This window comes from Cavia porcellus, unplaced genomic scaffold (assembly GCF_034190915.1).
Source record: "Cavia porcellus strain 051 isolate PalLab524CR breed Dunkin Hartley unplaced genomic scaffold, mCavPor4.1 scaffold_1, whole genome shotgun sequence".
Taxonomy (NCBI): Eukaryota; Metazoa; Chordata; class Mammalia; order Rodentia; family Caviidae; genus Cavia; species Cavia porcellus.
Window position 1 is genome coordinate 47,875,180 of NW_026947484.1, and position 72,089 is coordinate 47,947,268.

At 38.3% G+C, this 72,089-nt stretch overlaps 1 long non-coding RNA gene across 3 annotated transcripts; it reads left to right on the forward strand.

Moving 5' to 3' along the window:
* Positions 1–7,068: 7,068 nt before the first annotated feature.
* On the forward strand, positions 7,069–36,892 carry LOC134475838 (uncharacterized). 3 transcript variants are annotated; one of them, XR_010047126.1, is made up of 6 exons: positions 7,069–7,430; positions 20,150–20,244; positions 21,428–21,529; positions 21,834–21,935; positions 32,691–32,985; positions 33,752–36,892. It is a non-coding gene; the product is annotated as an uncharacterized LOC134475838 (long non-coding RNA). The 3 variants fall into 3 exon arrangements; XR_010047128.1 differs by having other exon boundaries at positions 32,691–32,882; XR_010047127.1 differs by lacking the exons at positions 32,691–32,985; positions 33,752–36,892 and adding an exon at positions 25,413–26,931.
* Positions 36,893–72,089: the final 35,197 nt, after the last annotated feature.

Consider the following 72,089-nt stretch of genomic DNA (forward strand, 5'->3'; position numbering starts at 1 on the left):
GTGACCTGGGAAATTTATATTTGTAATCACATGGAAACATTTTTGGAATTCTGGAGTTAATTCTAGTCTATCATCTCTAGTACAACCCATGGTAAGAATAAAGACACTGAGACACATCTATAGTTATGGGCAGGCAATGGGTCTGAGTCTGGCCTACGTGAAGGTTCATGGAACAAAGGCCTTGACTGAGGGCCTAACTAAGATTTTATTAATTTGCGATGTAGGGGGTGGCTAGAGGCTGAGTGACTGTGAGAATGGTGGGAATTATGTGAGTGCTGTGAGGTGGGCGAGCTTGGAGGCCAGAAAACACCTCTGCAATGTGCAGAGGGAAGGACATGCAGAAAGACCAATCTGCCTAACATGACTGAGGTAGCATTTAATGTTTAGGGGCCAGTGCTTCAGCTCTGATGTGCAAAGCTTTTCTGCTCTGGGAAGTCATAGCTTCTTATCTTGAGGTTCAAACCCAGTTGATAGCATGGAGTGTTGGTTTTGCATCTCCCTCGGCTCAACCATTTAGTGAGACACAGAGATGGGTAAGCAATGATTATTGTCTGGCTTCAAAGATTGCACATCAGCACCTCAGCTAGCCCTGCTTACATTGCATATAGCCAACTGAAGGGAGGAGGAATTGGCTTATCCAGCTCTGTACACACCAGTACATGGAGATAGGGCCAGGTTTAACCAAAGTGGAGGTAACTGCTCTATACTGAAGGAGAGCCATCTAGGTGGTCTTCTATACAATTATGCCATTTTCTTTCATTATAGGGATGGACACACAACTACTCTGGATATTATAGATTGTGAACACTCAGAGAATCATGGATAAATGGCTGACACTGACTTTTTATGAGAAAATGCACTTCTTTTTTATTTTTTAAAAAGCAAAACAGAAAAGGGGTAGAAATAATACAGAATTTCAAAAAAAACCTAAGAAGTTAACACTAGCTAACATATTGCATATTATTATCCTAGAAGTAGTTATTCAAGTTACAAAATCTAAGCTTATAAATGAACAGACAATCAAACAATGACAGTGCAAACTATTCTTTTTGATGAACTAACAGAGAATTAGTATTATGGTTATCTATCTTGCACACTTAAACATACATATGTTATATGTGTATATACATATATACACCTACAAGTTGTTTCTTTTTGAGCACTTTCTTTCCCTTTCACTATTATAATATGTATTATGTATTTTGGATCTTACTATTTTTTTACTTCTTTACTACATTATTTTTTACACTACAGAGACAATATGATATTTACAAATGTGAGTCTGATTTATTTCATTTACGAGTATAGTCTCAAGTTGCCTCCATTTACCTATAAAAGCCTCAAGATCATTTTTTATAGCTGAGTAATATTCTATTGTATAAAAATAGCATATCTTTTTCATCCATTCTGCAGTTGATCGACATTTTAGTTGCTTCCAAGATTTAGCTATTACAAATTGTGCTGCTACAAGCATGGGTGCACCTATATCACTGTGACATGACATTTTCAATTTTTGGGGGGGGAAAATACCCAAAAGGGAAATAGCTGAATTCAATGGGACTTCCAATCCTAGTTTTTTGAGGAATCTCCATGCTGATTTCCACAGTGGTCGCACCAGTCTACATTTCTACCAACAGTGGAGAAGTATTCCTTTTTCCTCACAGTCCTGCCAACATTTTTTATTGGTTGATTTCTTGATGGCAGCCTTTATTTCTGGAGTGACTTGGAATCTCAATGTTGTTTTAATTTACATTTCTCTAATGACCAGTGATGGTGAACATTTCCATGTATTTATTTGCCATTTGTATATCTTCATTGGAGAAATGTGTATTCATCTCAGATGCCCAGTTTTGAAATGGGTTTTTGAATCTGGGGGGCCTGATGTTTTTCAGTTCTTCATACGTTCTAGATATAAGTCCTTTGTCTGAGGGACAGCTGACTAAAGTTCTTTCCATTCTGTGAGTTTTCTTTTCATTTTGTTGGTGATTTCTTTTGACGTGCAAAAACTTTATAATAAGATGAGACCCCAGTTGTTGGTTCTTTGAAGTACTTCCCATGCAGTTTGCATTTTGTTCATATACTCTTTGCTTACCCTTGTCTTCAAGATTTCTACTTACCTTGTCTTCCAGTAGATTTAGTGTTTCTGTTTTAATATCTAGATCTTTGATTCATTTTGACTGTAGTTTAGTGCATGGTGATAGACGTGAGTCTAGTTTCAGTCTTTGACCTGTGGAAAGTCAATTTTTCCAGCACCATTTATTAAAGAGGCTGTCTTTCTTCTAGTGAACTCGTTTAGCCCCTTCGTCAACTATAAGGTGGCTGAGTGTCTTTGTAGTTGTGTTTCAATCTTCTGATCTGTCCCACTGATTCTCAGGTCTATTTTTTTGCCAGTACTGTGCTGATTTTATCACTGTAGCTTTGTAGTATAATTTCAAGTCAGGGATTGTGATGCTTCCTGCCTTGCTTTTGTTGTCCAGTATTGCCTTTGCTATTCTAGGTTTTTTCTGTTTCCAAATGAATTTTTGAAATGTTTTCTCTAGATTTGTAAGGTATATCAATGGTATTTTGATTGAGAATGCATTAAATCTGTATAATAGTTTTGGGAGTATGACGATTTTCACAATGTTGGTTCTTGCTAACCAACAGCATGGGATAGCTTTGAATTTTCTAATATCCTCTTTAATCTCCTTTTTTGGAGTAGTATAGTTTTCAGTGTATAGGTCTTTTACATTCTTGGTTAGGTTGATTCCTAAGTATTTCATTTTTTTGGATGCTATTATGAAAGGTGTTATTTCCATAATTTCTCTCTCAGTGAGTTTGTTGTTTATGTATAAGAATGCTATTGATTTTTGAGTGTTGACTTTGTATCAAGCTACACTGCTGAATTTGTTTATTAACTCTAGTGATCTTTCAATGGAGTTTTTGTAGAGTATCATGTCATCTGAAAATAGAGATAATTTAACTTCTTCCTTTCCTATCTTTATTCCTTTTATTTTTCTCTCTTGTCTAATTTCTCTGGCTAAATATTTTCAGAACTATATTGAGTAGAAATGGTGATAGTGGACATCTTTGTCTTATTCCTGATTTTAGAGTGAAAGATTTCAGTTTTCATCCATTTAGTATACTATTGGCTGTTGGTTTGTCATATATGGCCTTTATCACATTGAGGTAGATACTATCTCTTTTTAGTTTCTGTAGGTTTCTTTTTTTAAATCATGAACAAGTGTTGGACTTTATCAAAAGCTTTTTTCTGCATCTTTTGAGATAATTGTTTGATTTTTGTTTTTGGCTCTGTTGATGTGGTATATTACATTTATTGATTTGCGTGTATGTGAAACCATCCTTTCATTCCTGGGATAAACCCCACTTGGTCGTGATGTATAATTTTCTTGATTATTTGCTGCAGTCTATTTGCCAGTATTTTATAGAGAATCTTTGCATCAATGTTCATTAGTGAGATTGGCCTATAGTTTTCCATTTTGGTAGCAGTGTAATACTTGTCTCCAGGAATGAGTTAGGAGGATTGCTTCCCTTTCAATTTCATTGAAGAGTTTGAGGAATATTGGCATTAAATCTTCTCTAAATTTCTTGTAGAATTCAGCTGTCAGTCTATCAGGACCTGGGCTTTTCTTTGTTGGTAAGTTTTTAATCACATTTTCAATTTTAGTAGCTGATACTAGGTTATTTAAAATTGTTATATCTTCTTGAGTCATACATTTCCAGAAATCTGTGCATTTTATCTGTTTTCTACCCTATGTAAGTAAAGATTTTCAAAGTAGGTATTCATGTTCTTCTGAATTTCCATGTGATCTTTAGTAATTTATCTCTTTTCAGTTTTTATTGCATGAATTTGAGTTTTTTTCCTTTCTTTTCCTTGGTAAGGTTGGCTAGAAGTTTATCAGTTTTGTTTATTCTTTCAGAAAACCAGCCCTTTGATTCATTAATTCTTTATGTTGTTTTCTTAGTCTCAGTTGCATTAATTTCTGCTCTAATCTTTTTGATTTCCTCTCTTTTATGAGCTTTGAGTTTTACTTGCTCTTTTTTTCCGAGAAGCTTGAGGTGTAGCATTAAGTTGTTTATTTGTGCTCATTCTGGTTTCTTGATGTGACAATTTATTACTATATATTTTCCTCTTAGGACCACTTTCATTGTGTTCCATAGGTTTTGGTATGTTGTATCTGCATTTTCATTGAATTGTAGGTATTGCTTACTTTCTTTTTTAATTTCGCCTCTAACCCACTGGTTGTTTAGAAGGTTGTTATTTAATTTCCATGTATTTATGCAGATTTTGCAATTTCTTTTGCTATTAATTTCCAATGTCAGAGCACTAGGGTCAGATAATATGCATGGGATAATTTCATTCCCTTTACATTTACTTAAGAATGTTCTATGGGCTAATAGATTGTCTATTTTGGAGAATGTCTCATGTGCAGCTGAGAAGAATAAGTATTCTGATGTGGTTTGGTGGAACACTCTGTAAATATCTACTAACTACATTTGTTTACAGGTTTGATTCAGTTCTGTTATTTCTTTGCTGACTTTTTGTCTAGTTGATCTGTCTCTTTGTGACAATGGAGTATAAAAGTCCTCTATTATAATTGTGTTGTTGCTCATTTGATTTTTCATTTCTATTAGTATTTATCTTATATAGTAAAGTGCTCCTATATTTGGTACATATATATTTATGATTGTTAGCTCTTCCTCTTGAATTATTCCTCTGACAAGCCTGCAGGACCTTTTTTAAATCTTTTTTGATCATTTTTGGTTTGAAGTTCACATTGTCTACAAACAGAATAGCTACTCTTACTTTTTTCTGAGTTTCTGTTGCATGGAATATTGTTTTCCAACCTTTGACTTTTAGTCTATGAGTTTCCTTTTGAGTCAGATGTGTTTCTTGAATACAGCATATTGTTGAATCCTATTTTCCTATCCATTCTGTCAATCTATTTCTTTTAATAGGTGAATTGAGGCCATTTACATTGATGGATATAATTGATATGTACTGACTCAACTTTATCATGTTATTTTCCTGTTGTTGGTTTTCTGCTTTTCCCACTGGTTTAATTGCTTGCACTGTCTGGTTGTTTCTTTATACTGTTGTTCTGGGAGCTGTGATCATTTTTATTTCTCTCTGGTATGTCTTTTAGTACACTTTCTAGGGTTGGTTTGGTGGACATGAATTTCTTCAGTTGTTCTTTGTCATGGAAGTATCTTACTTATCCTGTAAATTTCAAAGAAAGTTTTTCAAGGTACATCAATCTGGGTTGAAAGTTGTTTTCTTTCAGGGCTTGAAATACTTCACTCAAAGTTGTCTTGACTTGAGGGTTTGTGCTGAAAAGTCTGCTGTAATTTTAATGGGCTTTCCTTGATAAATGAATTGTGTCTTTTCTCTAACAGATTTTAGTATTCTGGTTTTATGTTGCATGTCTGGGATCTTAATTATTATATGTTCTGGGTGTAGATTTAAAATGCAATTCTTGAATTATAAATGTGATTTAAAAACCTAACTTTTAAATGAAAGTGTGCAAACTGTCAAGAAAATAGTGATATTTGAGGATCACCCAGTTTTAAACATTTTAATAGAGGAAAAGTAGAGAGCATTTATGAAACGTGTTATCTTCTTCAATAACAATCCTTATTCAATTTCAGAGGCTGCTCAAATAATGATTTTAAAATAGCATTGAAGAGGTACAAATAGCATTGTAAAGGTATGATGCACAATAACACAAAAAAAGAAGAAATTTCAAATTTGGTATACATATGTACTTCTAGAAGATACACAATATTTCATATCAAAATATACCTCTGATAGGTGGATAATTTTGAGCTAAAGGCAAACCATTAGATTTAGGAGAAGCTTTTGTATTTCCCTAATTATTTAGAAATAGAGCATGAGTTTCTGTTTTTAAATACAGGAAGTTTCCATTTATAAAAGCGAATTCAATTTTTATACAGTTCTCCTTGCCAGGATGTCAGCTAACCAGTTGTCCAAATGACAATTCATCTGAGAGACTCTTATCTGTGTGACAAGATAAATTTTTCACACCCCACATTTTCTCCTTTCTCTTGCCTGAACTTGTCGCTCCCACCCAGAAGATCCAAGATGCTATAAAAGTATATAAACATTCATCATCCTGCCCCATCTTTGAGACCTATTTTTAAAGGACATTTCTTGTATAGGTGCATAATTATGAAGTCATTTTTATTTGTCACTATGTCTTCTATCAATTTGATCTGTGGCCCCCAGCCATTGAATCTGGGGATAGTAGAAGGAAAAACATTTTTTTCCCCTGTACTTTTTTTTTTTTTTTTTTTTTTTTGTCTTTTTCGTTTTTATTGGGACCAGGGATCAAACTCATGTTTGCCTGCTTGCAAGGCAGGCGCTTATGCCACTGAGCTAAATCCCCAGCCCCCTTTTCCCCTGTACTTTAAGGTGAACAATTTTGAGCACATTTCAGAAGAGACCTGTGTTATAGGTTCATCCCTGGAAAGTGGGGTCCTCACTCCTTGGTCCTCAGTTCTTTGTGTCCTCGATGAAAGAATTCAGTGAAGACAAATAGGCAGCCTTGCAGAAGTACAAGAAGAGTGTATTGTAAATTAGACAAATACATATAGAGTCTACCTTTGAGCAAGAAGGCGGACAGTGCTATGGAGGCATTTGCACTGAGCATGGGCCTGGGTATATTTTTAGGCACATGAATGTTACTCCTGGGGTTCAGGGAACTCTGGTGATTATGATGTTTATAGACATTTCTCTTGGGGCTTATTTGGAATGTCCATAGCTCAAAAATGTCTTCCTTGCTCTTTTCAGGTGGTCCGTGTTCCCTCCTGGGCCTAATTCTGTAAGAATTTAAATCAACTCTTAGTCCAAGGAGAGAGGGTCTTTGAAAAATGCTCCTGTTGTTGATATCACTGGGCATAGGCTATGGGGCCTAAGAAGGCTGAAGGCCAAGTTTTGAAAATAGATGGTCAGGTGGCGGATCATTGGAAGGAGCTCACAATGCACACACAGCCCTTTGTCCCTCAGGGCTGCCAGTGTCTAACTGGCTGCCAAACATCTTACATCTTTGTTCTACTAGACTCAGCGAAAGAAAGTCTAGCTTAATTTCATTCCTTCTCAGCACAATTTCTGCTTTGGTCTTAGCAGTGCTGTGAGCTGAGTGATGCTTTCTCTTATGTTGTATTTTTTCATGTGCTAAAGTTCTAATTCCTTGCACCTCAAAATGTGACAGTGAAATGAAACAAAGGTCTTGAGGATGGGCTCTAGCCCAGTATGACTGGCATCATTATAAAAAGAGGGGATTTGGAGAGAGACACAGAGTCGGACCATGTGAGGGCATAGAGAATGCACATGGACAAGCCAAGGAGAGAGACCTCAGGGGAGACCAACCTGCTGACACCTTGATTTTGGATTTCCAGGCTCCAAAATTGTGAGTAAATAAACCTCTCTTTCTCAGGCCACACATTCTGTGGGACTTGACTTTGGCAGCCTGAGCAAATTAATATATTTAGTGTTGCTAAAGGGATGGGGTTTTTAGGTACCAACTTTTCCCATTTATCCGAAAAGGAATATTTTTATTTTCATTTTTGTGGTTCTCAGGGAGAGCTGAGCTGTAACCGCATCCCTTGTAAACTGTTATTTTGAGACAGGATCTTGCTAAGTTGTGCAGGCTGGCCTCTAAATTGTGACTCTCTTGCCTCAGCCTCCTGAGTAGATACGCCCCACCATACCTAGTTGAAAAGCAGTATTATTAAATACCTTCAACTCTGTTCTTGTTTCTATGCCAAACACAATAGCTGTCATTAAGGGAACTGCACAGGGACTGCTGCCTGGATATTGTATTGAAAAGCTGCTATGTACAGTAATAAATAACAAAGCTCTTTTAATTTATCATGCAATATAACTTTTTATAACTTTGTACTGATTTCTAAATTGAATTTTTCAATTTAAATTAAATTATTTTTTCTCTTTTAGATTCTCAGAATTTTATTTTTAGGTTCAAAAATTCTTTTTTTTCGTTTTCCTCTAAATATTTCTCCTGGAGAAAGTACACTTACCTAGTGGGGCCGTGGGCCTGGTATTTTTGTGTTTTATTTGGTCAATGGAATTTTTATTTGAGTGTCTGAGATGGGCTAGGTACTCCTCTAGGTGTTGTGGATATATCAGTGAAAAAGAAAAAAAAAAAAAGAGAAAAAGAGAAGAAAACTTTCCTGCTCTTGAAGAGTGAGCACTCTGACAGTAAACAATAAATAAGTAATCAGCATTAGAGAAGATGGGAAATGCTTTGGGAAAAAGAGAGTGGGTGAAAGGTATTGTGACAAGGTAATCAAGAGGGTCTTATTGAGAGGATGCTATCTAAGTAAGTAAGGCCGAGGAGGCTAGCAAGCTGGTCTCGTGCACCTATTAAATAGAGCACAAATATTTAACCAGAGAGACCAGCTGGGGAAATATACTGGAGCAGAAGTGTGTCATGTGTGTCAAGAAACAGCCGCAACCTTCACATTTGCTCTTAGTGGGATGGGGGGACAGTTGTTTTGTTTTTGTTGTTCTACTTGTTTTTTCATTCTTTGTTTTTTAAGCACTGTGATTGAACCTAGAATCATAAATTGTGCATGGTAGCAAGAGCTCTGTCATAACATACACCTCCAGCTCTTGGGGAGCAACTTTTAGGAAGAGAAACAACACTATCTGAAAAGTTAAAAGGGTCAGTCTTGCTGAGTTGAGATAGAGGAGGGCATAGTGCAAAGTGCAAGTGGGGAGGCTATTGCTATAACCCTGGGGAGGGAGATGGAAGCCTGACCAGGGAAGCAGCAGTGGGAGTTGTGCAGAGTGGTTGGACTCAGGATGTATTTTGAATGTTGAGGCTAACATGATTTCTAGTTAGGCTGATGACAGGTAAACTATGCTTCTAAAGTTTTTTTTTGGTGTGGGGAATTGAATAGTGGAGATGCCATCAGCTGAGATGGGAAAGATCAACAGAAAAGTGTTTGTAGAACCAGTTTTGGACACGTTAATTTGTTACTATTAGATGTCCAAGTGGATGATGAGTAGACAACTGGATTCATCTTCACATGTATTAATTTGGACATGTTAATCCTTATAGGAGGCTTGTAAATAAATCTTTGAGTATCCTAATTTTTAAATGAGAAAACTGAGGTATAGAGAAGCTAAGATGTGCTCAAAAATCACACAAGTAATAGGTAATGGAGTTGGGATTTTTCAATATATATATTTTTTATTTGTTTATTGGTGCAATTTAGGTATATAGGATGACCACATTCATTGTAGGGAATTTGTATCTGTACATGATGTATCTTTTTTATTTTCTATTTCTATGTATTGATTATTTACACATTATTTTATTTCTATTTCTATGTATTGATTATTTACACATTATTTTTGAGAAAGATGGTCCTGGATTTGGAAAAAATAGCTAGCTTTAAGAAAGATTGGGACAATCGATAAGCTATAAACTCTGTATTCAGGTTAAATTTCCTAACTTTGAGCATTGCACTGTAGTTATAGTAAACAAACTGAAGTAATGGGAAGGAGTTGTTAGAAATGATGACCACATTCATTGTAGGGAATTTGTATCATCATGTATTTGTACATGATGTATCTAGCTTCTCTGTACCTCAGTTTTCTCATTTAAAAAAGCAAAACAAAAAAGGATAGAAATAATACAGAGTTTTAAAAAAAATCTTGGTTTCCTCTTTTTTTTTTATTTTGAAAGTATACAACAGAACAAGTCAGAATAAAGCCAACTAAGATCGTACAGTGAAATTGGTACAGAACTTCACAGCAGGTTACCCGGATAACAGTAATAGGTATCACAATATATTTTGTTATCTTTATAATAGTTGTTCTTTCAATCCCGTATATCAAAATGAGATGAAATATAGAACACTATAGAACTTATCAAAACAGAATATTGAATAGAGCAGTACCATTAATCAGAAAAGAGCAAAACAGTAATAAAAATATTTGTCTTCAAAGAAATGGTAGAAGGAAGTCCCCCTTATTTGCTATGGCCAACCTCCCAGGAGATGCTCAGATTTCTGGTTTCCACTTGCTAATGGGCAGGGAGGGAGAGGAGGAGGAAGATAGGGGAAGTGGGATATTTGACTCTAGGCCCTGTAGAGTAGGTTCACTATTGCTAAGCAGGGAGGCAGGATGGTCATTTGTTTTCACAGCGTCCTCAGTTCCAACATGACGTGGATCTCAGGAGACACTGATAGTTCTCCCCCTGGAAGGGCTGCAGTGTGCCACCCTGCCTCCGCTTACCAGGGAGGGGAGGTGCTGGCTTGGCTTCCCAGAGTCCTAAGTTCCAACATGGCTTGGATCTCAGGAGACACTGCTGGTTCTCGATTTCCTCTTTTTGTTTTTTCCCTATTCCCAGCCCCTTTTCAAGCTCCCCTTCCTCCCCCATTCACAAAAGTTGATTTTCATTTTATCCTTTCCTCTCATTTTTTCTTTCTCTTCCTTCCTTTCCCCTCCCTCTCCTTCCTTTTTCCTTTTGAACTTTCTTCCTATTTCACAATATCTATTTACATTTATGCTCTTATTTACATTTTCAGTTTCTCACACCAGAAAGATAATGTGATATTTACATGTGTGTCCAGTTTACTTCACCTGTGGTGATGGTCTCAAGGTTCATTCATTTAACTATAAATGTCTCAAGTTTATCTTTATTTATTACCAAATAATATTCCATTATATTAAAAAACACATCTTTTTTTATCCATTCATTTGTTGATGGGCATTGGGTTGATTGCAAGATTTAGCTAATAAGAAATTGTGCTGCTCTAAAAATGGAAGTGCATATATTGCTGTGGTATGATGCCTATAATTCTTCTGGGAAGATTCCCAGAAAGGGAATAGCTGGGTCAAATGTGTTTTGGGGGAGTTTTTTGGGGGATCTCCATACTGATTCCCACAGTGGTTGCATCAGCCTACACTCCCACCAAAGGTGGAGAAGGATTCCTTTCCCCCCACTGCCCCTCTAACATTTGTTATTGGTTGATTTCTTGATGATAGCCATTCTTTCTGGAATGAAATGGAACCTCAGCATTGTTTCAGTTTGAGTCTCTTGAAAGACCAATGATTCTGAGCATTTTTTCATATATTTATTGGCTGTTGGTACTTCTGAGAAATTTGAACTCAGATCTGGTCTCGGGTTCCTTAGTAAAGAGTTAATGAAAGCTTAGATCCTTTAAAATCTGGGAAAGTCAGAGCACTCTACAGCAAAATTATCTATCTATCTTTGTGTAACTTTATATTTTATTATATATATTTTTGTGTCATATGTTTATATATGTCATATATAACACAATATATATTTCCGTAACTTTATATTTTGCTATGTATATTTTTATGTTTTTAAATTTATTTTTAGTGTATTTTTATATGATATATATATTTCTTTTTTTGATATATATATTTCTGTAATTTTTTATTTTGCTGTTATTTCAAATTTATAGGAACAGTGGACATTATGTACCATTTACAAGGATTGAACAATTATTTACACTTCGGCATATTTGCTTGATATTCTTTACTTCTCTCTCTTTTTTCCCTTTCTCTGAATATATGTGTGTGCATGTGTGAGTGTGAGTGCACATACCTACTCACAAAAATTTTTTTTCTTGAACAATCTGAGCATTTCTAACAACTCCTTCCCATTACTTCAGTTTGTCTACTATAACTACAGTGCAATGCTCAAAGTTAGGAAATTTAACCTGAATACAGAGTTTATAGCTTATCGATTGTCCCAGTCCTTCTTAAAGCTAGCTATTTTTTCCAAATCCAGGACCATGTTTCTCAAAAATAATGTGTAAATAATCAATACATAGAAATAGAAATCAACTATAAATAAAATTTATATATAAACTGTTACAAACAACGAGAATATTGCTTAGGTTGTGGGGTTTGTTTGTAGGACACGCCAGTGTTTCTACCTTGCCCTTTATGGATACCAGGTTGAAAAGCCAGGTCTTGACTTCATGGCAATGACTCCACATTCTTCAAGCCACACTACATAACAGATACTTTTCTTACCAACTATAGCATAATGGAGTTTTTCCTACCCCATTCCACCGACTTGATCTGTTGCTCTGCCAGTGGCCTAAATAGTGACTTGCAGAAATTAACAGAGTCTCTCAAAGTTCCTGAAAAGGTGGGAGAAGGGGAGAATCTTTTCATGTACCGTTTAACCCCACCTAAGACATTAACTGCACATAAATCCTTACATGTTCCTCTGAGCTTCCTATGTGGGTTCAATTCAGGATTCAGATTCACTCCAAGGCATTTAACTGCCTGAACAAATGATCATAATATTGCAGACAGCTATGTTAGATAGAAATCAATAGACATTCAGAGATGGAATGGGCTCTCAAGCAAATCTGCACAGAAGATGAGACCCACCAGAATTGTGGCTGGAGGTGAATGTGAAGAGAACCAGGCCTCCAGGTGGAGACAGGGTAGCCAGGCCTGCCAGCCTCCTCTGCAGCTTGAGAGTGTACAACAATCGACACTACATGGTCCATCCGTCTAGATAGGACATCAGAGGCTAGGTGGGTGACAATCTGGGCATCTGGATACTCCCATCATTTCCAGGAATGCCTTTGTTCTTTTTATGCTAGAAATTATAGATAAGCTAAAGTTAATGATGCTCTCCATATGCTCTTGCTACATTCCTCACTTCTCTGCTGGATCAAGATTAGTAGAGTAAACTTGTAATAGTAGAGTACTTGTAATTCTCTAGGCTGATTTTCGTTTGACCTACAGCTATCCAAGTTGTGATTTTGCCATATAAAATATTCTTGGAAAAGAACCTCAGCAGCTACCCACTCAGGACCCCTCCTGGAAATCCAGGAACAGCTCTTCCTCCCTCTTTTCCCTCCTCTTTCTCTCCCTTCCCCCTCATCTTTTTTCTCCTCCATCTTCTTCTTTCCAATAAATTTCTCCTATCTTCCTCCTTTGGTTCACAAACTTCATTCTTTGATGCTATGAGAACATAAATCTGTACATGTGGTATAATGCTATTAAAAACTTCATATTAGCTGGCCAGTGCCGGGCTCTTGAAATTCTGGCTATAGCCCAGCTGCCCTGATTAATGGTCTAATAACCCTGTACTTGGTCTAAGCTAAAGGGTTAAAACCTGGTCCAAGTGCCCCTTTGTGCCTTAAGTGATAGGGAACAAGTCATAAACTCAGGAATAAACCAGTATATTGTTCAGTGAAACAAGTTTGCAGAAAAAAACAGTGAGATTCTTGAACTTCCTATATTCTAAGAAGAAGTAAAATACCACTTCCACATTATTATGAATTAAAGCAAATGTTTGGTTTTGTGTTCTTGACTTGGGAAATTCCAACCGATGTCTCTAATCTCAGTCTGCGTTCTGCAACTGTTAAAAAAAGTTCTGTAAAAGTCCTGTAGATTAAACAGAGACTCCACTGTGTATATTACACAAAAACTTCAGGAATGACAGAAAGTACAAGTGGAGTTTCTGAAACTCAAATTAACAAAGTTCTTAGAGACTCTTGAAAAAGAGACTCGGTTTTTCCTGGATTTCATCAACTCTCCCCTCCATAGGGGAAAGTGTTGTAAAGTTGCAAGGCAAGCATCTGGTAATATCGCTTCCAATTCTGCAGTTCAACCTATCACAAGTAGTGGAGACCAAATATTGCAGGGGCTTCGTGAAGTATACTGTTTTATCATCCATGACTTAGCCTTTCTTAAGCATTTAATATTTCTTATTTGATATAAAATCTGGAGACTTGGTCTTTTGGAATAAATACAAATTGGGGCTGGGGATTTAGCTCAGCAGCATAAACGCCTGCCTTGCAGGCGTGTGGTCATGAGTTCAGTTCCCAGTACCGATTAAAAAAAATGTGGAAATAAATAAAATTATAGGCACCCCTTGAACCTGAAAGGAAAAGACTCTATTAGACACTACATGTTAATATCTAGCATAGTAGTGATACTCCAAAGAATTGTTTCTTCCATTTATGTCTCTCAAGAAGCATCCTTGAATTATTAAAGTATAGTTATTGTAAGAGACCTCAAATTGAGAATTCTTAGGTACTCTCCACAAGCAGATGGTCTTTAGAAGGAGATAACCTTTACTTTAGATCTGCAGATATCATATGGTCAAACAAATGACCACATGTTATCTGCAGAATATGACCACACAGTATCATGCTCTAACACTTTTGTTCATTATTTTTCTAGCTATCTTACTTCCTCTTTTGCTGTTGTAAAGCTGCCTGTGTCTATGCTTTCTATAAGGCCTTTATTCTCAATTTTGCTTTATCATGCTTAGTCCAATATTTGGCTAAAATTTACTTGTGAACCCTGACTGATGTATTCGGCAGATTGACTGTTGTCTAAGCACATTTTCCTTTGGGAAAACTCTATCTTTCAAGTGTATGAGTTCTTTGTAATGAATCATTTGGATTTTCTTATAAAGAGATTCAACTGGTAGGTGGCATTTTAGATGACAAGTACTACCATAGGACACACAGCAATAAATTTGAAACCCTCTGTTAATGACTTATCTAGAAGAAGCGATTTTTGTCTCTACCCAAACAATACTTGGGGACTTCTCATGGAAATTAGCTTTGTAATTGAACTGTCACAGAAATAGAGCCTGTAAGGAATCAGGGAGAAGATGGTATACTCTGTCGGTATGTGTGGTGTGGTGTGTGGTGTGTGTGTGTGTGTGTGTGTGTGTGTGTGTGTGGCTGCTGATGGAACCCAGGGCCTCACACATGCTAGGAAAGTGCTCTACCACTGAGCTGTATCCTCAGATTGGCATCTTTTTGAAAGATGTCTCACTTTTACAGATCTTACAACAAAGATTGTGTCTTGTTTGCATCATTCTTAATTCATGGTGCCAAAATATCAGAACCTTATTCAGTTATGCCTTAGAGGGTATTTTGGCCATCAAAGCCCTTTATAATATATTGGATTTGTGAACAAAAATCTATTGGCCACTACTTTGAAAATAGGTCCTTGTTATTTTTGTAAACTGGTTCTTACCTTCAAGATAATTCTTAGTAACCTACGCAGAGCCCATTTTTGTCCATCTGTTTCCTCTTAGAATGAGATATTGTTAGAAAGCTGCAGTCAAGAAGAGCGGCTGTGCCTAGCAATAATTGGATAAGGAAGCAAGCAGGAGAGGCTCCCCAAGGTAGAGCAGACTTGTTGTAGCCAGGTTTTGCTGCAGCGAGCTTTGTTCACTGACTGTTTAGAATAGTTTCACTTTTCTTTTTGGTACTGGGGATTGAACTCATGACCTTGCACTTGCCAGGCAGGTGTTTATGTTGCTGAGCTAAATCCCTGGCCCTATTTTCACAATTTTAACAATTGGTAGAAACATGGTATTTTTTGCACTGCTGGGTGCCAGTTAAATATCAGTTCTCAATGAAATGATCAGGAAGGCCAGATGGAAGAAAAAGATGACTCATGGATGCCAGAGTGGATAGATGACTATTCCAGGGAATAGATGTGTTTGTCTCTTTAATGCTTGTCCAATTTTTTCAAGCCTCCACAAATCTTAAAAATAACCCTGGGAAAAGTAGAACATCAATTTCTTTTTCCCATTTGGTCAAATAGGAATTCAATATAGACACCCTATCTAGTTTTACAGAGATAAAGTTACCTTTTTCTAAATATGTTTCAGTTTTTGAGGCTGAAAATCAGAAGTGACATGTGTACATGTTTTCTTTATACAAATATGATTGTTGCTTTCCCTACTTAAAAATGTATCTATGATATAATTTTAAAAGTTACCAACTTATTCTATCAACTCATTCTATCTATATGGTTGCACATATTTATTGTCAGAATGTATCATGATTCATATGGCCACTCCTAATGTGATAATTTATAATGTTATAGTTGTGTTGTAGTGATCATGCTGCAAAAGCTAAATCCTGATTTTGATCTAAAATGTCCCCCAAAATGCTCAGGTTTGTGAAAGATGATTGGATAACGGGGATGCTACATTCATCAGTGATTTAATTCATTGGTGGATTAAGCCATTGATGAGTTCATAGTTGAATGTGCTGCTATGAGGTGGGGGCTGATTGGAAGTGGTCACTGGGTGCAGGAGTGGGGAGAGCACATTCTTCTGTCTGGTTCTTCCCTTCTTTCTCTGCTTCTTGGCTGCCTTAGGGTAAGCATCTTTTTTGCTGCCAACTTATCCACCATGCCATTTCTGATTTGAATCCAGATGACTCTGGACAAAACCATGAGGCGAAATAAATATCTCTTCTTTTAAATTATAGGTGTAGGGTATTGTGTCCTAGTGATGAGGAAAGTGACTAAGACAGATTTTGGTACTTGGAATGGGACAATTGCTCTGACTCTACTTAACCATCTGTTTCAGAAGTCTTAGGAATTGGTTCTTAGGACGAATTTGGAAAGATTTGGAAATGCCAACAAGAAAAGCCCTAAAACACTGTAACCTGAGCTTGGTGGGAGAGTCTGGTCAGAGCTCAGTAGATGAAAATGCTGAAAAAAATACATATGGCAAAGGCTAGACTCCAGAGGTTTTAGGCAGGAACAAGGACTCTATTAGTAGTTGGACTGGAGGCCATATGTATTATGGTCTACTTTTAGCTTGTGTTCTGAGACTTTTGGAAAACTGAAATTAAGGGCAATAGACTAAGTAATCTGGTGGAGGAAATTTCAAAGTAGTCCAGTATTCAGGATATAGCATGATTCCTGCTTGCTACATTTAGTGAGACCTACAGTGAGAATCAGGAGCAAATGGCAGAGTCAAATGATTTAAAAGTTTGAAGTTTTATCAGAAAGCAGCTGCAAATGAGACTATGGATAGAATGGTTGCTAAAAAGATTTGAATGAAAAGGAAGCTAAGTACTTTGCTTCAGGACAATAGGAAAGATAGCTTGAATGCATCTCAGGAATCAGCAAGGTTGTACCCTTTGCAAGTTCAAGGGTACAAACTGTAAAGCTTTCATCTGAGAAGAGAGCCCTCAGGTTCCTGGCTGGAGACCAGCCCTAGACATTTTTTTCTTGCAGTTCATTTCAAAATACTCAGCCATCCAAGTACTCAAAGGTTGTGGCAGCCATTATCAAAGGGGTAGGCTACCACTCAAGGTAGCAACAGGCCTTGGCATTATCCTTGTGGTGCTAATTTTACTGGCATGCAGAATGCAAGAGTTGTTTGGTTAGGGAAGCTTCCACCCAGATTTCAGAAGAAGATCTAGAAGGCCAGGAAATGTGTTCCTAATAGGACTCTATGAATCTGTGAGACTAAAGCCAAAAGTGTGGTGGAGACCCCATGAAGTTGGAGTTGCTGGTAACGTGTATCTTTTGTTGAGGAAAGCCTCCAGAGTGAGAGGAATCACTGCACTAGAGAAGCCACATGGGTTGCAATTAGAAGGACAGGGATGCCCAATTCTTTAAGAGTTTACTTCTTGCTGCAAATTGCCATGGGTGCTATACACAGAAGTACAGGATTGAATATTTGTCCTGCAGGGTTTTGGTCCCATTCCTTCCTGTCTCCCGCTGTTGTATTGAACCTAACACCACCAAAGAACAGAGAGGCACTCAAAGAGGTAGAATGAACCAGTTTATTAGACAAGCAGACTTAGAGGAGCTAGGGATCCCAAAGTCTGAGCCCTTTTGGTGTTTCTTTATATAGGGGGCTGGGCAGAGGGCAGAATGGGACTTGGTTAGATAGTTTTGTGGAACCCAGCCATTTTGGTTTTACATTTTAGCTTCCCAAAGTTTTGTGCTCCTCATCATTTCCCTTCTGGAATGAGAATGTTCACTCCATGCCACTGAATGTTGAAACTATATAACTTTCTTTTTGATTTTTACAGGGGCTCACAGCTAAGAGTTTACTTGAAATCTCAAAGGAGACTCTAGTATTGGACTTTTAAGCAATATTGGAACTTTTACAACTTTAGTGACTCTTAGAGATGGACTAGTTACAATTTGCATACTGATAGTGAGAAGAGCATTTTGGGGGCCAGGGAAAGAATGTTTGATATAGATGTAAAGTGTCCCCCAAACTCTCATGTTTGTGGAAGGTCATTGGATTACTGATGAGTTTAGGATGTGGGGCCTGGTTGGAGGCTGGTCACTCGGAACATGACCTATAGAGGTGTAATTTATCCCTGGCTTCTCCCTTTTCTCTCTCTGCTTTCTGGATTCCATGAGTTGATCACCTTTTCTCTGTCATGCCCTTCTATTATGCATTTTCTGCATTGGAGCCAGTCAAACATGGACTGAATCCTTGAACCAAAGTAAAGCTCCCATCCTTTAAGCTGTAGGTGTAGGACATCATATCCCAGTGATGAGGAAAGTGACAAAGACACATCTTTTATTATAAATCTGAAGAAAAATGATGACAAATGAAATTTCTGAATCAGGTATTGCCTAAGTATCAAAAAGGGAGCTGGGGATTTAGCTCAGCAGCATAAGCACCTGCCTTGCAAGTGTGCAGTCGTGAGTTTGACCCCTGGTACCGGTAAAAATGAAAAAGACAAAAAAAAAAGTTGGCACAAATTTGATATTCATACCAATAGTCTATGAAAATGATGTTTCCTCTTATCATTACCAAAACCAGTTATTGTACATTTTGATGTACAGTAGTATGTGGGTTCATAATTCCTTCCATGATGCTGGGGAAGATGGCCACGCTCATGCTCATGTGGGGAACATGGCTACAGTTATGTTCCTCACCCAATGGAGAGTTTGAGAATGGAAGCAACATTTTGCTGAAAGAGTCTGTTTGTGAACAGAAGTGTTCATGAACCAAGGTGTTACTGTATTTTCCAGTATGCTAAGAAAAAAATTACCTTTTAAAAAATGTTTATTTATTTCAGTACAACTGAGGTTGAACATATTTTTTATTAGTAATCATTTTGTTTGTGTATGTATTTTTGGTTCATATTTTTTGCCTATTTAAAAAAATTTTATTGTTCACTTTTTATTATAGACAGCTAAGTTAGGTAGAAATATCATAGGCAGTCAGGAAGGGCTAAACCCCTGAAAGAGTCAGTGAAGAAGTTAAGAACACCTTGTAACTGTGACTGGAGATACATTTGTTGAAGGTCAAGAATCAAGATAAAGATAGAATGGCTAGACCTACATACTTTCCTGATAGATAAACAATATACTATAATCAGTGTTACCTGGCTTAATAAAGTCTACATAGACATCGCTCATCTAGGTGGATGACTGGGACTTCCTGATTTACTTTAAAAAAAAAAAAGTCCTTGTTCTTTCCATGTACACTTGCTACATGACTTGTTTCCCCATTGGATCAACATCACCTAAGTGGCTATACTTGTAATCTTATTGGTTGTTCATAGTTTTGCCCCATGTTGTACCCACCTTTTGATTTTGTACCCACCTCATGATTTTGCTCTATAAATCTTCCTTTGAGAAGTGAGCTCATTGACAAATCATTTTCCGGGTCCCTCCCTGTCTCTCTCAGGAGCCGTCTCTCCCACAATAAAATTTTCTACTTTTAATTGTTGTTCCTTAGAATTTATTCTTTGCTTTTGGGGAAAATGAACTTGGCATACCTGACATTTAACAGATTGGGAGTTATATTTCCCCTATATCATTTAGAGGTCCTATATCATTTTGATATAGGATATAGAATGTGATATAGAAATCCTATATCATTTTGATATAGGATATAGAATGTGAGAGAAATTGTACTTTAATCTGTTGTACACATTAAATTTTTTTCTCGCTTGTTTTTCAGTTGGTTTGTGATAGTTACATGGAAATTTAATACTTATGCTTTAGTCTGATTGTTAAACCTTTAAAAAATTTTTTATAGATTCAATATTATTATAGAAGTCTTTTCTACTCTAGAATATTTTTATAAATAACTAATCATGATGAATTACTTTCACGGTTCCTTCTTTGTATTTCTTTCATGAATCTGATATATTAGAAAGCCATTTTGATGCAATATGTGTTACTGATCTAGTTTTCTTTTAAAGCATTTCTTACTGTACTTGTTCAATGTTGAGTATGTTGGGATAGGTTGCTTACTTGCTTGGAATCTTTCTAAGTCTGTATGAATGAGACTACTTAAATTGTACTGTAAGAGTAGTCTTTAGCAATTCATTCTGCATGTTGTTTCTCCACAAGTCTTGGCTGACTGCAATGAGAAAATCGATTCTACTGCAACTGGAACAGACTACAACTGCTTTCATGTAGCTAGAGAGTGGCATGATTCACAGTAGGTGAGATGGCTCTTTGTTCTAAAAAAATATCTTGGCAGACTTTCTGGGTGGGAAAGGTGAAGACTCTCTCTTCAACCACCTCACCCCAGGGTACATTCTGGAAGCTGTGGGTGAATTTCTTGGCGTGAGAAAAGTACAAGGAAATTGAGGGTCAGAGGCTGGAAGCTGGGAAAAGAGTCTTGGGGGAGAGATCTTGGGGAAGATGGCAAAGAGCCACAACAGAAGGGGGAAAAAGAACCGGCCACCAGTGAGAATGGGAACTGGCTTTTTAGATCAGTGAATTTTTTCTTTTAAACACACATATGTCTTTTTAAATTGTTGCTTGCATTTCATTATGCTATCGTCCCATTCCTGTCAGCCTTCATCTCCTTGGAAAGCCTGCTGCACACATGAGCACATATTGGTGGTGTTCTGATGGGAAGTAAAAAAAAATGGGAGTGGTATTTCCCCTCAGAGCCAAGAAAAATAGCGGCAGCTATCTGGGTTTAGAGAGTGCAGGAGAGAACGCTGTGGAGTGCAACCATCTGTGCATCTTACCCACTCCCCAACTCTCAAACCCCAAACACATGCACAGAAAGTCCAATCCTTGGGGGAAGCAATTATATTTGCCTGCTTTTCTTGCCCTATCTCTAGTGCTTGGAGTTGAGCTTGACATGCAGTAGTTTCTCAGTGAAAAAATTATTTGAACAAATAAATCCACATCTCGTCAATGGTTCTGGATCATATAGAGTGGGCTAAAGGTTTGAGCCAGCGCAGTTGGATGTGAACTGGCAAACCCAGAAGCTGAAGGCTTAGGAATCTGGCTTTCATTTGTCAGTCTGAAATACTGGCAGCGCTAGCGCTGGACTGTAATGTGAAATGTTCATGCTTGTGTTTGAATTTACTCTCTGTGGATAGGCCATTTGCAGCACTACATTGGTTGAAAGGCCTTTAGAAGGTTTACTTCTTAAATGGGATCCTGGTGGCCAATGGATCTTCTGCTGCACATTGACATGACGTTTCTTATGAATTTCATTAAATGAGTCACTCAGGTTGTTAAACCTACAATAAAATGTGGGCTGGAGTACCCAGGGGCACCATTTCAATCCGAAGCTTCTTCTCCCTTATGGGAGTCTTTTTCTTTGGGGAGTTGAAAAGACACAGAAAGGGAAGTCTTAGTTCAGAACTGTTACTGTAATCTCAGGCTCAAGAAGAAGTGGCCTTTGTGATTCCAGCCAGATGACAACTGGAGTTTGATGACGAATTATATTGGAGTGTTGGTTGCTTCTTCATATCTCTGATTCAGGTAATCCTCAGTGATCAGGTAAAACTATGACAGTTATGCATCGAGATGATCAAGTGTGAAATGCATCTGTGGAAGAATTCTGCTAATGTTGCAATTGTTAGGAAACTTAGAATTTGGGATGCTGTTCCAAGATGCCTACAATATAGAGGATACTTATCTGGTTAAAGGCTTGCTCACTTGCATGTAGCACTATGGGGGAAGTGGTGGAATTTTCAGAAAGTGGAACATAATGGAAGGAAATTAGGTTGGAACTCTATCTCTGTCTCCTCCCTCCCTCAATCTCTCTCTGTCTCTCTGCTTCCAGTTGTCATGAGGTGAACAATTTCCTTCACCAAGTGCTTTATGCCATGATGCCACGACTCTGCCACCAGACTAAGTGACCATGGATTGAAACTCTTGAGACAAGGTAAACGTTTTCTCCTTTTAAATTGTTCATCTCAGGCATTTTACCATGAGGGGGAGAGTATTAGCACAGGGTTTACTTACATTTAAGTATTTCAGATTTTTCTACCTTCCACATTTATTACAGAGATGATCACTGACATGCAGAATTATAGTATCTATAGCAATCTGTCACTCTACCATATTACTAATCTTAGAAAAATGATGTTTTACACATCTGTGATTCCTACCACATTAATAATCTTAGAAAAAACATTTTGCAGGAGGTGCCAGGGGTATAACTCAGCAGCACATGTGCCTGACAAGTAAAAGGTTTTAAGTTTGATCCACAGTTAAAAAAAAAAAGCAAACAAACAAAAAACCCTGCAGGAATATTCTTGAATTTAATGCTTGTGATCAGTTTCCTCATTAAGTTTTTAATATATGTTAAATAATCCATTTTACATTTTTTTCTGATAGAATCAGTGGAAGGCTTATCTACCATTCACTTCAGTTTTTAAAACATTTATATTCTCCCTTTTAGAAAACTGGGTAGAGAAGAAATAAATATTCCCCAGATTTCTGGCTTCTCTTCTGTAGGATAGCACTGGAACAGATTGGAAATCAGAGTTGCTGAATTAATTAGAGGAAACAAAAGTCAGATCTTATATTTTATAATGTTTTCGTTAATGTGTTCAAAGCATCTTTTTGGTTTGAGGTCAGCTATAAGCATATGATTTTCAGTCCATGGAGAAATTTATGTGTATTCAGACCTTTGTCTTTCTCCTGGCACTTCTCCATTCTGTCAGGTGGTTATTTAATAATAACATAATTTATTGAACTTGGTGCTGTTTATATCCTTCCCTAAATGCAAGTCATGCTGTTTTACCCCAGGTTGGAAAGGCTTAGCATTATCTGGGCTGGTTTTCCTAAACAATAAGAGCAAAGCCAATCATGTAGCCATTCTTTATGTTGTGACACAGACGTGATGGTGAACAATTAGTAGAAACCGAGGTGTAGATTGAGTTATATTTTTGAGGAACTTAAGTGATTTAATAGTTGAAGGCATGCAATTGAGATTTTTCTTTTGGAATGTGAAAGAATGCTCTTTAATATACTTTCTCTGTAAGTGTGGATATTTATTTTGTAAGTCTTCCCAAAATAAAAAAAATTTTTTAGACAGGGTTTCACTGTGTAGTTCAGGCTGACCTTGAACTCACATTGGTCCTCCTGCCTCAGCCTCCCAAGTGCTGGGATTACGGGAATGTGTCACCACCCCTGGTAAAATAGATGTTTAAAAAGTCTGACTCTGCTTGTTTAAGATGGACCGTGAAAACAATGGGGTACTCTGGGGCTAGCCTGTTTTTTTTTTTTTTTTTTTTTTTTTGTACCAGGGATTGAACTCATAACCTTGTACTTGCCAGGCCGGCACTTATACTGCTGAGCTAAATTCCTGGCTCTGGGGTAGCCTTTAAGGGCCAGATACTATGACATCTGATACTTGGAATCCATTGATGTCTACAGGACTTTCCCACTGCCCTATTCTAAGAAAAATATGTGTCATAACTGTAATTGCTTAAAAGAGTTACTGATTCTTTTAAACATGGTTGTTTGAGAAACCTGAAGTATTAAGTAAACTTCAAGTAAGTATTTAGCAAATCTTTGCTTCAATTGCTTTCAAAATTTTCTGGCCAAAATAGATCATGATAACTATGGAGTCAAGATGTGATTTTAAGCTAAGTAATTTAAAGAGAATAAAATTACATATTTGGCACCAGCATCATGCATATCATTAGAAATTATATAAAACTTCAGTAATCTGGAGCATACAAATCGGAATTCTTAGGTTATTTGAATATATCACAGTAATCACATAGAAATCAGCTCTTCTCACCTCTGGCTGCACAATAGAAATGCTGAGGCATTTCCTAAAAGTACTGATGGCTGGGCTGCACACCACCAATTCTGACTTCATAGGTCTGTAATCATGCTGGACCTGTGCTGTCCAGGAACCCCGTGTAACCCTGATGCACCATCAAGGCAATCACTGTTACAAAGCCTTGCAGTCACCTCTGCTGGAACTTGCTAAAAACTGAGACGCAGCTGGGCTTGATGACACCTGGTGGGCTCAGGATTTGGGAGGCTGAGGGAGAGGAAGAAATGATTGAGTTCAGGAATCTGAGGCCCACTGAGCACCATAGTAAGGCTTTGTATGGAAAAATACAATACAATAATGTAATACAGTACAGTACAATACAATACAATATGATATGGTATGATACAATGGTAAAGTAAAAAGCATTTAAAAAGAAAAATTCAGACTTTGAGGCACTACTCTTAACTTTCTCAGACTATGCATTTTGACAAGATCTTTAGGTGATTCATTTTCAGCATGATTTTCAATGACTTTAAACTTTTGTGTGTGTGTGCTTCTGGGATTGAACCAAGGCTCCACACTTGTTAAATGCATACTGTACTAGTGATTTACAACCACATACTTGATATTAAAAGTGCTGGTAAAGTCAACCTTCTATTCCTTTATTCACTCATATTTCTGTTCTGTTTATTAAGTGATGAGTAAGATTTGAGCTTTCTCTCAAGGAAATGCTAGAGCAAAGGGATGCAGGTGGGTACAGACAGCTCTAAGGAGAAGCTGCAGGGCCGAGCAACCACAGACCTGGGAGAAAAAGGAAGAAGGGGAAACCCCGTCCTTCTCCAGCCCATCTTTAGGAAGACACTTGGCTTTGTGCTGAATTCTTGAAACAGAACATGTAAGGCTAGAGGTTCTTGAAGTGTGCAGCAGCACCAGCAGCACCTAGGAAGTTGTTGAAATGTCACTTTGGGGGCTGATTCCAGACTGAGGAATCACAGACCCTAGGGGAAGGAACTAGTCATTGCCTGTCCGCCAGGGGATTGTGATATATGAAGTTTGAGAACACTGGATTGAGGAGCTTCCATGTAAAGGCCAGGGAAAAGAGCCCTGCAGACTGTTAGAAAAGTGTGCCCAAAATCACAGGAAAACTTATTCACAGCAGGCTATGAAGTTTGCCATGAACACAGTATGCTGACTTGCACTGAGAATTCCCCAGTTTTGCTGAGTCCATCTATATTGCTTTCATGAAGCTTAATTTTTTCCTTCTAAATCATTTGGTCATTAATCAAATTTAAAGAGAACATTTCTGAAAATTAAGCTCTGGAGTTGTCTGCAAACTTTTTGTTCTTATTAGGATACTAGTAAGGTTTCTATGCAAATGCCTGGGAAGAGCTATACATGAAGACACCCTCACTTAGTTTTAAATGAAACTCTTTCAAATGGTGTCCCTTGGGGTGGCATGGATTTAAACTGTCTGTGATCCTACGAAACAGGATAATCTGTTATAATCCCCAAGCTTTATGTCTAAACATAAATGTTAGTAATGTCGATTTTCCTATTTTAATACTTTCTTGTTATAATAACTATCAAAGAACAAAGGCTTTTACCTTCTTTTCTCTTCTTCTCAAGTTGAAGTGCTAATTAGTACCTTGGAGGCCAAGTGGAGGTCACTGAAGAGAGAAAAAGGCCTAGATAATGGGCGGCCAAAGGGAGATCAAAGAGAAACCCACTGTGGAAAGGTCTGTGGAGATCAAATGACCTGGCTGTCTCACAGCAGAGGCCTCTGAGAGTTCAAGTGAGTTGCTCAGGGTCACATTGCTAATGGGGAAGCTGGAACTGGAAACCACAGTTCCAAACTCCTTGTCCAGGGTTCTCTCTAATACACCACAGTCACATGCTAGACTGAGTCTTCATGGAAGAAAACGCAAGCTCTGTGTGAATTGCTATAGAACATAGTGACTGATTTTTCCCTTTGCAATCTACGAGGAGCTAGTAGCACACCAGGTGTCACCCAGTTTGATAACTTTATTGAACACATTTGCTATCTCCCAAATCTCCTTTAAAATGAGTGTGAACAGATGATATAAAGTAAATAAGAACATCAGTCTGTTCAATGCTGGCTTTCCTACTGAGGCCCAGGTTATATACTCAGCAGTCTTTTGAACACATCTGAAAGGTTTTTGCCTCAGTAGAAATTATGGTGGTGGTCTACCCAGGCGGAAGGCCAAAGCGAGAATGTCTACCATTTCCTGCTTCTTCCCCAGCTCCTGTTTGTGCGTGAAGAAAAATCCAATAGGTTGCGCGCGTCAGCAATGCCTGCCCTAAGTGCCACCCCAGCATCAGCAATGTTGCCCTAAGTGCCACCCCAATTGGAAATTATATGTACATCCCATGCTCCACGTTTCCAGCAGAGAAAGCCAGGTCCCAGTGGTCATGGAGTTCTCTCTGCCTCCTTAGAATAAAGGCTATTTGTTACTTTATATTCTCTCATTTATTGTGCTGAAAACCCTATCAACATCCATCTACATATTTCACATAGGAATTAAAAAATAAAAATTCTCCAAATTGCATATTCCCTTCTAAAACAAAGGCTATCTATGATGACCTTTGGGTCAGGATGATCATGCAAGAGATACTCTCATCCTATTTGACCCTTCCTATGTATCTTGCTGTTTAACTACTGGTCAGTTTAATGTTATTATTTGCTTTCAGTGTCATGTTTTAAGGTTTATGATGATAGACCAATTCCTCTATGGATATACCACCCTGAATATGCCTGATCTCATGAAGCTAAGCAAGGTTGGGGCTGGTTATTACTTGGATCGGAGAAATAAGATCAATTCAGCTTTTTAAAAAAAGGATTATAATCTTTAAGTATGTCGACTTCTGTAATTAGGCACTTAAAACTTTTCGTAATGTTAATGACAACCATGATCTTATCAGAGAAATAAGAATATTATTTACATTTTAATTTTTCTTAGTTGTCTAAGTCATTCAGTTATACTGCAAGACTGTAAGTAAATATATTAATGAATCTTGGGGTTTTAAAGTTTGTATTTAGGATGCTATATAAAAATTTGCTTCTGGAAGCAAGATACCACTTTCCCTTGAAAATGTGTATGATAGAAAAATAAAGACTTTTATTTCACTTTTAGTAGCTCAGTTTTGTGTATATTTTTCTCTAAGGTACTTTAAATTTATTTTAGAAAATGTACACATTAATATAAAAAGATTAAATAAATTCAGAGGAAATGATATAATGATTTCCCCCCACCTCTGATATTTCTAATCCTTCATCTCTCAGAATATTTTTTCACAAATCTTGTATATAGGTTTTTTTCTCTTTTAAAGAGTGAGCAACAAATTATATCAAAGAATAATCAAACATGTCAACTTATTTCATTTTAGTACTTTTGTATACACCTAAAAAGAATGAGGGGGAAAACATACATTGTAGATTTCTGATTATGCTTCACAGTTCAATTCACAGCTGAATTTTCTTTGAGATTATAAAAATGCCTGTAATGGGCCATGCTGGAACTTAGGACCCTGGGAAACCAAGCAAGTAGTTCTCCTCCCCGGTAAGCGGCTGTGGTATGGCAGGCTGCGGCCCCTCCAGGGGAAGAATCACCAGCATCTCCTGAGATCTGCGACATGTTGGAACTTAGGACACTAGGAAACCAAGCAAGCAGCTCACTCCCTGGTAAATGGCTGTGGTCTGGCAGGCTGCGGCCACCCCTGGGGAAGAACCACCAGTGTCTCCTGAGATCCGCGCCATGTTGGAACTTAGGACCCTGGGAAACCAAGCAACCAGCCTGCCTCCCTGCTAAGCAATAGTGAGCCTACTGGTGCACAGGCTGAGAGTGAAACATCTCACTTCCCCTACCCCCCTTCCCCTGCCCCCATTAGCAAATGGGAACCAGAGATCTGAGCATCTCTTGGAAGGTTGACCATAGCAAATAAGGGGGATTTTCTTCTACCATCTCTTTGAAGGTAAATATTTTTATTACTGTTTTGCTTTATTCTGATTAATGGTACTGCTCTATTCAATACTCTGTTTTGATAAGTTCTATAATGTTCTGTATTTCATTTTATTTTGATATACGTGATTGAAAGTACAACTATTGTGAAGATTCTGAGATATACTGTGATACCTATTACTGTTATCCTGGTAACCTGCTGTGAAGTTCTGTACCAATTTCACTACACTGTCTCAGTTGGCTTTATTCTGTCTTGTTCTGTTGTATTTTACTACCTTCAAAATAAAAAAAAATTAAAAAAATACAAAACAAAAGAAAATAGAAGCCCAATCCAACAACAACAAAAAAAATGCCTGTAATGGAGTAGTGGGTTAAAAAAAAAAAGGAAAAATTTCTTTAGCCAAGTCCTTGAGACATCCTCATGTGAGCCTCATATGAGACAGGACAGACAGAAGTATTCATTGCAACCAAAACACTTCTTTGGCTAAAAAATTCTTATTTGTAAAGAATTCAATGACTTCTTCCTCAATGTCCTCAACTTGTTATTTCTCCTCTTACTTTCCTTCCTGTGTCTCTCTTTGATGTAGCTCCTTCTCCTATTTCTGAAAACGAGCTTATTCTCATTTTACTTGGATTTTTGTTCTAAGCATGAAATTGTCAAGAAGAAGAAAATGAAAACTAAACATTAAGTTTCTGTACATTCACAGATAATTTGATGTTACTTCCCTGGAATTCTTGATCACATATCCCAAGTTTTAAGTCACATTGATGATCTTGCTCAATAGGTGTTAGCAGAAAGGCCATTGATTTTAGAATTAGAAGACTTATCTTTGAATACACCTTACAATTTAGAAGTTATAGGAACTTAAATCAGGTCACTAAGATGTCATACCATGGACTACATTGTTGCCATTATTATGTCTCATGTGTAAAAACTGAGCCCCTTTAGAAAGGTTAAAGTATTTTTCCGAAAAACATAGTTTGTTAGTCATTGAGCAGAAACTAAATACTGAATGTCTAAATTATTAGTTTGATTCTTTCCAATTGACTTTTTTTCTTAAGTGCTCTGTTTTAGCTTGTAGGTTTCTTGTTTCCCTTATCCTGTATGAATGGACCTATATATACAGAAGAAGATGGACTTGAGGTACATATTAACTCTCTGGATTCACAAGAAACAAAGAATTCATTGGCACCAACCCTCTTGCAGGCCATTTGGTTGGTTGCAGGAGCCTGACTTCCCTTCTTAAGGATGGAGCAGAGACTGTGTTAAGGCTCACAATATAACTGTTCATTGCATAACTACAAAATGTTCAATATAACTCTTAGAAAGATTATTTACAGGTGGGACCCTCCTAAACACCTGCTAAGGTCAAGACTTTGGATTTAAACCAGAGTGTTCTTTCCAAATGAGTGAGATAGCTCCCAGTACGTAATATTCTGATCTCTTGTGCTGTAGGTGAGTGTGAATGGAAATTAAATGGCAACAAAGTGACTTGTGCCAAATGGTATTATAGCCAGAGGGAGCAATTCATTTTATAGCATCATAAATTGAAAAAAAATAGATAGTTTACGTAGACACATTTGGTGGATATCTGTCCAGGGTGGCTTTGTAAATTACAATTAGTATTTAAATTATTTGCTTCTTGTTACCATTTTATTTTTGTGTTGGATTTTTTATGCCATTTTTTAATTTTAAAAAGAAAAACAGAAAAAGGTATAGAAATAATACAGAATTAAAAAAATAAAAAATCAACACTAGTTAATACATTGCCTGTTGTTATCGTAGAAGGTGTTCAGGTTATAAGATCATTTTTTATGCCTAGGATTGTTTCTTTTTTAAAGCAAGCAGGTAAGAGAGATCAAATGAAAAATTTAGGACAGCTGGGAGAAGATGTGGTTTCAAAACCAAATTTTATAATGACGTGATACACTGAATAAAGTGATGTTTCAGGTACAATCTTTTGAGCCTGACAAAACCATGTAATTTTATCCCCATCAAAAACAAAACCAGATAAAGATATCTGGGGATACCATTCCATATCAAGAGACACTCCAAGAAGGAATAATATTATAGACAATTAGAAACACTTTCAGCAGAAAATGTGCAAGATTAGTGAGGGAAATTGTTAGGTCTCCTAGATAGCAAGGAAAGGGAGAGCTTTACAGCTCTGGCTATTGGATGTGTGTGTGTGTGTGTGTGTGTGTGTGTGTGTGTGTGTGTGCTGTAGGACACAACTTGCAGGAAAATCGCTCTTTTTCTTTCACTACAGCCTGTGCAGAGAGGGTAGGAAGGGGGACAGGCTGCTTTGGCTTCACTGTGTTGTGATGGATTTCAGCAGCTTGGCCTTATATCCCAGTTCTGTGTCTTCCTCGCTGGCTGCCAGGCTTGTAAAAGAAGGCTAATGGAGCAATTGGGAATCTCTTTGGCTGAAAATACTCCATCAAATGTGGATTAGGTAGACAAAATATTAAATTATAATGCTTAAAAATCAGTGTGAAGGTAGACCATGCAGGACCCATGAAACAACTCAACAATGATGTCAAAATTCAGTCTCTCTCTCCTCCTTTCTTCCCTCCTTGCTTCCTTTGTTTTTCTTTTCTCTTTCTTCCTCCCTTGCTCCCTCCCTCCCCTGTCCTTGCTTTCTTTTTTCTCTCTCCCTCTTCCTCTCCTTCCTCCTCCCTCTTTTCTTTCCTCTTCTCTCCCCTCCCTTTCTCCCGTGTCATCTTATTATTTGGGTAGTGAAACTGTGGTTCCAAGATGATCACTCGTAGCTTAAAAATAGTGCCTCACATAATCATGGCCAGAGCAGAAAGGCAAAGAGCAGGGGCAATGGGACTCTCATATTGCATCAAAAGAAAAAGTTTCCCAAGTTTCCTTTCTCACTGGCCAGAATTGGGTCACTTCTGTTTACTCAACCATCCCCATCAACACTGCTGTAGTGTGGAGTGGGAAGAACTTACCTTCTTCACTGAGGTCTTTTGTCAAATATATGTTGTCTACTACAGGGAAGATCTATCGTCTAGGATTATCAAGGTAACATTATATATAACACATACAGTCAATACTTGGCCTAGATCTTCTTGGGAATGCATTGAATGATCACCATTATAACTGCTTTTTAAATTATTTGCACTTTCTGTCATCTTTTATTTTACTGTGAACATTTTGATAGAATTTTGATCAGTATATCAAATTTGGGACTCTTATTTTACTTCACTTATACAGTATTTATAGGATAAGTATTCCCCAATGTGTCTGCATAGTATGCTTAACAAAATCTTCTTTTAAAATGACTTCAGTAACTTCAATCTATTAAATGACTCCATTAGATTTAATTAAATTAATTTTTCATAAACAAGGTATTTCTAGGTTTTTGTTTCCCACTATTAAAATACTTTTTTGCATGTATGAAATTTTCCATATTTTAGATTAGTCATTCAGGATAGATACCAGGAGTAGTAACATTCTGTGAAAGGTAAATGATTTCTTTCTCTTTTATTTTTACCTGGACCCACAGGTAAACTACATTTTGCAGTCTGTTTTGCATAGGTAAGAACAGGAGAATGTTGATGTCTTGATGCATTTCCGCTTTCCGGCTTGTTTTAAAAGCTTCTGAAACCTCTGTTCTCCCTCTTCCTTTACCTATGCCCCGATGAACTTGTGTTGAAGGTGGCAGAATCTGCAACAATCTTGGATCCTGAATGCCTGGAGCAGAACCTCCAGTCCCTTCCACCCCGCCCCTGTGCTGCTGACTGTAATGGACTTGAGCCAGAAACAAATTGTCATGTGCTAAGCCAGAGGATGTTTTGGGAGTTAGACGTTATTGGTATTGCTGCTACCATAACTCATACAATGATTAATATCCTAAAGTAGTAATTCTTACCATGAATAAGGAATAAATGTAGTTTAAGATACATTTGGTTTCTATGGTTTTTCAAAATAAAAGGACTAAGAAATATTCATTTAAATAAAAATCTTCAGAATGGTTGAGATAAAATATAGAAGAAAACAAAACCACAAGTGAAAATTGCCTGAGTCATAATTTATGTTAATGTAAGTTAATAAACGTTATTTACCACAATAGTGTCTAAGTAAGGTTATGTTTAATCATTTTAGTCTAAGGCTATCCAGTAATAAAGTGATAAATTATTTTAAAATCTTGTTGAATATATATTACTTTAGAATTATAGTACCCTATTTTCCTATTTTGGGGGCACATTTTTGCCTTGTAGGTAGCCAATCTGGGATATACAAGGCATTTCACTAACCCTGGTTTGCAATCCCAAACTTAAATCTGCTGAATCTGTGTTCAGACCCACTTCAGCATAGCAGATTGATATGGTTTTAAACTGTACATGCTGAAAGGTCTCATGGAAGCTGCTTTAGAAATGGTGGTACAGTTTGATACAATGTTTTTGGTTTCTTGTGGGAGGCATGAACAGAAAAGGAGAACTAGGGTAATTCAGGTTGGCAGGAAATTCCTTTTGGGAGAGCAGTTGCTTGGATCACTTGGCATATGTATTAGTAATCATTCTGTTGCTGGGAAAAAGTAGTTGACACACAACTTAAAGGAGGAAAGATTTATTTTGGCTCATGGTTTCAGAGAATTCAGTCCATGGTCAGTTACCAGAAACATCATAGTGGAAAGGCATGACAGATGAAAGTCACTTACCTCATGGCATCTGGGGAGCAGAGAAAGAGATGGAAAGAGCCAAAGTGGAAGGGGTCAAGGATAAGATATACACGCTTCAAAGAAATGCTCCCAGTAACCTTCTTTTTCCAAGTAGGAGAAACAGCCCATTCAGCTAATGAACTTATCAATGGTTAGCACGTTTAGAACCCAAACGCCTATCTAGGAGTTTTTTAATTCAATCAAGTTGACAATCCAGATTAACCATCTAACATACAATTAACTGTCTGAGTCAGCCAGGTATTTCCCAACTGTTAAATGAGGAAACACCTATCAAGGTATAACTCCATGGCTGGCCTACAGTGACTACTGTGATGCTATTCATGATAACCTGGCTTTTGGACTCATCTGGCAATGCTGACTCCAGCTTCTGGTAGGAGGAAGTTCAAACCTGAACTGAAGTTGTGTTCCCTGCCCACCCAGGCCAGGTGGGTCCTCCCCTGGACATCTGAGGAACTGGGTCAACTCCTGGAAAAGATGTGGGAAGAGAACCAAACCCTTGGGTTTGACTCAGGAGCAGTGCTTTACAAGGTTAGGGATTATCCTAAATGGTACAGTGGCCATAACTTATCTCATTTCCTGCTGTGATGGATAAATAAATTTTTATACAACTTGAATATCCCTAATCTAAAAATCTAAAATCCAAAATATCCCAAAAGCTGGAAGTTTTTGAGGGACAACATGATACCACGAGTGGAAAATTCCACACCTGACCTCATGTGATGTGTCATAGTCAAAACACAGGTGTAATAAAAAAATACAAAATTACCTTTGGGCAATGTGTGTAAGATGTACACAAAACACATTGCATATTTAGACTTAGATCCTACCTGTGAAGCTTCATTATGTTTATACAAATATATCCAAATTTTTAAAAATCTAAAATCTGAAACATTTTGGGTTCTAAGCATTTTTGGAGAAGGGGTAATCAACCTGTATTGAATGGGATAGAGCATGGTTAGTTGAAAGAATGGGGTAGATCTTCATATATTGACTTAGGAATGCGTCCCAGCTATAGTATTAAGTGAGATAAGCAAATTTCAAACTACATATAATGTAAGATATTTATGGATGAAAAATGTTGAGTACTAAGGGAAAAATCCCTCCCAAATTTAGTCTGATATGATTCATCTTTTAATTTTTACAGTGTTGGAGATCAAACCCATGGCCTCTGGCATGCTAGGGAATCACTCCAATACTAATAATTTCAAAGGTTTTTATTTGCTCTTTGTGCTTTAGTTTGATAATTTACCAATGTTTCAGATTTTTTTTCTAATTTTTCTTTGTTTTCCCTAAGGTGATGACTCTGCATGGTGACCTTTGCCAGGTCCTTGAAGAAGAGGAGTGTTTCCTGGGGCTCCATGGTGCTCCTTGGCTTCTCCTTAGTCTTTGCTGCTCTATGCAGAGATGACCCCTTCTCTTTCACCTGCTGGAATCTGTGGCCAAACACTGGGCACCTTCTTCCTGCTCCTGAGGGCTCTTGGGCCTCTCCACTGAGCTGAGTGTTGGTACCCCTCGAAGTCTCCCTGTATCCTGATCGGTCCTCAGTCAGGGATCTCTACCCTCCGCTCCACAGTGTCTTCAGGGCTGTCACAACAGCTGCCATGGGCTTGCCTGATGGCTGCACTCTGCATGGATACGTGGTAGTCTTGACCTTGTAGGCAGCTTTCAAATCACACTGCAGCCAAGGGAGCTCCTAAGGGCAGAATTTCCTTGTGTTTAACCCATTGCAACCTTTGTGGGGTTTTCTCTCCAGTGTTGTTTTAGGAAGTGGGGGAAAGCCCTTACACCACACTCACCTCCTGTCACCAGGCCTCTAGCGCGTTTCTCTCTTTGGGAATTTTGTTGGGTGGGAAGTGGTCATCACACACCACCTGATCTTCCTATCACACAGCTTTCTGCTTGGCACCCTCCCTTGGTTAGAAGGGTCTGGCTTTCTCTTTCCTTGATATCATGAGTTTGGGTTTGCTTTAGTAAAGCTTCTACTAAACTCATGCAAGCAGATCCAACTTGTGGTCTATGAATTGGACATGTTGTGTTACAATAGCAAGTTAAAAAGGAAGCTTTGTTACTTATATACATTACTTATATGCATTAACTGCAAGGTCTGATAAAAATATAGTGAATGTTTAAGTAAAAATTTTATTATTGCAGAAGACACACAGACATGAATTCCCCCTTCAAACACACTTACCTCATCATTCGTTCTGCCTTCAGAAGCAATTCTGAGCATCTGTTTTTAGTGCCTGCCTAGATGGACTGAATGTCAAGACATTTATGGCAATTTTCATCACATGAAACTATTACAGTGTGTTCTTATCCATCTTACTCATTGGCTCTGGCATTGTATGACCTCCGGCTCTTTCCCCAGAGTCAAAATGATCATGAAGAGTAAGCATTTTGAATCAGTTCACAACCTTGAGCAAGACACGACAGCACAATTAAAAAAGCAAAATAAAAGGACTTCTAGAGCGAGACCTCTGTCAGGACATATTGAGAAGGTGCTGTTTGCAAATCAGAACACAGACCCTCATCAGACCTGGACTCAGCTGCTGCTTTGGTTTTGGACTGAATCACCCTCCAGAAACTAAAAGAAATAAGTTTCAGTGGCTTACTAAACCACCCAGCAGCTGATATTTTGCTATAGTCGTCTGAACAGACCAAGACACTTAGCACATGTTGAGCATGATCTTCAATTGGTGTCTTAGAGATGGTTGAGCTCAGATCCCTGGGTTTTTCTAGATTCATTCTCCAGACACAAGTCTAATCTGTTTTCCCACCTCACATCCTTCTACTGGACGCTCAACTTCCTCAGCAAACCGTTAACCTCTGAGTCCCAGCTTCTCCATTTCCTAAACCCCAGATAAACTTACCCCCTCCCCCTGAGATTTCAGCCAGAGAAACCTTTTAATATTTTCACCCCACACTCAGAGAAGTTTTCTCTAGGTGTATGTCTTTCCTGCTGTCTCTCCATCAACTGTTTAACCCCTGCTCTGTATTAAATTTCCTCTTTGATGTACTAGATCCGTTTCAGGTTTCCTGCCTGGTTGTGACTGGCTGCTCTCCAAGGGAGAGAAAGCCCTCTTTATAATCTGCTTAGGGATGAGCACGCTGAAGCTTGTGAAGGCCAAGTTAGAAGCCCCGATCTGACAGCCAGGGAGCCAGGGAAGACAGACTGTGCCAGCGAGGGGAGGCCTTACAGGCCACCAGTTAAGATTATCCTGCTGGAGGTGGAGACTGGTGAAGACGGTACTCAGAATTGACAGGAGCAGAGCTACATTTGGGAAGCTCTTGATGGAATTGCCTCTGTCCAGACTGCCTCTGTCCAAGCAGATCCAACATAAAAAGATGCCCCAAAATGTCTCTGTAATCCCAGCTACCTGGGAAGCCAAGAGAAGATAATCAGGAGTTCAAGGCCAGCTGGGACAACGTGGTGAGACTGTCTCAAAAACAAAACAACAACAAAAACCAAACCAAAATAAAACAAAAAACAAGACACCAAAAAATCTTGATTATAGGGGCTGGGGATTTAGCTCAGTGGCATAAGCACCTGCCTTGTAAGCAGGCGGTCGTGAGTTCGATCCTCAGTACCGATAAAAAAAAATCTTGATTATATCTTGATTGCTATCTTTTTTCTTCTTTGAGTTGTGGGCTCTTTTTGTGCAGAGTTAGCTAAGAATCACGTCACTAATGAAAAGTCTTCTGTACATCTGCTGGATATATTGCCACATGCCTAGTTAATCCCTTTAAATATGCTGTTTTTGTTCCCCTGTATGTCTGTGATCATCTGTAAATAGTTTTCCTCAGGGTCCTTTGGGCCAAAAGGGCTACCAAATAAATCTATGGGACATAGATTACTCACGAGAATAGAAGATTTACTCTACATATTTACACAAACAAATGAGGTAAAATGATGTTTTAATGTTCACTTAATTATGTCTTGTAGACATGCCCAAGATACTACATTCATTTCTAAAAATATGGGCTTTGTGTGTGTTAATGTGCTTTTGCCACAGAAGCATTGTTTTTTGATGTATTGAGGTCCAGCCAGTTTGTAATGCCCATTGATCTTATTAAGTATGTCAGTAAAATCAACTCTACATATTTGTGGGTTCAGTATCCATAGATTCAACCATGATGGATAGAAAATGTTTCAAAAATATTGCATCAAAATAAATATGTACAGATTTCTTTTTTTTGTCATTAACCCCTGAACAAAACAATTTACGTATCATTAGGGGTAAGTAATTCAGAGATAACTAAAGAATACAGGATGATATACGTAGGTTATACCCAAGTGCTGTGCCATTTTATATAACGGATTTAGGCATCTATGGCTTTTGGTGGTGGAACCAACTGATCCCTTCTGGGCCCCTAAGGACAACTGTATTTACTATCCTTTAGTTTTTTTGTTTGAATAAAAGCTGTGTTCACACAATTTGTAGACTGTCTTTCTAGCCTTTTCCTTTGTACTCCCCACTATATTTTGAGCTTTTCTACTTTTCTAAACTGGCATAGGATTAGACCAAATTCAGGAACTGATAAATTTGCAAAATTGTAAAGAAGTGAAAAACCATGTCTCTACTCTTTTAATGCTTGTTTGCATGAAAAGATTTTGTGCTTTCCATTTTTGATCTTTCCTTTGAGAAGCTGCATGTAGAGCAGGTTACAGACTTTGCAGTTTGACCTTGCATACATTATTTAAACTCATGCCCTATATTTTAGGCTGCTATGAACATTAATGGAGTTCATGCGCATGAAGCAGTGGGAGTTGTCCAGCTTGTAGCATTACTCACCCTTCTTTCCAACTCCAGCATGAGCCAGATACGACTTGATACTGGAAACTTATTCTTACCATACAAGTTTACAAAGGTGTGAGCAATGACATATTTAGGGGCCAGTAAAGATAACACTACAGGGCAGGGCTCATCCTCTTATCTGGGAGCAATGAACTATTAAGTTTCATTTGAGTGGACTATAGCTCCTTTCATTTTTCCTGCAATTGAAATAGGAGTCTGTGCGTTCCAAGTTATCTATGGTTATTCATGTGAGGAAGGCAAGTCTCCAAAACTGGGGATAAAAGAGGGATTAATGAAGGAGTCGGAACCTGAGTGCTGGGGTGTAGGTTGCAGCTAGGGGAAGGGTATTGGGGGGAAGCCTCCTCCTAGACTGATTCCTCAGTGGGACTCTTTCTTTTCCCAGTAGCATCAAAAACAAAACGGTCTACTTTTTGAGACAGGGTTTTGCTATGCATTTTAAACTGACCTTGAATCACTTTGTAGCCCAGGCTGGTACAGCAGTTCTCCTGCGTCAGCCTCCTACGTGGTGGGATTACAGGTGTGCACCGCCATGCCCCACAGAGGCTGCCTATTTTTAAACCCTCTGGTACCACCTAAAATTTATGATCAGAGGTCTTTGTTCTAGCCTCCTACAGAGCACAGTATGGTCTATAATTGTCTGTTCCCTTAAGGAAAACAAACATGCACTTTTAAAGGGTTTCTTAAATTTAAGAATATCTGCTGATAGCCGGGTGAGGTGGTGCACGCCTGTAATCCCAGTGTTTAGGAGGAGGATTGCTATGGGTTTGAGACCAGTCTGGGCTACAAAGCAAGTTCAAAGCCAGCCTCAAATGGATAGTGAAACCCTGGAGAGAGAGAGAGAGAGAGAGAGAGAGAGAGAGAGAGAGAGAGAGAGACAGAGAGAGAGACAGAGAGAGAGACAGAGAGAGAGACAGACAGAGAGAGAGACAGAGAGACAGAGAGACAGAGAGACAGAGACAGAGAGACAGAGAGACAGAGAGACAGAGACAGAGCCAGAGCAGGGACTTAAAGCAGAATTGTGGGGCTCTCATTCGTTCTTCCTTGTCTATTGTTGTCTCTCATTTTGTGCCTTCTATGATGGCTCTAAATTCTGTCCTCTGGCTCCTCACACCAGGAAGGCAGGTTTCCTCTTAGAGTTCTGGCCACCCTGCTGAGGTCAGGCTGGTACCTTCCTCTAGGCAGAAATTGTAAGGCGTGGGGAGACCACTTCCTGCCAGGTTTTCCTGCAAGGTGCCCCATTGCTGAGATTCTGGCTGCTTTTTGCTCACTCTACTGGGGCTGCAGGTACTTTTCTTTTTTATCTTGCTTTTCTTTTTTTTTTAAGTAAGTAATTTTTTTAGAATTTAGAACTATTATCTGTGAGTTAGGTGTTATGATTGATGAAATTCACTTGGCCATGGACAGAAAAGGAATCCTTGTATTTGATCTAAAATTAAAAATTCATTTTCTGAGTTCTTAATTTCATTTATTATATTTTATCAGTCTTAAAACGTCTAATTGTTTCAATGCTGGATTTAGCCACTAAAATTCCCAATATTGTTTTAACTCATGGACTATGTTAACGATGACTACTTTAAAATTTGTTTTTGATATTTTTTTATCTGAATCCATTATGGATTTTTAAAATGAAATAATATTTTCACCAAGAGCAGACATTGGAAGAGGTGGATACAGTCTGTTTCTCAATCTTACTCATCCCATTTCTTTGTTTTTCCTTTCCACAATATCTTTAAAAGAACTGTTTATTTTTACCTTTTCCTAATTACCTTAATTCAGTTTTTAAAATTAAATTCAGTCTGAATCGGTGTTCTTTCTTAGCCCCCAACAGCTGTTTCTTTACATTACCAGTGACCTCTGTGTTGCTAAACCCGGTGGTCAGCTGTCAATCCTTGTTTTATTTGATCTGTCACTGGATTCTTCCTTCCTTCTTGAAACACGTTTTAAACCTGTCAGAGCACCCCTTTACTGTTTTTCTACTGTCAGTTCCTCCCCTCTTCTCTCTTCTCTCCCCTCTCCTCTTTCTCATACTGGACTGGCTCGGTTCTGAATCCTTGATCCGCTTTTCTTACTGCCTTGGTGATCTTAGCCTATCTCATAATTTTAATGCCATCTATATTTTGTAACTCTAAAAACCTGTATCTTCAATCCATATCTTTCTTCCAAACTCTAGATTGATGTATTGTGGTTTCTACTTGATATTTACACTTGTGTGTAAAATGGACACCTCAAACTCAGGATCCAAAGGTGAGCTCCTGTCCTTTCTTCTAGAGCAATTCTACTTAGAGATTTTTCATTTAAGTGCATGACATATTCCTTATTTCAGTATTTTGAGTTAAAATTCTCTCTTTTTAAAACAGAAAATTTAGCAAAGATAATTTCTGATGTCTTCTGGTACTGATGTCTTCTGGTAGAGAGGATTTCTAGTCATAGCATTATCAGTATACCATAGTTTCATTAAGATTGAATGATTCAAGTCAGGTTTGCAGTCCCTATAGGGGTTATGTATGGTTCACACCAAAGAGTATGGTTCTTTTGTGTCACTCATGAAAATCTTAGTGTCTCTTCCTGTGAGCCCTCTGTTATCACGGTCCCACGGATGTATTGAAGCTGTGAGTTCCTCTATCTCTTTATGTTCTGGAACTGGAGGTTTGTGGGTTAAACTAACAAAATACATTTAGGCAGGAAGAGAAACTTATTCATCTGTTCAGTGTGCACCCACACAGGAGTGCTCGATGCTGAGGAAATAACTCAGAAGGAAAGTTAGAATTTGGAATTTATGTACTCAAGTTAACAGGGAAAAAGGAGAGGGAAGAAAAGCCTTCTGAAGGAAGCTTTAATTTTCTTTACAAATGACAAACAGAATTTGGGGGGGCAACAATAAATGCCAGGTAAGAAAGCTTGTGATGTTTTTGTATACAAGTGTGTCTGGTCTTTTCATCTCCTTCATGGCCAGGAAGCCCCTTGAAGAGGGAATTTGTGGTAGCTCTTATTGTTCAGTGGGGATAGATTGCTTGAAGGAGGGATTTATGGCAGTTTCATTTCTCAGAAATTTATGCTTTGAGTCAGATTAAAACGTTACAGAGAACATGAAATGAAAATGAACATCATTTTCTTTTTGCAACTGTTGAACCTCAAATACATCCACCTTTGTATCACTTCTGAGACTCTACAAGGGACCCCACAAGGTTTTTGTTTAACTACTCAGCTTCAGAGATTCTGTTTCTAGAATCAGAAAAATTTAAAAAGAAGCCCCCAAATACCTCACTGGATATTGATTTTTTAACCTTCTCTCTGTAAGATCTCCAGAGCCTTTCAACAGATTAAAATGAATATTTCTCATACCTTTTTTTTGTTGTTCTCTGCAGGAATTGGTTTGAAAATGACCTACTTTGCCACTACAAGAAGCAAAAATATTTTTAGGTATCATTTGAAGGGATCAGGAAAGAATAACACACATCGTCCTCAGGCTTGCAGGATCCCTTTATATCTCTAGCTGCTAGCTACCTCCAGAATCTACAGCCTGTCATGTTTAAATACATTGTTTGAGCTTCTTAGTCTCTGTGTCAGTCAACTTGGAGTCAGCATAAATATATCCTCAGTTTCATTTAGGACATAATCACTTTTCTTCTTTGCTTACCTCCCACTGTAAGCTTGCAACACAGGGGTGAGACTTGAAAAACCACTTGGTCATGCTTGGGGCTGTTGAACAAGCTGATCGGACAGTGCAATGTATGAGGTTATCACCTGCTTCTTTTCCTCCCTTCCCAAGGCAATCTCCATGGCCTTCCATTTCTGCTTGCTATCTTTCCTCTGCTGAACTCTGGTGGCTACTATTCTCTGAATGCATTCCTTTAATCTTACCATTTTTGGGGAATCTTTTTCCCTTCTATCTGTGCATCAGTTCTTGTGGGTATGCTTTAGAATATGATCAATAAATCATTTTGGATGTTATTATTAAGTTTATTTTAAGAAGACCTATTTTATGACTTGGTTCCACCTGCTATTTTTGCTATCTCCTGAAAGCTGCTTGCTTTGAAGAAATGGTCTCCCCTCTACCTCCTGCTATTGGCTTTCTAAAGTGACACTTTCCCAAGCAACCCAATTTCATTTTCATTGCCACAAGTTTCATCTTTTCAAACTTGTCAGTTATTTTTGTTTGAAATGGATTAGGATATGTCTATATAAATTAGTTTTCATAAGTCTTATATTTAAAGTAAAATTTTAGAGAGTCGTGTCTTGCTGCCAAATAACATTTTCTTCCTTATGTATGAGCTAGAAAATCATTATTATAAAAATATACAGTGTGTCACTATGATGCTGTAAGTAAGGTGCTTGTTTTTTGGAGAAAAGTTATTGAACTGGATCTAAGATTCTGTAATAAAGATTATCTCTTCCTAGATAGTTGTAGTTCAACATCAAGATGTTGCTACTTGGGGTTGGGGATTTAGTTCAGTGGCATAAGGGCCTGCCTTGCAAGCAGACAGTCGTGAGTTCAATCCCTGGTACTGATAAAAACGAAAAAGACCAAAAAAAAAAAAAAAAAAAAGATGTTGCTACTTTCTGAAATAAGTTGCCTTTTTCATTTTAATTGCATGATCCAGTTATTTTAATATATTGACAGCAAAGTGTTTTTTGTGTAGTATTTTGTATGAAAAGTAATAATTATTGGCCCCTTATCAAGTATAATACTACTATTATAATGTCTTGTTTTCTTCAAAATAGCTGTTCTATCACAGATAATAGAATCAAACAAACCAGGATCCAACTAATGAATGCAAACATTATAAGGCTTCAAAGCAATGTATGGGGAATCATGATTACCACATACTTTTATGTATTCTTACCATTTCTTACACTAGGGAGACTAGACGGTATTTACACATGTGAGTTTGATTTATTTCGCTTATGAGTATGGTCTCAAGTTGAGTCCATTTATTTATAAATATCTCAATGTGATCATACTTTATAACTGAGTAGTCCTCCACTGTATAAAAACACCACAACTTTTTTATCCATTCCTCAGTTAATGTACAATTAAGTTGTTTCCAAGATCTGGCTATTACAAATTGTGCTGCTATACACATGGGTGCACACATATCACTGTGGTATGATGTTTTCAGTTCTTCTGGGAATATGCCTAGAAGTGGAACAGCTGGGTCGAATGGGACTTCTAATCCCATCTTTTTGAGGAGTCTCCAGACTGATCTCCACAGTGATTGCATCACTCTACACTTCTACCAACAGTGCAGAAGAGTTTCTTTTTCCCCATAGTCTCTCCAGCATTTATTGTTGCTAGTTTTCTTGATCCTGGCCATTCTTTCTGGAATGAGATGGAATCTCAGTGTGGTTTTAATTTGCATTTCTCTAATGAACAATGATGATGAGCTTTTTTTCATGTATTTATTTGCCACTTGTATTTCCTCATCTGAGAACTGTATTCATCTCAGATGCCCATTTTTGGATTGGATCTTTGAATTTTGGGGGTCTGATTTTTTAATTCTTTATATTTCAGACAGAAGTCCTTTGTCTGAGGGACAGTTCACTAAGATTTTTTTCCCAGTTTGTGGGTTTTTTTTCACTATGCTGGAGATTTCTTTTGACATGCAGAAACTTCTTAATAAGATGTGATCCCAGTTATTGATTCTGGGAAGTATTTCCTGTGTGGGTTGATTCCTGTTCATGAATTCTCTACCTACCCCTATGTCTTCAAGATTTTTACCTAATTGGCCTTTCAATGGATTTAGTGTTTCTGTTTTAATATTTAGATCTTTGATCCATTTAGATTTTAGTTTAGTATATGGTGATAGGCATGGGTCTAGTTTTAGTTTTCGGTATTTGGAGAGCCAGTTTTTCCAACACCATTTATTAAAGAGACCGTTCTTCCAGTGAACCTGTTTGGCCCCTTTATCAAAGATAAGGTGGTTGAGCGTGTTTGTAGTTGTGGTTGAATCTTCTAATCTATTCCATTGATCTTTGGCTCTGCTTTGATTCCAGTACCATGTTGATTTTACTACGGTTGCTTTGTAGTATAACTTCAAGTCAGGGATTGTGATGCCTCCTGCCTTGCCTTTGCTGCTTCGAATTGCCTTTGCTATTCTAGGTCTCTTCTGGTTCCAGATGAATTTTAGGAGTGATTTCTCTAGATCTATGAGGTATGTTGATGGTATTTTCATTGGGATTGCATTGAATCTGTATAACAGTTTTGAGAGGATGGCCATTTTTACAATATTCATCCTTCCTAACCATAAACAAGTGAAGTCTTTCCATTTTCTGAGATCCTCTTCAATTTCTTTTTTCAGGGTATCATAATTTTCCCTGTATAGATCTTTTACTTTCTGAGATTAATTCCTAAGTATTTTATTTTTTTGGATGCTAGTGTGAAGGGTGTGGCTTCTCTTCTCTCTCAGTGATTTTGTTGTTAGTGTATAGAAATGCTATTGATTTTTGAGAATTGATTTTGTATCCAGCTACATTGCTGAATTTATTTATTATATCTAGGAGTCTTTCAATGGAGTTTTGGGAGTCTGCTATGTAGAGTATCATGTATTCTGCAAATAATGATAATTTAAATTCTTCTTTTCCTATCTTTACCCCTTTATTTCTCTTTCTTGTGTAATTGCTCTGGCTAGTATTTCCAGTACTATATTAAATAGGAGTGGTGATAAGGGACATCCTTGTCTTGTGCCTGATTTTAAGGTAAAGGCCTTCAGTTTTTGGCCATTTAGTATGATACTGGCTGTTGGTTTGTCATAGATCATCATTGTCATATTGAGATAAAGATCATCTATTCTATTTTCTGTAAAGTTCTTATCATGAATGAATGTTGGACCTTATCGAAAGCTTTTTCTGCATCTATAGAAATAATCATGTGATTCTTACTTTTGGCTTTATTGATATGGTGGACTATATTTAATGACTTACATATGTTGAACCATCTCTGCATGCCTGGGATGAATCTTACTTGGTCTTGGTGTATAATCTTGATGATTTGCTGCATCCTATTTGCCGATATTTTATTGAGGATTTTTGCATCTGTGTTCATTAGGGAGATTGGCCTGTGGTTCTCTTTTTTAGTTGGGTCTTTCTCAGGTTTTGGTACTAGAGTAATATTTGCTTCCAGAAACGACTTAGGAAGGATTGCTTCCCTTTTGATTTCATTGAAGAGTTTGAGGAGTGTTGGCATTAAGTCTTCTTAATATTTCTTGTAGAATTCCACAGTGAATCTGTCTGGGCCTGGGCTCTTCTTTGTAGGTAAGGACTTAATTCCATTTTCAATTTCATTAATAGAAATTGGGTTATTCAGCAGTTTTACATCTTCTTGACCCAGCTTTGGTGCTTCATATGTTTCTAGGAATATGTCCAATTCTTCTGTGTTATCAAACCTATGAGAGTAGAGGTTTTTGAAATAGGTGTTGATGAGCTTCTGTATTTCCACAGAGTTTGTAGTGATTTCACCTTTTTCATTCTTTATTGCATGAATTTGAGCTTTTTCTTTCCTTTTAAAAATAAGGTTGGCTAGGGGCTTTTCAATTTTATTTATCCTTTCAAGAACCAACTCTTTGATTCATTGATTCTTTGGATTGTTTTCTTAGTCTCTATTGCATTAATTTCTGCTCTGATTTTTATAATTTCCTGTCCTCTTTTGGTTTTGGCTTGACTTTCTCTTCTTTTTCTAGATGTTTGACATATAACATGAGGTTGTTTATTTGTATGCATTCTGTTTTCCTGATGTGGGAACTCAGTGCAATAAATTTTCCTCTGAAGACTGTTTTCATTGCATTCCACAGATTCCGGTAAGTTGTATTTGTATTTTCATTTTCTTGTAGGTATTGTTTAATTTTTCTTTAATTTCCCCTGTAACCCACTGATTGCTCAAGAGTGTATTATTCAATTTCCATGTATTCTAGGGATTTTTGCAGTTTCTTTTATCATTAATTTCTAGTTTCATGGCACTGTGATCTGATAAATTCATGGGATAATTTCAATTCTTTTGTGTTTAGTTAAATATGTTCTGAGAGCTAATATATGGTCTATTTTGGAGAATGTCCCATGTGCTGATGAGAAGAATGTATATTCTGATGTTGTTGGATGGAACACTCTGTATATGTCTATCATGTCCATTTGTTCACAGCTGTGATTCAGTTCTGTTATTTCTTTGCTGACTTTCTTCTGGTTGATCTGTCCCTTGGTGTCAAAGGTGTGTTAAGGTCTCCTGTGATAATTGTGTTATTGCTAATTTGATTTTTTATTTCTATTAATACTTGCTTTATATAATGGGGTGCTGTGGAATTTGGCGCCTATATATTCAAGATAGTTGTCTCTTCCTCTTGACGTTTTCCCCTAACCAGTATGTAATGACTTTCTTTATCTCTTAGGATCATTCTTGGTTTGAAGTTCACATTGTCTGCAAACAGAATAACTACCCCCTCTTTTTTTGGGTTCCTGTTGCATGAAGTATTGCTTTCCATCCTTTGACTTTCAGTCTTTGAATTTCCTTTTGAATTAGATGGGTTTCTTGTAGACAGCATATGGTTGGATATTGGTTTTTGATCCATTTTGTTAGTCTGTTTCTTTTAATTGGTGAATTGAGACCTTTTACATAAATGGTTATAATTGTTATATATTGGTTTTTTGTTGACACGTTGTCTTTCTGCTGTTGCTTCTTTATCTTTCCATTTTGTTTGTCTACCTTGCTTCATGGTTTTTTTCCTATGTGTATCTAGACCGTCTTTCAGTATTTTTTGCAGGGTTGTCTTGGTGATCATGAAGTTGTTCAGCTGTTTTTTGTCATGGAAGTATCTTATTTCTCCATCCATTTTGAAGGACAGTTTTGCAGTGTACACCAGTCTAGGTTGAAAATCATTTTCCTTTAGGATCTGAAATACTTCACCCCATGCTCTTCTTCTTCTTCTTCTTCTTTTTTTTTTTTACCCCATGCTCTTCTTGACTTAATTTTTTGTGTTGAGAATTCTGCTGTGATTCTGGTAGGTTTTCCTTTATAGGTGATCTGTCCTTTCTCTCTGACAGCTTTTAATATTCTATTCTTATGTTGGATTTCTGGGATGGTGTTTATTATATGCCTGGGTGTAGTTTTATTTTGGTTATGGCTACTTGGAGTTCTATATGCTTCACTAATCCTAATGTCAGTTTCTATTCTCATGTTTAGGAAATTTTCAGCTATTGTTTCTGTAAATAGCCTCTTGATATAATTTGTGTTGTCCCCTTCTTTTTAATTTATCCTTATCTTATTTTTTTCTTTTTTTTTATTTAAAGAAAAGGAAACAAAAAATACATGGAGATAAAAAAGGGTAGAAATAATACAAACTTACAGAAAAACAAATGGTAAGAAATTGCTGGTTGATAAGTTACACATTGTCATCTTAGAAATAGCTGTTCATGTTATAGAATTAAAGTATTTAGAATGACATTCAAAAAGTGACACTACAAACCATTCTGCTCTATGATTGAACAAAAGCTCAGTAATATGGTTATCAGTCCTACACATTTGTTTTACATCTCAAAGAGGATAAGATTAAACATATCAAAACAGAACAAAGCAGTTAAAAAACAATTTAAATAAATACAGATTTTGAAGCAAGTCCACTGGAGATCTTCATTGTCTATCTAATTGTCTCTAGTTCCTTACAAATAGTTGTCCCCATCTTCACCCACTTTATATACTTATTGCATATTATAGAACTAATCAAATCATTGGAGGTTTTTTAGGTCCTCAAGTTCCAAATTAGGGAAGACAATAGTAACTACCATCGCATCTCTCATTCTCTTTGTGATAGCTGTCCTCATCTCTACATATGCTGAAATTGAACTCAAGAAACCAGTCCAATGTCATACTAATCAGCGAACGCTAGTATTGCTAGAATTTATATCATAATGCTACAAAATTAGCCTCGGGTTTCTTAGCGTCTCTTCCTCAGAGTATCTGTTCATTACATCTTGCATTATATAATCTGTTCCCATAAATAATTTTAAAAAAACCCCATGTGTGAATTTCTACATATATATCTATCCTCTCTGTATTATAGGGAATACCAAATCATAGCAAGACAGCAAAACAATTTCCTAGAAAAACATGCAATGGATAAGACATATAAGACCACAATATAGATGATCTTCCATAGTTACTATGTTTTCTCTTGTTATTTTCAATAGATTTGACCACAACACTGGCTTATTATAGTTAAACATACTATCACCTATTTTTATAAAAACTTAACTTTGACAGCATTGTAGGATTTGAGAGCTGTTACTAATTCATACCAGTATGGATATCCTTTACATCTTGTCATCCTCAGAGTAGTTGCCTCTGCTTTTAGGGTTGATACTAACAAGCATACCAATTTCAAATAAAATCAGCCAAGGCCAATCCATAGTCTTATGATTCAGATTCAATTAAGATCAGTCAATGTAAGTATTGCAGGATTTCAGTTTAAGTTAATAGGAAAGTAAGGATAGTTACCATGGTATAACCTGCTATTTTTGGGTCAAGATGTCTGTGCCCTCAAATCTGACATGAGTGGACAGACCAGCACAAATTAAATTCAAACTAAATATGGCAATAAGACTACTGTGTCTTTTAAATCCTTATACACCATTAACAATAACCTCTGCCTTTTTTATAGAGTTTCAGAGCTGTCTATACTAAGACTATAGCTTACCGTCTCTGCTTCATGTCTGCTACTCCACTTTTCTGCTATAATTTGTCCACCTTATTCCCTCATTCCACTGTCTGCCCCGTTCACTGAGGCCTCTCTGCCACTGTTGCTGGAATCCTGGTATCTCTTCCTCTCTTTCTCTGTAATGTCCTTCAGCACTCTCTGTAGGGTTGGATTGGTGGCCACGAACTCCCACAGTTCCTCCTTGTCTTGAAAGTATCTTATTTCTCCATTAATTTTGAGAGAGAGTTTTGATGGGTATATGAGATTCAATTGCATATTATTTTATTTCAGGACTTGGAATATTTCTCCCCACTCCCTTCTTGACTTAAGAGTTTGTGTTGATAAGTCTGCTGTTATTTTGATAGTTTTCCCATTGTAGGTAATCTGCATCTTTTCTCTGGCTGCTTTTAATATTCTGTTCTTTTGGTGGATTTCTGGAATCTTGATTATTATATATCTAGGTGTAGATCTGTTTTGGTTGTAGGTAGCTGGTGTTCTGTATGCCTCTTTTATCTGGATATCATTTCTTTTTGCTTTACATGGGAAATTTTGCTTTAATATATCTGTGAATATTCTTTGTATTTCATTTTTGGTTGCTCCTGCTTCCTCACTCACATTCTTTATTCTTAAGTTATGTATCTTTTTGTCATCTTCTAGTTTTTGAATTGCTTCTTTCTGGTTCCTTGTTATTTTTAAGAGGCTTTTTCTTTCACGATCATATGCCATAAATCTCTCTTCAAGTTTCAGAAGGCTGTCTTTAGTTTCTGTCAAGGCATTTTGCCAGTGTTCAATGGAGTTTTTAGTTTCCTGGTATTCTCTTTGGATCTGTTTCATGTATTCTAAGTTATGTTTAAATTCTTCTTCAGAAGTTTCTCTTTCTTTTCTGATTTCCTCAGTTCTTCCATCTGTGTTCTCTTGGGCGGGGCTTGTCATTTCTTTAATTAATCTCTTTATATCTTGTCTCACTTGGATCAGGAGTACAGCTTTAAATTCTTCTATGAGATGATGAAGGTACTTTTTAATTTCGGCTGATGCTGTGTCGAGCAATGGATGTTTACTCTGCTTGTTCTCTTCAGTGTTTACTTCTCCTGGGCTTATTTTCTCATGTTGGGCAGCTGGAGATTTTTTTTTAATTTTTATCTCTTGTCATGTTTCTGGTTTCTTTCAGACTGTCCTGGGGTTCTCTGGCCCTCTCCAAATTGCTTAGGGCCTTTCAGAAGCATGCTGACTTGAGTTTTTGCTCTCCTCCCCAATTTGCTGTTACCTGGGGTAGGCTGGGATGCAGGGGCGGTACAGGCTAGTCTCCAGCTTCTGTGCCAGTCAATCTGTAAATTAGGCTGTACTTTCTGGATGTCACTGAGTTGTGACTATTTTGTATCTGCTTATTGGGCCCCAAGCAGAGGCTTGGTTTAGCCCCAGTAGCACCTGACGGTTCTCTTTGTACCAGAAGCAGCTGACTAATGTCACTATGGCACAGGGTTCTGCCCAAATCCCAGCTGTTCTCTTCCAGACCTCTCTGTGACAGGAGCACCAGAACAGCAGATCTGCCCAAATCCAAGATGTCTCCCACTAGTTCTCTGTATGATGCTGAAGCCAGCACATACTCAGGCTCTGCCCAATTTCAAGATGTCTTCCACCAGCCCTCCCTACAGGGGGACTCAGTGATGCCACCAAGCTGTAGGTTCTGCCCAACTCTAAGATGGCTGCCACCAGACTCTGTGTTATTGATGTCCCTGTGGTGGCGGGCACTGCCCAGTTCCAAGATGTTCTCTGGCCAACCCCAAGCAGCCGTGGGATCCCCAGTACTCACCAGGGTCCAGCGCAGGTCCTCTTCCCGGGTCCACTGCACACCACGCTGCCCACCTTTCCCGCGCTCCCAGCACAGCATGGAACGGTCAGAAATCTGCGCAGCGTGCACTCCCAGCACAGTGTGGAACGGCCAGAAATCTGCTCAGTGTTCGGCTTTGGAGCTCCAGAGCCTTTCACGATCTCCTCTGGTGCAGCGGGGCAGTCCTGGCTGCTTCTCGGGGTCCCAGGTCTCAGTTTCCAGCAGTCACCAAAAGCCAACACAGCTTTTCCTGTTGGGTCCACGGGTCAGTTTGTTGATTTAAAGGCGCGGGATTTGCAGCCTCCCGTTATCAGCCTTCACAGTCTCAGCACGACTTTAAATCCTCCAGCTGCACTGTCTTGGTAATAAGAATCATTATCCATTTGTCTGGGTCTCCCCATGTTGTCATATTCTAGCTTCTAATATGATTTCTTCGGAGAGACTCTCCGCCCGATCCCCTAGCAAGCCGCCATTTTCTCCATCCTTCCATGGTTTTCTCTGGCTGACAGCACTGACAGACAAGTATAAGTAACTTCACATCACTCATGCTTCAGTTGAGTAGAACTTGTTTACAGCTTAACATCAACACCAGTTTTTGGAGATTTTAGTCCACACTCATTTGGCTCCAAGGCAGGCAGGCATGGCTGGGCCACAGTTCATGGAGGCTGAAAAAGGCCAATTTATCCTTATCTTATGTTGTTTTTCTTTGTGTCATCTTGCAGCTGTTGAACTGTTATTTCCTGATTCCATGGTATTTTAAAAAGGACTTTTCTTTCCTGTTCACTAGCTGCAATCTTGTCTTTGAGGTCTGAAATTTTATCTTCACTTTTGTTGTGGTGGTTTTGACAACTTTCGATGAAATTTTTGATTTCCTGTATATCTCTTTGAATCTGCTTCATGTATTGTTTGTTTCTTATATTGTTCACCCAGGGATTGTATCTTTTTGTTTTGTTCCTCTAATTTTTTAACTGTGTTCTCTTTAGATGTGTTCAGCATCTCTTTCATTACTCTTATCATTTCTTCTTTTACCTGGGAGTTTATTTCTAGTTTGAATTCCTTTAAAGCTTCCTGAAGTTGCTTCTTTATTTTAATTGCTATTATTTCAGGTATTTCAGGAGTATAGCATATATTTTCTTCTATGTACATGGCTACTAGGCTTTCTTGCGATGGGCTGGATGTTTGAGATTGAATTTTGGTTCTTCATTTTGGCATTTTCCTATATTTCTGTGTTTCAAGTGTTGTTCCAAGGCTTCCCCTGGGCGTGTTGGAAACTGTCTACTATGCCCTGGGCACCTGGGACTGAATGGAGGTTGCTGTGTGTGGTCCAGTCAGGCCCTCAGGCCCTCTCATGCCACCTCCAGTATTCTAGGAAGCTGGGTGGGTACCTAACCACTGTGGATTATCTTAAACTCTCCTGGTGCTCGGGATGGCCCACAGGACTCACCTCAGCTGGCAGCTGAGTTTCCTGATTGAAGAAGGTCACTGGGCATGGCCCAGGCAGCTGGTAAGTAGATTGCTTTTGCAAATTCCTTATTACCAAACAAAGCTCTCCCTGGGCAAGGACCAATGCCCTGGAACTCACTTCACGTACTCTCAACTCCCTTAATTGTACAAGATCGCTGGGTGTAATCCAGTCAGGCTGCAAAACTTCCCAAGGCTAGTCTAGTGTGGCTGGAAGCTAGGCGGATCCTTGACTACTGGGAGTGATTATTTTAAAGTCTCCCGGGGCTTGGGTTGGCATGCAGGACTCACCCCAGCCAGCAGCTGAGTTTCCCGGATTGAAAGAAGGTCATTGGGCATGGCCCAGGCAGGCCTGGAACTTGCTGAACCCAGCTTAGTGTGGCTGGGAGCTGGGTGGGTCCTTGACTCCTGGGAGCGATGATCTTAAGGTCTTCCAGGGCTTTGGATGGCACATAGGACTAACCCCAGCTGGTAGCTGTTTCCTGATCGAAAGAAAATCACTGGGCATGGCCTAGGCAGCTGGTAGTAGATTGCTTTTGCAAATTTTTTATTACCAAACAAATTTCTGTGATTCTCTTATATTCAGTAGAGGGAAGATGGCCCAAGCTCCCTGAAAGGCAGAAAGTCTAAACTGTTTAAGGTAATGAAATATATGGTTCTATTTGTCACATACTGAATAATTTAATTACTACATATGGCAATAGTTATGTTGTAGTCTGGCATCTTCTGGACACTGGCTTTATCTTCTATAAGCAACATGGTGACAAAAGTAAAAGTAAGTTTAAAAAATCCCTGAAAATATTTCTCAGAATGAGGCCCACACATGGGTACTATAAGCTTCATCTGAGAGCTTAGTTCAAGTGAAGGCCTTGGGTCTGCTGAATCGGGGTCCATGGTGGTGGGTATAGGTGTCTGGTTTTAACAAGCTCCGGGGTGAGCATGGTGCAAGCCCAAGCCTGTGAGTCTGAAGCTGTCTCCTCATCCCTCCCCTCCTAGCAGAGGGCTGGCTGATTGTCCTTATGGCAAACTAGTTTGCAAGCCCTGATACTCGGACGTTCTATTGTTCAGAGCCTTGAACCTGAATGAGTGCAGAATTGTGTGAATATAGAATTTGTCTTATCCAGTTTACACTGCTATAACAAAGTTTCTGAAATGCTATGATTTATAAAGAACAGAAATTTAGCGGCTGGAGATTTAGCTCAGCGGCATAAGCGCCTGCCTTGCAAGCAGGCAGTCGTGAGTTCGATCCCTGGTACCGATAAAAAGGAAAAAGACCAAAAAAAAAAAAAAAAAAAAAAAAAGAACAGAAATTTACTTTTTAACAGTATTGGCTGCTGGGAATTCTAAAAAGCTGACATATTCAGTGCCTGGTGATGAATGATCTTCACTTCCAAGATGATACAGTGCTGTACTTGGATGTTTTGCATGGTGGAAACATCAGGAAAAAAAAAGAGACAAGACTTTGCAAAGTCCTTTAATAACAGCATGAATTCATCTCTTTTCTGAAGGCCTCACCAATACTGTTATACTGGGGACCAAGACTGCAGCACACGATTCAGGGAAACACATTCAGACCATGCCAAGACACCATGCTTATTGTATTTTACAGGGAAATTAAGGGTTTCTCTCTAAAGGTTTGCTACTTTGCTATCTATGCTGCCTTTACAGTCTAATCTTGGCCTACTACATAAGCCCAAACCACTATGATAATAGTAATATCACCATATTACTATACCAGCTTCCTGGTATGCTGCAACATTTTTAGTTAAACTGAATTTCAAAATAATTTCAAAATAATTCATAATTTTGAAAAATTTCTAAACTGTAACTTTACCTTGTTTTAATTAGCATACTAAACAAAAAAGTTTCTTTGATAATTTTACATCTTAGCACATTTCAGGATGATTCTTGGGAATTTCTTTGTGCATTGCTGTTGGTAAAGATTTTTGACATTAATGGCCCAACTCTCGATGGATTAGGAAATCATTTGAGGATGTAGCAAGTGGTTTACCAATGACAAACTGGAGGCTTTGAGCTGTCTATTTTGCTGTGGGGGGACTTTTCTGATAATGATATTGTTGGAATTTTAAGTTCAAGGGACTATTAAAAAAGAGACCAACTTCATGTTTGTTTTATTATTGTTTATAAGTTCCTCATGCTTTATTCCCCTTTGTTCCTTATACCTCTGGCAGACCACTCACATGGTCCCTACCATGGTATCCTACCAGGATTTATATAGAAATGTCCCTTTAGTACTAAGTACTAAAGAAAATAATATAATGAGCATCTGTTTTCTTACTAACTTGCTTTCCTAAATCTTGATATTTTACCATAGTCACTTCAGGACTTCTTTTTTTTCTTTCCGTTTTCATCGTTTATTAGCACATAGTTGATTATGTTCTTGGGGGGAGTTAGTACATGTACATCATACATCTTAATTCTTTTTCTCATTCTCTTTCCTTCCCCTTCCCCCTTTTCCTCCACCACTTGGTCTCATTCCCATTTGAAAAAGATTTATCTCCCTTCTTCCTATTCTCTCCTTTTTATTTTACTCTTTATTGATATTTTTGGCTTTTGTACCAAAGAAACCATGTGATATTTAGGCTCATGTGTCTGATTTATTTCACTTACCATTGTGGTCTCAAGGTGCATCCAAATGCACCTTGTTTACAAATGACAAATGTCTCAAGTCTACCCGTCTTTATGGCACAGTGGTACTCTATTGTGTTTATATACTGCATTTTCTTCAGCCATTCAGCTGTTGATGGACATAAAGGCTGCTTCTAAGATTTAGCTATTATGATGTGCTATTATAACCGAGGATTTATATTATGATGAAAAAGATATAACTGAAACCCTTGTGCATTTCTTCTCTTTGCTTTCTCTTCACAAATAAATTTTTCTCCATGTCTATGCATATTGTTATGTTTTTACTACTTATATGTGGATCCTAAAATAACATGGCCTATCCGTATATATAAGCATTACATGTTATTATTACTTTTAATTAAATTTTTTATTTGAGGATAATTATGTGTTCCACGAAATCTTAAGAACCAATACAGAGATTCCTTGTATGTACTTTTTACCCTGCTTTCCCCAACAATGAAGTTTTGTCAAATTACAGCCAATGCAGTTATTACAACCTGACTACAGACACAAATAATAGGCAAGATATACATCATTTTTTCAGTAAAAGAATCCATCATTTTCTCTTTTACTGTATCTGTTTTCATCCCATTTTATTATTCCGTAACCTCTAACTGATTTTCGGTTTCTGTAGTTTTGCAATTCCAAGAATGTTACATAAATGGAGTCACACAGATGTGTGATTTTGGTTAGTGCTTCACTCTGCATAATTCTGTACAGATTCATCAAGGTAGTTTCAGATACGGGACCATTAGTTTATCGTTCTTATTGATGGGTAGGATTCTGTGGCATGGATTTACCAGTTTGGCTCTTATTTTTAGCTTTGGGCTATTGCAAAAAAAGCTACTATAAACATTTGATTAAGGATTTGAGTGAACATGTGTTCATTTTTCTGGGTTAAATATTTAGGAGTTACTAAATGCTGGGTTACATGACAGTTGGGTAGTTAAATTTTTACCTTAATTTAAAAATTGTACTTAAATACAAATAATGCAAACTTCACCCTCTTAATCATTTTTAAATGTATGATTAATTACATTTTAAAAATGTTTTATTATTTTTAAGATAGTAAAATACAACAGAACAAAGCAGAACAAAGCCAACTGAGACAATGCAGTGAAATTAGTACAGAATGTCACAGCAGGTTACTGGGATAACAGTAATAGGTATCACAGTATATCTCGTTATCTTCACAATAGTTGTTCTTTCCATCAGGTATAGCAAAATCAAACCCAACACAGAATATTACAGAAATTATCAAAACAGAATACTGAATAGAGCAATACAATTAATCAGAACAAAGCAAAAGAGTGATAACAATATTTGTCTACAAAGAGATGGTAGAAGGAAATCCCCCCTATTTTCTCTATTATCATATGGTCAAGTTCCTAAGACCTACGGTTCAGATCTGTGGCTCCCATTTGCTAACGGCGGGTAAAGTGGGGGTGGGATGTTTGATTCTCAGCCCATGCGCAGGTAGGCTCATGGCTGCTTACTAGGGAAGCAAGTGGATTGCTTGGTTTCCCAGTGCCCTAAGTTCCAACATGGCGTGGATCTTGGGAGACGCTGGCTGGTTCTCTCCCTGGTGCGGTCACTGCTTGCCCAAGCCATGGCTTTAATTACATTTTTAATGTTATATAATCATTACTGCTATTTATCTCTGAAACTCTTTTTATCTTGCAAAACTGAAACTCTATCTCCATTAAACAGTAACTCCCCATAATTCCTGGCAACCATGGTTCTATTTTCTGTGCTTATGATTTTCACTGTTCTAAATTCCTAAATCTAATCCATTCTATAAGTGCAATCATTCATCACTCCTCAGCCTTTGGCTAAGGTCCAGTGTGGTGTATCTGTCCTCATTTGAGTGGAATCATTCAGTATCTTTCTTTTTGTGGTTTGATTTCACATAATGTCCTTAGATATTATCCATATTGTAATGTAAGTAAGTGTTTCCTTTCTTTTTAAGGCTGAGAAATGTTTCATTATGTATTTACTGCATTTTGCTTATTCATGCTTCTATCAGTAAATTTTAGGCTTGCACCTCTATTTCAGCTATTGTGAACAATGCTGATATGACCATGCATGTCCACACATCTACCTGAGAATCTGCTTTCACTTCTTTTTGGTTGTGTGTTGTACCAGCCAGCTTTTATTTTTAGTTGCCATAATGCAATACCTGAGGCAGTTCAACAACAAAGAGAGAAGGTTGACTGGGTCATGGTCCTGGAGGTTCAACAGTGGTCCCCTTCCTGAGGGCCTTTGGCAAAGACAGCAGCATTTTAATGGGAACATACTGGCAGGGTGGGGCTGTACTTCTTACCTCATAACCCAAGGACTAGAATGAGAAGAAAGAGATTGACCTCCTACAATCTGCTTTGAAAGCATCCTCTCAACCATCTAAGAATCTGTTGCAAGACTCCTAAAGGCTGTATTACTGCCAAAAAGTACTACTTTGAGGACCAAGCCTTTTACACATGGATCTTCAGAGGACATTCAGTATCCAAACTACAGATTATGCCAAGAAGAGGAATTTCTGGATCATATTAATCCACTGTAAGGGCTTTAAGGAAGTGCCATACTGTTTGCATGGGGGCCCTGCCATTTTACATTCCTGACAGTGCACAAGAGTTTCGATTAATCTAAATACTTGCCAATCTTGTTATTGTCTGTTTTTTTCTTTGATAGTAGTCATCTTAATGGATGGGAGGTGGTAATTCATTGTAGTTTTGATTTGCATTTCTCTAATGATTAGTGATATTAAGTATATTTTTACATGCTTACCAGTTCTATGATTTATAAATATTTTCTCCCGTTCTGTTTGTTGCTTCTTTACTTTGTTGATAGTGGGTTTCTTCTTTTCTTTCTTTCTTTTTTTTTTTTTTTTTTTTTTTTGAGGCAGGGTCTTTCTATGCAGTTCAGGCTGGCTTTGAATCACTAAGTAGCCCAAGCTGGCCTTAAACTCGTGGTAATCCTCCTGCCTCAGCCTTCTAATTGCTGGGATTACAGGAATATGCCACTATGCCTGGCTGTTGATAGTGTTTTTGAAGGATAAATCAAAATTTTCATCAAGTCTGTTTTATCTCCTTTTTCCCTGCTTTCACATCCAAGAAATCATTGATTTTGCTTGCTGAGAAGTAACAGAGAAATGAAAAAGATGGCCATAGGACAGCCCAGGAAGCAGTGGGTCATCCTTTGCAGCTTCAAAACTGCAAAAGTGAAAGAATTTGCTTGGAGGAGAAAGCCACAGAGTGCCAGGTTCCTGGCCACAGGAAGTTCCAGAATGGTGGCTGCTGCACCAGGTTCCAGAATGGTGGTGGCCACACCAGGTTCCACAATGGCAGTGACACAGACAATCTGTTCCTTACACTCAGGTTCATAGAGCCCAACAATCCAGGCACTTGACCCCTATAGACAAGAGAGAGAAAAGCCCAGTTACTGCTCCAGCTGGTGGAAAACCTTGGCAGCATCCACGTGGTGCTAGTTTTAGGTGCAAGGAAAATGCATGAGTTCTGAGGGCAAGATGACTTTCACCTCGATTTTAGAAGGCCTGGGAGGAAGATGACTTTCACCTCGATTTTAGAAGGCCTGGGAGGCCAAGCAGTGTGTCCCTGAGAGGGCAATATGTAAAGATGTAAGGGTGAAGCCAAAGGTGCAGTAGAGACTGCAGAAATTTAGAAAAGCCAGGAACATGGATCATCCAAGAAAAGTTGCAAAAACCAAGCAAAGGGGCCTTAAGAGAGAAGTTAAAATCCCTAGAAGCACTGTGGGGGTGGAATCACCCAAGCCTTTGGGAGCATGCAATCAAATTGCTACAAATGCTGAGCATGGAACTCTAGGACTTAATGTTTCCCCTGCTGGATGTTGGACTTGTCTTGTTTCCAATGTTGTTTGTAACTTTTGGAATGGTAATGCTTATCTTGTGCCTTTGCATTTTGGAAATGTTTAATCTTGTTTCATTTGTACAGGGGGTTACAGTTAAGTTTGCCATAGATCTTGGAGGAGACTTGGGACTTGAACTTTTCACCAATGCTGAGCCTTTTAGGACTTTGGAAACTCTTGGAGATGGACTAAATGTCTTTTGTATAAAGGATGTGCATGAATCTTTGGGGGCCAGGGGTGGAGTGTCATGGTTTATGTCAGTAGCCCCCAAGCCTCATGAAATTATGGACTGGACCAAATCTAGCATTTGTAATTGATTCTTTTTCTAGTGTTTGGATTGGTGATGTGAGTGCTACACCGGGTGAGGGGTGGAGCCAGCATATGATGTAAGGGCAGGAAGAAGGTGTCTCTCTCTATTGCCAGGTTGTGCTTTGCTGTTTGCAGCAGCCATGAACAACTGCCAGGCCATGCCACGCTGCCTTGGAGCCAACTAAGTATGGACTGAAACCTCCGAGAAATATAAGAAATAAACCTTTCCTTCCTTAATTTTGGGCGTCAGGTATTTTGTCTCAGTGATGAGCAAAAAGTAACTGAGACAATCACATAGACAATAGACATAACTCCGGATTTCACTTTAATGCAGTGTTCTATTGTTTACACCATGAATTCTGTTGAGATATATTGCTTGTATTGCAAAGAATGCTGCTATAAACAATCTTGTTCATGTCTTTTGGATGTAACGTGTAGCAATTTCTCACTAGGGTGCATGTATTGGAGCGAAACTCCTCTGTCCAAAGTTATGCTGGCATTTAACTTGAAAAATGTTACCAAAATCTACAAGAAACTCTGTAGAGCTGGACATCCATCCAGACATGATGACCATTACCTGAACTAGTGCTATGAAATTTAAATATCATAAGGAACAAGCCACACATAGGTAGACTTGGAGGCACGTCTCCTGAGTTTCTTTGGATGTTGTCCAGAAATGACTACTTTTTCCCTTCTTTGGTCCTTCTTCTACACATTTTGATTTCTTTGCTATTATCAGACATCATCACCACCATAACAGCTAATACTTACTAAACCTTGCTATTTCCCAAACACCGTGTGAAGTCCTTGATATGCATTGTTTTACTTATTCCCCATAGCATCCTTATGAAGTAGGTACTGTAAATTACTTTCTTTCTACATTTAAGAAAAGCAAAGCCTAAAACAATTTAAAATGTTTTCCCATGGGCATTAGTCAGAATTCTAGCTCAGGTTGCTATGACCCAGCTTCCAAGTTCTCGGTACATTGCATTTCTGTTACTTATTATTGCTTTTTTATTTATAAAAGGAAAAGATAGAAGTCCAAATATGACAGTATTATTTATACGGCATTAAAGAAAAATCAAGAAGGTTTGGAGTAAAAATCAGTGCTTCATGATTCAAAATCATTAATAATTGACTTGGGCTCATGATAGTGTGCTCAGCCATTTATTATCTCTCCTTTCACTTTAAAAAACATTTATATGGAAATTCTTAAAAATGTGAAAGCCCCTCAGGAGGCTGAGGCAGGAAGACTGCAAGTTGGAAGCATCCATGTGCTATCTAGCACACAGCCAGGAGTGTAAGGGCAGGCTGCACAGTGAGATTCTTTCTTAAACAAAAGCAAATAAACAATGTGAAAACATGCCATAATGTACCTTGTTATGTTTGCACATTCCCATTTTTATTCCTATACTGCAAGTATCTTTTGATTTTGTGCATTTCAGTTTCAGTGTACACATAATTTAACTTTTTTGAGATGAGCATTGTATCATAAGCATTTCTTTTTATTATTCAATCTTCAAAATGATTATTCTAGTAGGTGTATTACATTTATTTACTGCTGTCAAACATTTACATATCATTGTCAAGAAACATTTTTATATCACTACTCTTTCTTTCATTTGGGTTGTTTTCTCAAGTTGAACTCCCTGTGGGGAAATCAGTAGGTCAGTGGGACGTTCCTTTCTTGATGCTGTTTGATATTAGATGCACGTTTAGAAACTGGAGTGCTGACCTCAAGGTCCACATGGCCCGGCCTTTCTGGAGGTGTCTTTCTAAAGTATCCATCCTTTTTTCCACCCTACAATTGATAATCAGAGGTGAACATTCTCTTTGGCTATTCTAGCTGTCAATGTGCCTAGCTAAAGAGGATGACTTCACATCCTTCTAAAATTTATTTTTAAATTAAAAAAGGTTTTAAAAGAGCAGAATATATTTTTTTGAGGAAAGAAAGCTTCTGTCTGAGACAGAGACAGGAGTCCCGAGTGAGTTGCCCCTTTGTGACATTTATACCCCTGGAGCTGCAGTAATGTTCATCGTACATGTTAACACTGAAATAAACAGAGTTTTCCTTCGTTTCCCTGGGAACCAATAATCTGCTGGCATTCAAAAAAACATCAGAGGACAAAACTGAACTAATTGGTAGAAAAATAGGCACAGACAGAGCCATGACCCAGCAGGTTTGTGCTTTTTCTACAGTTGCGCCCACTCTGCTAAGTTGCTGACCACTACATGAATCCTCCAGGGCTGTCCTGGTGAGCAATATGCCAGGCGCTTGTAATTTGCTAGACTGATTTCCAGGAGCATCTTGACAGTTTACAATGCCCCTGGCTACGTAGGCACAAGGCTGCTCCGGTTTTAATCGGAGGTCCTGTGTGCCATGTTTATTTTTGCTCTTACCCTTCTTTAGTTTAGCCAGTGGGTCTTGAACTTGGATGCAACACCCTAATTGAGCTGCCCTCAGCACTGTGGTCATGGCCTATGTCGAGCTCCCCCATCTCTCATCACTTATTCTTTTGCCCTAGAACCAGAGAAGCAACTCCATATTCATTAGGGAAAACATGTCACTAAACTGTTGATGGGGAGTGAAGGCAGTATCTCATTACACTTTGATGCTTATTTACTTATTTATATTTTTTTGAGACAGGGTCTTGCTCTGTAATTCAGGCTGGCCTTGAACTTACTTAGTAACCCAGCTTGATACTGACCTGGGGCAATCCTGCTTCAGCCTATACTGATATTTTTAGAGAGACCAAATTTGAGATGCTAAGCAATAACTTCAGCCCAGTATCAAATTTCTTGGTGAGACACTCTGAGTGTGGATGTTGTATCCTAATTTTACATGTGGGGAAGGTGCCGTGTGTTGCTCACATTTTTTCTAAACCCTCCTGCCCCTTCCACCAGCATCTTTGGCTTTTCTTATTGCTAATGCTGCTCAGTTAAACATAGCCTGCTCTTTCCTAGTCTATTGCTTAGATGCCCTAACTTTTGTAGTAAAAACAACCTGATGTGTTAGTTACCTTTCTCTCATTGTTGATACAAAACACCTGACACTCAAAATGAAGGAAGGAAAGGTTTATTTAGCTTATAGTTTGTGGAGGTTTCAGAACGTAATTAGCTGGTTCCAAGGCAGAGTAGCACGTGGCAGAGAGTAATAGTTCATGGTGACAGAAAATAGCAAAAGCAACAAGAGATAAAAGAGAGGAGCATGGAGAGAAGACTCTTTCTGTCCCTATTATTGTATGTAGATCACACCCACTTGGGGGTAGCACTCACCTATAATCCCAGAATTAGACCATGAGTCATTCACAAACTCAGAATCTCCTCCATGCCTGCATGAGGCTTTGGGGGGACATCCAGACTTAAACCATAACATTCCTCCCCAGGCCTCCTCAAAGACTCATGTACATCCTTCATGCTAAAGTTGTTTAGTCTCTCTAAGAGTTGCCAAAGTCCTAACAGTTAAGCATTGTTGAAAGGCCCAAGTCGAAAGTTTTCTTTGAGATTTAAGGCAAACTCTTAGCTGTGATTTTCTATACAAATGAAAAGATAGTTAATTACTTCTGACATTCAATGGCACAAGATAAAAATTTTCATTCCAAACGGTACAGACAGGGAAATACAAAGGACTGGTACCAAGAGAAGTCCAAAATCCAACAGGGCAAACATTAAGTACTGCAGTTCTGTGTTCAGCATCTGAAGCAATCTGGTTGTGAGCTCCAAAAAGCTTCTGTGACTCTACCCTAGTGGCACTTCTAGTATTTCCAGTGTGCTTTGAGTCTGGATGTCCCCCAAAGCCATGTAGCTCCTATGGCTTCTCTCTTGGACTGATTTTTTTAAAAAAATTATTTGAAGAAAGACTAAACAAAACAGAAAATGGGTAGAAATAATACATACTTTCAAAGAAAAAATAAACAGTAAAAAATCACTAATTGATGATTACATATTGTCCTCATACAAATAGCTGTTCAAGATACAAAAGTGAAACATGTGAAGTGGAGATTCAAACAGCGAGACTGCAAATGGTTCTGTTCAACTATCCAACGAAAACTTAGTAATGTGGTTATCAATCCTATATACTTAAACATACATGTAGTTATCCATATCTTCATTTATGTTGAAATTAAACAAACCATATCAGGCTAAAATCACTCTGAACAAAGAATAATACTATTGCTGAATTTCACATCATGACACTACAGGAGCAGCATCAGGTACTGTAGTGTCTCTTTTTCTTCAAAGTATTTGTTCATTTCATCATGCATTATAAGATCAGTTCTCATAAACTGTTTATAAGTTCTACACATGCATGAGTCTTAACATGTATTTCTATCCTTTCTATATTAGAGGGGGAAACAGAACAAAGCAAGACAAAACAAAGCATATTCCTAAAAACACATGAAATGAAAAAGACATATAAAACCACTGTACAAGGAGTTCTACAATGGTTACTGTGTTGTCTCTTGTTATCTTCAATAGAATTGTCTATATCATCAGATATAGTGTAATTGAATATAGCAGTACATAACAATATTAATAAAAACAAAACTTTGTAGATAGTGTAAAACTTCAAAAACAGGAAATAATCAAACCAGAATGGGTATCATAGTGAATCTTGTCATCTTCAGTGTAGTTGCCTATATTCTCAGATTTGATACTATCAATCATAACAGTTTTGAATAAAATCTGTTGACACCAAACAGCAATCAAACAAACCAGATTTAACTAAGATCAGTCATGATAAAACAGTATAAGTTATACAGGGCTCCAGATTAAGTTAATAGGAAATTAAAGATGATTACTGTACTATATCCTGTTATTTTTGGGATGGCTGTCTGTGCCCTCAGATCTAGTGTAAGTAGACAAACTGGGACAGAATAAAATCTATCTAAGCAGAGTGTTGTGACTAATATGGGTTTTAAATCCTGATACACTATTAATAATATCCTCTGCCATCTTTTTAAAGAGTATTCCTCCCCATTCACTCTCCCAGGGTGCACTGTGCATTTTTGGGTCTCACCAACACCCTCAGTTTTTAGATTGGGGGCAACTTGTTATTTACTTTAGTCATTCCAAACCTTCTCCCTCCTGGACTTGATCTCTAGTTGTATTCCTTTACCTATTAAAGCGTATCTTTCCAACCTATCTACAAATACTGGTCGAGTTGCTCCTATTACTCTCTGGTTCCCTGTCATGTAGAACATTGTTTTCTCATATTTGATTTTTGGTACATAAACCCTTTTTCAGGTTAACTATATTCCCTATAAATAGCATCTTGGTGGACCCTACCTCCTGATCTACTTTGCCTGTGTTTCTCTCTCTCTCTCTCTTTTTTTAGTGTATCAAGGCCATCTATATTAGAGATTATAGCCTACCTTCTCTGCTTCATTTCTGTTGTGCTCTTTTTCTGCCATTAGTTGTCTGCTTTTCTTCTTCATTCCACTTTCTGCTCCATTCATTGAGGTCTCTCTGTCACTGTTCCTAGAATCCTGGTACTTTTCTCTCTCTCTAGAATGTCCTTCAGTATTCACTGTCAAGTTGGATTGGTGGTCAAGAATTCCCCCAGTTCCTCTTTGTCTGGGAAGCATCTTTTTTCTCCACTAACTTCTAGAGACAGTTTTGAAGGGTACATCAATCTGGGCTGGAGGTTATTTTCTTTTAGGGCTTGGAATACTTTGCTCCAAGCTCTTCTTGATTTGATGGCCTGTGCTGAGAAGTCTGCCATGATTTTCATGAGTTTTCCTTTATAAGAAATCTGTTTCTTTTCTCTGATGGCTTCTAATATTCTTTTCTTATATTGAATTTCTGGGATCTTGATTATTGTATGCCTACGTGTAGCTCTGTTTTGGTTGTAGGTGGCTGGAGTTCTGTATGTCTCATACATCTGAATATCATTTCCTTCTCCTCTGCTTGGGAAGTTTTCCTTAATTATTTCTGTGAATAGCCTTTGCAGGCCTTTGTTATTTTTTTGTACCCCTGCTTCTTCATTCACATTTTTATTCTTAAGTTATAGCTCCTCTTGTCGTCTTCTAACCTCCATATTGTTACTGCCTGTTTCCTTGTTACTTTTAAGAAATTTTTCCTTTCATGATCCCACATTGCAAACCTGTCTTCCAGTTTGGATAATCTATCCTTAGTTTGTTTTAAGCAGTTTTGCCAGCTTTCAATGGAGTTTTTAATTTCCTGGTAATCTCTTTGAACCTGCTTCATGTATTCTAGGTTTTCTTTATATTCTTCATTAAACATTTCTCTCCTTTTTTTGTGCTCCTCCATTCTTCCATCTGTGTCTTCTTGAGAGGTGTTTAGCATTTGTTTTATTAATCTATTTATATCTTGCTTTACTTGGTTAAATATTTCACTTTTGAATTCGTCTATGAGGTCCCGAAAATATCTCTTTATGTCCATGTCTGATATTGCATGTTTGCTGTCCTCAATCTCTTTTGCATTTGCCTCTCCTGGATCAATGTTCTCAGGGTTGGGGGCTGGGGACTTTTTCTTGTTACTTTCTCTTCTCATGTTTTTGCTTTCTTCCATACAGGCATATAGAGGAGGTCGTAGTCCCTTTCTTTGTTGGTTACAGTTCTTCTGAAGCATGCTGGCTAGGTGATTGTGCCCACTCCAGTGTGTTATTGAAGTGCAAACAGGGATGACGTATGCTGGCTCCTCCCCACTGGGCCTCTGCTGAGGCCTTCACTGTGTTAGTATGCACCATGCAGAGGGAATTGGTTTGGGACAGTTTATTGGGTCTCAGCCAGGGGTGTGACCCAAGCCAAGCATACCCCACCAACCTCATCTGGGAAGAGAGCATCTCACTGAAGTCACTGCTATTCCTTGTTCTTGCCAGTCCTGCTTGATTCCAAAATGTCATCCTGTTGGTGACCCTTTCTGGTGGAAGGGTTTTATTCCTGGCACTTACTGCAGGTCAGTGCAGATCCCTTGTGGTCTCCTTTCTCCATTAGGCTTGCTGACCTCTGACTTCAGTGAGACTGCAGTTCCAGTGAGTCAAAGGGGTGAGAATTCAGGTGCACAAAAGTATGGAATCTTAGTTGCCTAAATAGTAGCCCTGGGACTGCATGTTTGACTGGCGCTTTTCACTTTAGTTTCTTTCTGGGTCTAGAGGATCCATCTCCTTCTGTCTGGGACTCCTTACGTTTGTTATTTTGGCATCTGAGTTGTCTGTCTCAGGGAGCCTCTGTATTCTGCTCTTACCTATTTGCCATCTTTACCAGAAGCTCTCTTGGACTGATTTCACTCCCTTCTTGCAGGTTTCCTTAGCCAACCCACACTCCTGGCTTTTCCAAAGTTCTGGGTTCTCTCCTGCACCTTTGACTTCACACTCATAGCTTCACACACTGCCCTATCAGGGGGCACACTGTCTGGCCTTCCAGGCTCTCTGAAATCAGGTTGGAAGCCTTTTTAACCTCAGAAATTTTGCCTTCTATATTTGGCTAAAACCAGTGCCATGTGAATGATGCTGAGGTCTGCTGCCAGTTAGAGCAATAGCCAGGCTTTCCCCTCTCTTGGTTGTAGGATTTGAGTGCCTAGATTGCTGAGCACTCTGATTCTGACTCTGAGGAGCAAATTTGGTATGCTGTCACCATTCTGGAACTTGGTGTGGCCTCCAACATTTTGGAACCTCCTGTGGCAACTGCTGCCATTGTGGAACTTGGCACTTTGTGGCTTTCTCCTTAAAGCAAAGTCTTTCACTTTTGCAATTTTGAGGCTGCAAAGGGTAGAGACTCACTGCTTCCTGTGATCCCCCAGGCCATCATTCTATTCTTCAATTCCTTCTCAGTAATCAAGATTTCAGCTCTATTTCTACAACTCATAGCTTTCCTGGAACTTTCTTTCTGGCTAAAATCAACATTTTGAATCACTCTGCTGGGCCTTTTGCCATTGATTAGCAACGTAAATCAGGTGAAAGGCCCTCAGCAATAACCATTCCATGGCTTCAGTATTAGACTCCCTTGAAATTTCTTCTGCCAGATAGGTAGCCTAGCACCCTTAATCTCAGTCTTAGGCAAAATCTCCGGACATGAGCAAAATGCAGATATATTTTCTGCCAAGCCATAGCATACATTATCTTGAGTCCAACAACCAATGTAGTCATTCTTTCCAACAAAATCCACCCAAGCTCTTTACTAGCAGGATTTCTATCAGTCTCTTGGTTTCTTGAGCTCTGACCAGAATATCCCAAACAGAACAGCCTAAGGTGTTCCAGCTCTACTCCTCCAGGTAACATCTGTGAACCTTTCCAAACTCTTCCCACAAACCTGTACCAAAGGCTCTTGAACCACATGGTCAGGTATAGTCACAGCAACAGCCCCACTCCTGGTACCAAATTCTGTGTTAGTTACTTTTCTCTCGTTGCTGGGACAAAACACCAAAATGAAGGAAGGAAAGTTTATTTTGCTTACAGTTTTTGGAGGTTTCAGTCCATACTCAGCTGGCTCCAAGGCAGGGTGGCATGGCTGAGGGGCAACCATTCATGGTGGCCACAGCAACAAGAGTGAAAGGCCAAAAAGGGAAAGCACACTCACAGTTTGTGGAAGTTTCAATCCATAATCAGCTGGCTCCAAGCCAGAGTGGCACATGACAGAGGGCAACAGTTCATGGTGGTGGAATATACCGAAAGCAACAAGAGCAAAAAGAGAAGAAAATAAGAAGACTCTTTCTGCCCCTATTATTGTATATAGGCAATACCTACATGGGTGTAGCACTCACATCTACAATCCCAGCATTGGACTATGAATCATTCACAAACTCTAGAATCCCACCTCCATGACTGCGTGAGGCTTTGGGGGGACATCCAGACTGAAACCATAATACCAGGATTTGGCTATTTTTATTCCTAGTTTCATATCCCATGGAGATCTCCTGACCTACTGCTCTTATAAGCAATGGTCACAAGCTGTTAAGGTTTAAAAATGATGCATCCTCCAAAGATTCATGTATTGGGCTTGGTCTTCAGGAAAAAAGCCATGTTCAGAGGTGAGCCATGGAGTGATTGCTGGGTCATGAGGGTGCTAACTTCATTGGAGTGGGAAGGCATTGATGCATTCATGGCTGACTGGGCTGTTAGGAGGTAGCACCTGGTGGGAGGCAGTAGGTGGCTGGGAATGTGCCTTGGCAGGATATATATACTGTCCCTTTCTTTCTGTGTCACTTGTTGCTTTCTGCTTTCTGGCTGCTATGAAATTCGTGGCTTTCCTCTGCCACTGTTTCCCACCATGTTGTTTCTACCACTTGTAGGTCTAAAAGAATGGAACCAAGTGACGTGGGCTGAAATTTTTGAAACTATGAACCAAGATAAGTCTTTCTTCCTTTAAATTGTATAGGTCAGGCCCCACCAGTGACTAATAGACAAAGTAACAGTAAGGAATGGAGGAGACATTGGTAGCTATCCCATCTCGTCAACTGGTTGTGCATATTTTCTGTTTGTCTTTTTGTTGAAAAACGATGCTTCAGCCCATTTTTCCTTTCACCTGTTATGATGGTAACTGTGGTCTTTTGGCCAGGCTACATTGCTTCCAGGTAAATGACTCTCTCATTTCAGCCTGGCTCCAAGTGTCCCTGCATTAACACTGTTGCTCATATGGCCAGTGTCTTCCTGGCTGTATATTTTGGTCATTTAGGGCTGAGGAGGAGTGGCTGTTTGCTGGGCAAGGCTTGCACTTGGCAGTTCCTGTTCACCTTAGACACCATTAGAGCACCCTGCTCATTAGGCACAGATTTTGCCCTTAGTCAATAGAATTTGTAGGCCTTGAACAAGTTCATGAACCTCTCCTCGCCTGTCTATAGGTTCTGTGCCCATTTGCCTTTTCTTTGAGTTTCCAGGAAAAAATTCCAGATTTGCTATACTTTGGCTGTCCCTGTTTTGGCCACCCTAGACTAGATGCTGCTATCAGAATTATTGGGGCTTGACTGCAGCCCTTCCAGGGGGAGAACCAGCAGTGTCTCCTGAGATTCATGCCATGTTGGAACTTAGGACCCTGGAAAGCCAAGCAAGCACCTCCCCTCCCCGGTAAGTGGTGGTGGTCTGGCCAACTGCAGCCCTTCCAGGGGGAGAACCAGGAGCAGCTCCTGAGATCCGCGCCCTGTTGGAACTGAGGACGCTGTGAAAACAAACAACCAGCCTGCCTCCCTGCTAAGCAGTAGTGAACCTACTGCTACATGGCCTAGAGTCAAATATCCCACTTCCCCTATCCTCCTTTCCCCCCCCACCCGCCCATTAGCAAATGGGAACCAGAAATCTGAGCATCTCCTAGGAGGTTGATCATAGCAAATAAGGGGGACTTCCTTCTACCATTTCTTTGAAGGCAAATATTTTTATTACTGTTTTGATCTTTTCTGATTAATGATACTGCTCTATTCAATATTCTGTTTTGATAAGTTCTATAGTGTTCTATATTTCATCTCATTTTGATATACGTGATTGAAAGAACAACTATTATAAAGATACCAAAATATACTGTGATACCTAGTACTGTTATCTCGATAACCTGCTGTGAAGTTCTGTACCAGTTTCACTGTATGATCTTAGTTGGCTTTATTCTGACTTGTTCTGTTGTATACTTTCAAAATAAAAATTAAAAAAATTATTGGGTCTTTTTGGGGTACAGACCTTTTACTAATGACCCAAGCCTCTGTCAGTTCACTTGGGGCCAAGAGGATTAGTGTGGTTGGGAATGCAACAATCCATTCTCTCTGCCCTCCATGTCATTGTCTGTGAGATGGGTCTTGCAGTACAATTGCTGGGCATTGCATGGTTTATAAGAGCTCTGTACTTGCACACCTTACATGCACCTTGAGTGAAGGCTGGGTTAGGACAGGTTCATTTCTGTATCTCAAAATCAGTACTCTATTCCATATGTTAACCCTGTAATACAGTCTCATCTCCTTAAAAATAATTTTCCTTCTGGGCCCTGAAATTGGACACCTTTTTTTTTTTTTGATTTTGCTTATTTTTCCTGCCATGCCTCTTGGTCTCACAACTATGTATTTCTGATCCCCATTTGTGGTTTGCAGTCTCCCCACCCAAGAAGTTCTTTAGTCTCTAAGAAAACCCTACAATGCAGATAACATGGGCAGGAGGGGAGTTATCTAGCTTACTCCATAGATATCACAAATGTATTCCTTACCTCAACTCGGGTCTGGGGGACCTTCACTATTCATGACATATAGCTCCGAGATCTCTAGTACATGCTACAGGGTTATGCCTTGTCTGGCTCACCTTGGTATTTCCTAGGTGGCTGGAAAGTCTTTGTACATAATTTGTGTTCAGTTTATGTTTTAATTGAATAAATACATATTTGATGGACTAAAGGTACACTTAAAGGCAAAAAATGGTCTTTACCATTAGTAAAGTCGAGATTGGACTTCACACATTTTGTCTTGACATTTACTACTGGAACTATTCAGTTCTAATCTGAAATGCTTGAAGAGATTTTCAGTCTTCAGAATAACAGTGCCTCTGGGCTGGAAAGATGGAAGCTGACTGGCACCCAAATGTAGCAGAGCAAGTTCTTATGATTAATATTAAAAACAGCATGTATAGCATGATTCCATTCAAAAACAGATTTGTATAGAGAATGGACTGAAGGATGTGTGTCTTGTGTGTTAGTAATAATGCTCCTTGAGAGTTATGGTTATGGTTAGCTTTTATCCTTTTTGAAATTATAGCTTTTCAAGTCACAACAATGAATACATGTCATTTTTGTAATGAAATGTTCAGTATAATATCCTTACATTTTTTATCTTAATCAAAGGAGGCAAATAAAATACAGACTATTGAGCTCCTGTGAGTTGCTCCTGGAAACAGGCTATCTGGAAACAAATGCAGACCTAAAGGAATTTTGTTCCTTTATAATTCTAGTAGGAAAGAAAAGGAAGTATGCCAGCCCCTCCACCAGGAGGAGACATGGATACAGTAATGATGCTAAGAGGATAGCATCATTCATCTTGCTTGTCAACATTGCTTGTGACATGCATAGTGAGCTGATTAGCACACAGGTGCTGCTCTCCTGTGGTTGAGTTTGAATCTTGGCTCTTACTATATGATCTACAGAAACCTAATTTTCTCTCTTTGGCTTCTTAATTTTTAAATTGGTTTGTAATGATGTCGACTTGATGAAGTTCTTATGAGGAGTAACTGAAGCAAAGTACGTAGAGCCTTTGGTATGTAGTAAGCATTTGATACACACAAGCATGGTGGTAACAATAATAACAGCGATGATCAGTTCTATTTATTAATGCCTGTTTAATCCAAGGCATAATAGTAGACCTTTATGCATTTCTTTCATATATTCATTTAGTCAGTTTTATGATATGGATGAGAAAATAACCTCAATGTTTAATTTGCTTGGGATTAGAAAACAAAACAATGACAAAAAGAGCGATAACCCAAATAAGCTAAAGCTGAGATTTGGATCAATATAATTCAATTCTTTTCCATTAACTCAATGTCCCACAGTATTAAGAGGCGATGAAGTATTACTTATTATAGTGATTTACTTTGGGTAGTTACCACTAATACTTGGACCAGATTTCAGAAACTCTGGTAGAAAAAATATTGATCAGACCACCAGGTGGCGCTAGGCCAAGGTTCTTTCTGATACGAACCACTTTGCCGGGTTCCCTGTGAGTGAAATAACAGAGTCCGAAGTACATAAAGTGAAATAAGTGTGTTTATTTTTGGAAGGGAGCCTGTTTCAGGTAGCACATGTGAAAAAATGAGAATAACCCTTGGGACTATTTCAAGACTTCTATCCTGAGGCATATACTTTAATGAATGTAATCCGTTTTGATATGTATGAAAATAGCATCTGGTTTAATAATTTTGATGGTAACTTAGAGCTTAATCTGATTTTCATTAGTTAATTACTTGAAAGCATTTGGTTAAATACTTGAAACTTGAGATTTATGGTAGAAATGGCAGGTAGTCATTAATTCTGGCTACAAAGCAGCTGTATTACAGCTCCGGAAGGAATTGAGCTAGCACTCGTGTGGGTTCCATAGATGTAGCTTGATTGAATCAAAGGAAGTGTGTTGTCATTTAACATAAGGTTAGTAATTGAGCACCTATGGGGAAAGCTACTTTTTCTCTGTCACTCTTAGTAATTTCTGCAGTCTGTAGGTCTGCAGAATCTGTTCTTCGAGGCACTTAATTAATCTGTAGCACTTGGTGTCTATTGCAATTACCAGAACTTGTACCGCCACTCTTGCATTTGGAACTCATTCAGAATGTTTGAGGTCTGAATTTGTCAATGGAGATCTTGTCCCCGAATGTGAACAAAGAGCAAGTATGACATGAGAAGGGAGGATTCTATTAAGGGTCTGATTTCTGGTTTCTAAGTTACATGTGTCACTTTACTTCTCATTCACGATATGAAGTACTACCTAGATTCATACATAAGTGCTGAGCGCATAAATAATGAATGAATGGCTGCTGCTTATGTACAATGCACAGATTTGTATGCTTTGGGGGTGGAATACAGGGCAACGGCTTACAAGGTGCGATTGGAATATATAGTGACTATTTTAAGAAAATTTAGTACAGTAAGAGACACATGGCCATTAATGCCCCTTAACTCGTCCTAGCTCCAAACACACTTGTCCTGTTGCTCTTGACACTTTCTGAAGCATTTCTGGAGTCTCCTTTCCTGTCTTTATGAGGCATGTGATAAAAATACAGTGACTTCTGCTGCTGAGTGCCATTCACTGGAAAGGCAAAGTTGTAAAGACATTACTGTGTGTTCTCATTCACTTTACTCACCAAGTCTGGGCCCATACAACTTCTAGTTCTTCCTTAAAGCAAAATGAGCACAAAAAGTAAATGTTTTGAATATATTCATACAACAAAACAGCACGACTAAAGGCACTCATGAAAGAGGACTTCCAGAATTGCTTTGGAAAGTGACAAAGAGGATGGAATAAGTGTATTCAAAGAGAAGGGAAGTATTTTGAGGAGGACAAATAGAATGTCTTTAATGTAATAAAGTTTTAAAAATT